Raw genomic sequence first — 72,089 nt, forward strand, 5'->3', positions numbered from 1 at the left:
GGAGGGATATGATATATGCGACTTTTGCCCGATCGGACAGGAAGTTTTGGGGCTGAAGTTCAAAATGAATAGTGCACTGGCTAAGGAACCCCCTGCAAGCCTTGGAGTCCCCAGAGAAACGGACCGGAGCTGGTAGTAGTAATGAATGTGTGGCTGCGACTGATGCGATAGGTGCAGCAGCAGATAGCGGTTGCGGTTTTTGAATTGGGGGTCCTAATGAGGCCTGAAACTGTTCAAAACGGGATGCCAAATCCTGAAGGAATCGCATCACCTGGGTCTGATGCGATTCTTGGGTCTCAAGTCGCCGAACTAAGCTCTGCAATGGATCATCTGCAGGAAGCTGCACGTCAGCCGGGTCCATGGCTGATCAAACTGTCAGGTCACCTAGAGGCGAGGTGACAGATGCACACCGTAGGATCAGGAGTGCACCGCAAGGTTGTGGACCCTATGGCTGACTGCTGCAGACGGGGGACAGATCCCACTGGGGTTAGAGCGTAAGATTCCCAGGGGCGCGGAGTCTAAGAGCCAGCAGGTGTTCACCAGCGCCTCTGGTGGTGAGGATGGACTTGGCTGCAACTGGCTCCAGGTCGCGACCCCCAGGGTCCCCCAGCTCACACCCACAGTAGGCAACAGGAGGATAGGGATGGTGAGGGACAAAGCCAAGGTCGGGGCCACAAGCAGACAAGAATAGTTGGGTACACGCCAAAAGGTCAGGATCACAGGCAAACAAGGATAGTCAAGACACGCCAAAGTCGGTAACGGAAAACAGTAGCAGAGCACACGGCAGGAAACAGGAAGCTAACACACAAAGGAATACACTATGGTTGATCAGCACTGATGGCCTGCAGTGCACAGGTTAATATAGGGCTCCCTGATAGGGCCTGGGTTGGAGCCATGCTTAGAGGAGAGGTTATAAAAACCACCAGGTGGAAGTGGCTGGCCTCTTAGTCTGAAGACATGAGGGGAGGTAAGCAAACACAGGAAGATCACTGCATAACCATGACATAGGCAAGGGCATGCTGGATCCTATTGTTTTATAGGTTTTTTTCTTAACCATTTTACTCAAAATCTCAATGTGTGTTTACAGGATTTGAAATTAACAGAAGGTGGCATTCTGTCAGATCGTTTTTGAAGAGATTTGAATGATGAGACAGAGTGCAAGTGGTTCCAGAGCTACAAAAAAAATAAAAATAAAAAAAATGTCTTTGAAAATGTTGTCCTTGCTAAGAAAGGTCATGGACACCAGACCGTAAGTGGTGTTTGGATGTTTCATTTAGAAAGTGAAACAAGTAGGTCTCCATATAGTAAGGTTTTGTGACCAAATGTTCATCCTTTTTATTGTAGTACATCAAACGTCACAGAGTGTGAGGAGAACACTGAAGATAATGAGACAGAAGCAGTGAAGGAAGGTGAGCAAGCCACAGAAGAGGAAGAAGGCCAGTCCCAGTCTGTGGATGAGACAGCACATCCAAGTGCATGTCCAAGCTCTTTGCAAAATCCGTATATGTAAGCATACTATTGATTGCTAAGCTTTATCAGATGTACACCAAGGCACCATTGCATTTCTTAATCTGCATATTATTCTCTACAGGTTATTCCTGACAGGCCAACAACATCACGATCTTTGTAGCATGTCAAAAAGCCTGAAAATCCTGAGATGGACATATCCATGAAGTCCTTCATGGACAAGATGACCTCATTTTAAAGACAGTAGAGTAGGGGCGCGTGGCTAGCCACGGACTGTGATGGCTGCGTAAGAGCGGAGCTCCTCAGCAATGGACTACACAGTGGCACAGAACGGCTCTCCCGGAGGCATATACCCACCCCAGCTCGCTGCTGACCACCGGCGGACCACGGCGGAGCATGACTAAGAAACGGAAAGGCGAAAAGAAACCACAGAGACTGACAGAATACTACCAGTACCGCCAGGATGGAGGTAGGCAAGATGGCGCCAGCTCTACTTCCACGCCGGCCGCCAGCACACGGGGCTCTATCTCTCCCTCGGCCACCCGGGATGGAAATGAGGGCTCTCTGAAGAGCACCCATTCATGCCCAGATACCCCACAACTGGCCAGTCCAGCCAAAGCAAGACCTAGGCTGGATGGCCCTGGATGTAGCTCACTGAGCGGCCATGAAGATGACTCGGGGGAGGATACTAGGGATCTGCCTGATAGCATTGAAAAGTTCCCCACAAACAACCAACCTGTCATAGACACTGTTCTTAAGGACATGTTGCTATCCCTACGGAGTACTATACAGGCTGATATGACGACATGTATGAACAAGTTTTGCACAGACATCCAAGAGGTGGAAACTAGAATTGATCATATTGAATGCAAAATGGGCGAGTTCGCTACCACAATTAACGACCTGGTAGATGCCCAAGAGGAGGCTGAGGGAGAGATAGAGGTCATACAGGAAAAAATGGCGGACATGGAGGACAGGAGTAGGAGAAACAACATGAAAATCAGAGGCATACCGGAAACGGTTCAACAGAGCGATTTGCGGGCATACGCCACTACCTTATTCATAGACCTCCTTCCTGACCTTACACAGATGGATGTCACCATAGATAGGATACACCGCCTCCCCAAGCCCTCCTACCTCCCTGATCATGCTCCAAGAGATGTCATACTGAGATTGACTTTTTATCATGTCAAAGAACAACTTATGGCCACTATGCGGAAAAAAGACCTTGTCCCTGCCCAATACCAACACTTGCAATTCTATGCAGATCTCTCACAGTACACACTGAAAAAACGGAGAAGCCTAGTAATGATTACCAAAGCTCTCTGAAACCACCAGATCGCCTACAAATGGGGATATCCAACTAACCTTACTATCACCAAAGATGGTGCTACTCACATTGTCCACTCTTTAGAGAAAGGCCTTGCTCTACTTAGAGACTGGCACATAGTCCCATTCCTGGCAAACAACCCCAGCCCTGCTAAGAAGACACAACAACTGGAAGCAGGATGGAAAACTGTCACGTCTGATAATACTAAAAAACACACCTAAACCAATGGATTATGTTAGGGATACCACAAATTCCGTTGCAGCAGGGGCTAACCCTCTCTGCCACAAACATGACCCCCAATCTATGTTTGAATAGCACTAGTTGCATTCAAATAGGCAGTTGATTGCTTTGGGCCGTTCATTGACAACGAGCCCGAAATGTTTACCAATGTTCGGAAAATAACACCACAGCTTTACATTCTTTTTTGCTTACAACGGAGGCTATGTTGTTTTATTTTGTTCTTTGTTCACTGCTCACCACATTTTGAATCGATCGCTAATTGGAAACTTCACCGATCAGTGTAGTGGACGATTTAATGATTGGACCAAACCTAAAGACCTTCCGATCTCTCCAAATAGAATACGGCTTGACAGCACAGAAACTCTACACTTATATACGCATCAGCCATTTTCTCCGAGCGAATCCTACCACCCATATTTCCATTCCATGGAACCTGTCGCAATATTATTTAAGCACTAACCCCAAGATCAAGGGCATATCCCTCTTTTATGGAATGCTAGGAAATAAAACGATATTTACAAAATCCTTGACAATGTCCTCCTGGGAAGGGGATATGGGGACTTCCTTCACTCCAGAACAATGGTTGAAAGCCTTTAGAATAACCTACTCCTCCACAAAGAGTGTTGGTTTGTGGGAACTATCCCAGAAGGTAGCACTTAAGTGGTATCTAACTCCGTATAAGAGCACGGTTCGCACCTCAGTGTTCTGCACTGTGTTGGAGGCATTGTAAGGAGGTGGGAACTTTATACCACATACTTTGGTCCTTTCCGGTGATTGATGGTTATTGGAGAGGAGTTTTTCGGATACTTGAACAGCTCTCTGGTGAGCAGATAAATCCATTCCCAGAATTAGCCCTCCTCTCATTAACCATTGAGGAACTGCTGAGAGAGTACAGAACAGTAATCTCCCATGTTTTAATGAGTGCTAGATTAGTACTGACCCGTCACTGGAAGGATCGAGTAGCTCCTTCCATACGGGAGGTGATACTTAGAAACTCACACTCACTCTACATATGAGCTAATGTTTGCGAGTACTCAAAACCGTCTCTCCTTAGCGACATCTGTATGCAAACCCTGGACCGAATGGTATAGGAGATATAAAAACACACTGAACGGTACCTTCTTGATTTTATGACTTATAGAAGTGATGAGCATTTTATTTTACTTTATTTTATTTCATTTTATACTATTCTGTTTTGTTTTTGCTTTCATCTCCAAATGTTTGGCTTAGCTTAATTTTTGCAATGGTAATTTTCACAGAGTGCTTAGAAGCTCATTCCCTGGAGTCTGACAATTCGGACTACATGGTCTGAGAAAGATACCTGTTGTGCAAAGCTATTGTAACCAAAACATTTATGACCTGACTTTAATGAGATGTATAAACTTTCACTCTACTAACTGCTATTTTACTGAGTCTGTATGTGACGTATTCATGCCAAAGCAATGTTTAAATCCCAATAAAAATGTATGAAACTAAAAGACAGGAGAGTGAGGACTTATTCTGTGATCCAAATAACTCAAATGCATCCTTCCTGAGGACAATTTATCACATGCTTCAAAAATCACCAGCAGAGAGGCAGGTGGAGATAAATATGGGTATATTTAATTATGCGGGGGGGATGTATTAGAGTTGAAGAGTCAGGAATGCCAGTGACGACTATTAGCCAGTATGAACCCCCTCAGAGGTCATACCGCCAATATTTGTATGAGTCCCCATGCCTTCAGGCCCAGCCATATCTACCACCCTATCCACAGACCCCTTTGCATTCATACAGCTCAATGCACAATGCCCAGAGGCCTTCTTATGCAAGTTCCTCTTATGCGCATTTCTCACAGGGAACATATCCTCTGAGTGTAAACACTAGTTCAATTTCTGCAGATCCGCAATAGCCAAACCAGCTCTGTTTCTTCTCAACCTTCTACTTCATATTCCCCATCTGCCCCCTCTTTTTACCAAGATTTGTTATCTGGTTTTTATGTTAAATTATGACTTTTTGGAAAGTTTGCATATTTTATGCTTTGTTAAAACTTTGACAAGTAAAAAGAAAAAAAGCAAAGTGAAAAAAACTCTCATTTTAAACAAGTTATGCAGAATAATGAAACTAAAACAGTTTTTGAACTTTTGTCTTTTCATGCTAACAAAACACAATGAAATAACCAAAAAAGAACCCAAAAAAGCAAACACAAAGTAATTTTCATATAGCATCTTAGGACATATTTGTACATTGAAATGTGTACTGCATTGCATATATTGATATTGCCATGGAACATCTCTTGGTGGAGATAGAGAGTAGTTGGCAAATTATTTCCGCATAGCAATGTAGGATCTCCTTGCACATACTCTGCAAGGACAAGGATAAAAGGAAGGGCACAGCAATAACAAGTCACTCACTGAAAACTTAGGAGGAGCTATGAATTACCTGAAGGGCCTGGTAATTGAATTTAGGGGAACCCCCACGCTCTTTTTTTATCAATGAATGAATTGTCGGCTAATACAGAGAACACTCATTGAGTGTTCTCTGTATTACGGGAGCCTACAATGGAAAGTGATTTTAAAAGACTTTTTTTCCTTGCAAAATGACACTTTGTGCAGGGACAGTTCTAAGCATGGGAAACATGCGCCCCTTCACAGGCATACTATAGACACCCCCCAGGTATGAAATTTAAAGGAATATTACACTTTTATTGTTTCACTTTAATCATTATTAAAATCACTGCTCCTGAAAAAACGGCAGTTTTTAAAACTTTTTTTTGCATTGATCCATGTCCCCTGGGGCAGGACCCGGGTGCCCAAACACTTTTTAGGACAGTAACTTGCATGTTAGCCTTTAAAATTAGCACTTTAGATTTCTCCCATAGACTTGTACAGGGTGTTCCAGCTTTTCGAATTTGCAGCGAACAGCCCAAATTGTTCACTGTTCGCTGAACAGGCGAACAGGCAATGTTCGAGTCGAACATGAGTCGAACTCGAAGCTCATCCCTAGTCCCAAAGTAAAACATTTTCAACTAACAAATCTAATCTTGTAGGCCAGGGGTTTAGGACACACGTGTGTTCGATCCAAACCAGTCAAAGTTAGGGAGGACGACTGTCATGTATCTGGTGAAAATCAAGTTGAAGAGAGGGATCTCTTGCACATTTTGTCCCTGGTAGCAGATATAAGGACACAGAATTGCACAAGGGCTGATTTTTGCAAGATACAGATGACTGTGGACCAGCGTATAAGAACCAGTGGCAGGAACACAGTGTCACCCAATTTTTTGAAACCAGCCAGACTAGAAATTACAAGAACATAAGGCAGAGTTGGGATATAAGCAAAAGTCAGTTCACAGCCAAGTAGCGAGGTACCAAATCATAAAGCAAGATACAGAGCCAAAACACAGGCCAGGGTCACACAACAGGTAGACAAAAAGGATAAAGTGGTATTAAACACAAAACCAAAGAAATATTAAATTGCAGCTTACCAATTCTTAAAATTGATGGCTGCATTATTTTTCTTTTTTAGACTTTCTTCTATTTTCATCTATGCAAGGGACATCCTCAGGGAACCTAATTTTAGTAGCTTTAAAACCTTTATAAGCTGGAGTATGGCTTCAATTTGTTGGTGTCTTTAGATCTGCTAGTGCATCTAACACTCCCTTTCCCTCAGACTGACAATGCTGCTGGTGAAGGGTTTGTCTGTTGCTACTTTATTCTGAGTATAGGCACAGGAGGTGTGCTACTCAACAGATTACTAGGTCAAAACAGAGGGGGAAAAGCCTAAAAAAATAAAACACATAACCACATTATCTAATGACTGGTAAGTAGTGATGGACGAACGTTTCGCCCGGCGGTCGTTTCGCGGCGAATTTCCGACATTCGCGGTCCGCACGTTCGAACGCCTTTTTCCGTCGTTCGCCGCGGCGGACTTACGTGTTTAATGTATACAAGAACTTTAACCTTTGGTGACACGTTTATCATGTGATACAGGACAGCCAATTGAGACATGACAGCACATGGACACTTGGACATTCCCCCTAACCTATAAATACACCCGATCCGGTGGCCATTTTACATTCTTTCTTCTGTTACGATAGGGACAGGTTCCTGTGTGGAGTAGGGAGAGATAAACCACTAGCTATTTGGTACACAAAAGTTCTTTTCAGGACTGGTATAGGTGTTAGGTGTTGATAGGTTTGCTGTGCTGCTGATTCTTGCAGCAGCCTGAGTGTCTTTTGTTAGTTTAGAGAAAGGGAAAGGACGGTGTATGCTACAGGGACAGCCAGATTAGTCTTTCATCATCATCATCATCATCATCATCATTAGCTGTTACTATCAAGGTCCACAAAAGAGCTGTTCCAGTAACCACTAATCGTTCTCTTTTTTTGCCAATTTGTATAGGGACAGGAAGGAAGCAGTGTTGTCAGGCAGTGAGGGTAATTTTAAAGACTTGCTGTTATTATTAGTTCCACAAAGGTTCTTTTCAGGACTGGTATCAGTGGTACAGTAATAGGCTTGTACATGTATAATATTCTTTCTTCCAAATATAGAAAGGATATTATACTTGACTGCTGCCCTTCTGCTGCAGTCTGCTAAACATTCACAACTCACTTGTTCCACAAAAGTTCTTATAAGGACTGGTAACTTGGTATAGGGTGCTACGGTACATAGGCTTGAGTGCGGTACAGTCTGCTGTTCTGTAAGGACCGCTATCGGTCCACAATAGATAGGGTTGACGTGCACCACTGCTGACCGCTGCCCTATACTGCAGCAGTCCTTCAGCGGTATAGGGACTGACGTACAGTCTGCTAAACACTAATACACAACCTGCTTGGTCCACAAAAGTTCTTATAAGGACTGGTAACTTGGTATAGGGTGCTACGGTACATAGGCTTGAGTGCGGTACAGTCTGCTGTTCTGTAAGGACCGCTATAGGTCCACAATAGATAGGGTTGACGTGCACCACTGCTGACCGCTCACCTATACTGCAGCAGTCCTTCAGCGGTATAGGGACTGACGTACAGTCTGCTAATCACTAACACACAACCTGCTTGTTCCACAAAAGTTCTTATAAGGACTGGTAACTTGGTATAGGGTGCTACGGTACATAGGCTTGAGTGCGGTACAGTCTGCTGTTCTGTAAGGACCGCTATCGGTCCACAATAGATAGGGTTGACGTGCACCACTGCTGACCGCTGCCCTATACTGCAGCAGTCCTTCAGCGGTATAGGGACTGACGTACAGTCTGCTAAACACTAATACACAACCTGCTTGGTCCACAAAAGTTCTTATAAGGACTGGTAACTTGGTATAGGGTGCTACGGTACATAGGCTTGAGTGCGGTACAGTCTGCTGTTCTGTAAGGACCGCTATAGGTCCACAATAGATAGGGTTGACGTGCACCACTGCTGACCGCTCACCTATACTGCAGCAGTCCTTCAGCGGTATAGGGACTGACGTACAGTCTGCTAATCACTAACACACAACCTGCTTGTTCCACAAAAGTTCTTATAAGGACTGGTAACTTGGTATAGGGTGCTACGGTACATAGGCTTGAGTGCGGTACAGTCTGCTGTTCTGTAAGGACCGCTATCGGTCCACAATAGATAGGGTTGACGTGCACCACTGCTGACCGCTGCCCTATACTGCAGCAGTCCTTCAGCGGTATAGGGACTGACGTACAGTCTGCTAAACACTAATACACAACCTGCTTGGTCCACAAAAGTTCTTATAAGGACTGGTAACTTGGTATAGGGTGCTACGGTACATAGGCTTGAGTGCGGTACAGTCTGCTGTTCTGTAAGGACCGCTATCGGTCCACAATAGATAGGGTTGACGTGCACCACTGCTGACTGCTGCCCTATACTGCAGCAGTCCTTCATCGGTATAGGGACTAAGAGTTTTGTCACAGGGTCATTTAAAAAATGACAGGCAGAGGAAGAGGCAGGCCCTTCCGCAGGGGTGGTAGGGGTAGGGCAGGAGCAACAGGCTTGAGCCAAAGTGGGAAGTTGCAGAAGGTGCGTTCAATTACTTTAAAGGATGCACCAGACTTGGTTGAGTGGCTCGCTCAGCCTTACTCTTCTGCACCCTCCTCATCCTCTCGATCTGCACCCTCTTCTTCACTCTCTGCTATGTGCACCCCCAAAGACACTACCACCAACAACACGACCACCACCACCACCACCACATACCTTCCGCTTGAGTCACTGGAATTATTTTCCGATCCATATCAAGAGGACATTTCTGATGCGCAGCCACTCTTGGTATTGGATCAGGAAGAGGAGGTAGCAACAAGCGCTACTCAGCAGTCTGACGACAGTACCCAGATCAGCCCAAGGAGGAGGTTGGTCCCCGGTGTTGCTGCCTACTCCGAGATCTCTACTTATAGCGGTGGGGAAGGTGACGTTGATGATGACGTGTCTAGTGATGTCACGTGGGTGCCCACAAGAGAGGAAGAGGAGGGGAGTTCAGAGGGAGATATGGACCAGCAGATAGGGAGGAGAAGCAGCAATGACTTACATTGCACAGCAGGGACAAAGCAGACTGCAAATGTATCAGGAGCGAGTCATCGACCATGTACGGTCACATCTGGCGCTCCCAGGACACCGGCACATGGCTCCGCAGTGTGGGCTTTTTTTAACGTGTCCGCTGCTGACAATAGCGTTGCCATCTGCAATCTTTGCAGTCAACGCGTTAGTCGCGGTAAGCCCAATACTCACCTAGGGACGACCGCCTTAAGAAGGCACATGAGCAGCCATCACCGAGCCCAGTGGGAGCAACGGAACACACAAAGCCACACTGCAGGCTCTCACCGTCCAGCCTCGTCTTCTACTTCTCCTTCTCCTCTCTCCTCACAATTGTCCTCCACTCCACCTTCCATCACGCCAAGCTCACATTTTTCTGCAAAAAGGCAGGCTTCCGTGGGCCTAATGTTTGAGCGTAAAAAAATGATGACGCCGGATAACCCTCTTGCCCAACGGTTGGCGGCTGGCTTGTCAGAACTCATAGCCCGCCAACTACTGCCATATAAACTGGTGGACTCGGAGGCCTTTCGCAAATTTGTGGCCATTGGAACACCACAATGGAAGGTCCCAGGAAGGAAGTATTTCTCAGAGAAGGGCATCCCAGAGCTATATGGCCATGTTCAGCGGCAAGTGAATGTATCTCTGGCACACAGTGTCGGTGCCAAGATACATCTGACCACAGACACGTGGTCTAGCAAACACGGGCAGGGAAGGTATATCAGTTTTACTGCCCACTGGGTGAACCTTCTGACGGCCGTCAAGCATGTAACCCGTGGCACCCGTGTAGATTTGGTTTTACCGCCACGGATTGCATGCAGGCCTGACTCTTCTTCTCCTCCTCCTACTCCATCCTCCTCCCTCTCCTCCTCAGCTGCCTCCTCCTTTTCCGCTGCTAGCGTCTCTTCCGCTGCACCGCCCAAGCTCCCCAGAACCTATTCCACATGCCAGGTGAGACGTTGCCATGCCGTGCTGCGTCTGTTGTGCCTGGAAGCAAAGAGCCACACTGGCCCGGCACTCCTTTCAGCTTTGCGTTCACAGGCAGATGAGTGGCTAACACCGCTCAATTTGACAGTTGGTAAAGTGGTGTGTGACAACGGTGCCAATCTGCTTAGCGCATTGAAACAGGGCAAAATCACGCACGTGCCGTGCATGGCACACGTCTTAAACTTGGTCGTGCAGCGATTCCTTGTCAAATACCCTGGGGTCCAGGACATCTTGCGGCAGGCAAGGAAAATCTCGGCCCATTTCAGAAGATCTTACACGGCCATGGCTCGCCTTGCTGACATTCAGCGGCGACACCATCTGCCGGTCAGACGTCTTATTTGCGATTGCCCGACGCGATGGAACTCAACCTTCTATATGCTTGATAGGCTGCTCCAGCAGAAACGTGCAGTTAACGTCTACCTGTATGATCTCTGCGAAAGAAACGGTTCTGGGGAGCTGGGTTTTTTTTCACCGCGCCAGTGGCTGCTCATGCGCGACACATGCAGACTTCTGCGGCCATTTGAGGAGATCACCAAACTGGTCAGTCGCAGCCATGGCGCCATCAGTGACATGGTACCTTATGCCTTCTTTCTGGAGCGTGCATTGCGTCGTGTCATTGATCAGGCTGTGGAGGAGCAGGAGCGGGAAGATGAGGAAGTCGCAATGCTGGATGAATTCCCAGGGGGGGCTACTCTATCTGAGACAAGTCAACAACAGGAGTCTGATGAGGAGTCAGAGGAGGATGGTGCCGGGGCGGATGAGCAGGAGCAAGAAGAGCATGCTTTAAACCTTTCTGGGATCCCTGTTGTGCGAGGATGGGGAGAGGAGAATGAAGAGGACGACATTATCCTGGATGATGAGCAGGAGCCAGGCCACCACACCGCTTCCACTTTAGTGCAAATGGGGGCCTTCATGCTCCAGTGTTTTAATAGGGACCCCCGTATAAAAAGCATGAGGGTCAAGGACCAGTACTGGGTGGCAACGTACTTAGACCCCCGGTACAAACACAAAATGGCGGAAATGTTACCGCCGTCGCAGAGGGCTGTCAGAATGCAGCACTTCCAGGCCTTGCTTCGAGAAATGCTGCATTCTGCTTTTGCGTGCGCTGGCAGAGGAGCAATTCCCACTCCCAGAGAAGGATTTGCGGGTACCAATCCAACAGCGCCTGCAAGAAGAGGCCGGTTTGAAGATGTGTTGGTGACTTCGGATATGAGGTCATTCTTTCAGCCGACCCATCGACAGGTGTCATCCGGATCCAGCATCAGGGAACGCCTAGACCGTCAGGTGTCCGACTACATTGGGTTAACGGCCGATGTGGACGCTCTGAGGAGTGATGAACCCCTAGACTACTGGGTGGGCAGGCTTGACCTCTGGCCAGAGCTTGCCCAATTTGCAATCGAACTGTTGGCTTGCCCCTCATCCAGTGTCCTGTCCGAAAGGACGTTCAGCGCAGCAGGGGGGATTGTGACCGATAAGCGTACTCGCCTAGCTCACGACAGTGTTAACTACCTCACATTTCTAAAAATGAATGAGGCATGGATCTCGGAGGAATTCAACACATGTGACCAGTAGACCATGTATATGTCTATAAACTATTTTTTTAATCAAGCACACAGACCTTCTTAATTCATTTGGCTCACTTCCTTGACCCAAAAAAGCACACCGTACTATATGCCCCTACCCTCCTCTTTGAAGAGGTTGAGCGGTGTCATATTTCTACTGGGGCTGCTTATGATATCCCTGTGCTGTGCTGACTTCCTCCTGGGGGTTCTTATTATGAAGGGATCACACTATCCCTGTGCTGTGCTGACTTCCTCCTGGGGGTTCTTATTATGAGGGGATCACACCATCCCTGTGCTGTGCTGACTTCCTCCTGGGGCTGCTTACGGTGCTGCTGTCAGTGCTGTATGTCACGGTGCTGCTGTCAGCGCTGTATGTCACGGTGCTGCTGTCAGCGCTGTATGTCACGGTGCTGCTGTCAGCGCTGTATGTCACGGTGCTGCTGTCAGCGCTGTATGTCACGGTGCTGCTGTCAGCGCTGTATGTCACGGTGCTGCTGTCAGCGCTGTATGTCACGGTGCTGCTGTCAGCGCTGTATGTCACGGTGCTGCTGTCAGTGCTCTGTATTACGGTGCTGCTGTCAGATGCCTCTATCACGGTGCATGTGTCATTCCGGTATGTCACGCTGCTGGTGATCATCTCCTGCACCCTCTTCTTTGCCTACCCTGGTCCCTGACCTTCCCTCTCCTCCATTGCCTTCATTAGCTCCATAGTCCTGAATTGTTAGAACAATTTCCCAAATAAAATAAAAATGCTTGTAGTTATCGATCCCAAATTCACCTCATACATGTATTATGTCATTGTCCAGATGGTGGGACTACGTTTTACCCCCTAATAATTACCACGTGGCCGCAAATTCGACATGAAGGTTTGCAAAGTTCGCCTCCCATTGAAGTCAATGGGGCCCGCGGCGAACGTTCGGTTTCGCGAACGTTTGGGTCCGTTCGCATTTCGCTTTCGCGAAACGTCCCGTCGGAAGTTCGTCCATCACTACTGGTAAGCTGCAATATATTACATTTTTAGTTTTGGGTTTAATACTGCGTTTTAAATGATAATGACTCAGGGATAAGGTTTACATATGAGAGCAGTATGACCTCTGTGAACGTCCTGGATTTGGTCATATATAAAGAAGATGGGTTATTGCTGACAAAAACTCTCTTTAAAAACACTGATAGAAATGGGTATATCCCTATCACTAGTGGACATCATCCTAATTGGCTGAAGGCCACACAGAGGGGACAGTTTCAGCGTATAAGGGGAAACTGTACTAAATTGCAAGATTTCCAGTCCCAGACTAAGGTGTTAAAAAATCGTTTTATTGAGAAAGGTTATACCCCTTCTTCCTTAGAACAAAATTTACAGGATGTGACCAAATTAGATAGGCAAAAATTGTTAACACCCAAGGTCAGAAATAAGCAATATAATGATAAAGACCTGTAGTGGTCATTTTTTATCACTTTTTCATCTCACTATTGGTGGGTCAACAAAATTATTCAAAAACATTGGCAGGCCCTGAAATGTGATAAGATCCTTGGACCAGAACTTCCAAAAATATTATTTTGGAAAAACTGCATATTAAAAGACGTGTTGGCACTGAGTGTTATAGATCCACCCCTTAAAAGTAAAATGTTTGGTAATCTCAAAGGTTTTTTTCCTTGTAAAAGATGTGCAATGTGTACATCCTCCACAACTATTAAAACCTTGACATTCACGTCCCTTGTGACTTCTAGATCCTATCCTATTATGGACTTCATAACATGCAAGACCTTAGGGGTAATATAACTAGTGATGGCCGAACGGTTCGCCCGGCGGTCGTTTCGCGGCGAATTTCCGACATTCGCGGTCCGCACGTTCGAACGCCTTTTTCCGTCGTTCGCCGCGGCGGACTTACGTGTTTAATGTATACAAGAACTTTAACCTTTGGTGACACGTTTATCATGTGATACAGGACAGCCAATTGAGACATGACAGCACATGGACACTTGTACATTCCCCCTAACCTATAAATACACCCGATCCGGTGGCCATTTTACATTCTTTCTTCTGTTAAGATAGGGACAGGTTCCTGTGTGGAGTAGGGAGAGATAAACCACTAGCTATTTGGTACACAAAAGTTCTTTTCAGGACTGGTATAGGTGTTAGGTGTTGATAGGTTTGCTGTGCTGCTGATTCTTGCAGCAGCCTGAGTGTCTTTTGTTAGTTTAGAGAAAGGGAAAGGACGGTGTATGCTACAGGGACAGCCAGATTAGTCTTTCATCATCATCATCATCATCATCATCATTAGCTGTTACTATCAAGGTCCACAAAAGAGCTGTTCCAGTAACCACTAATCGTTCTCTTTTTTTGCCAATTTGTATAGGGACAGGAAGGAAGCAGTGTTGTCAGGCAGTGAGGGTAATTTTAAAGACTTGCTGTTATTATTAGTTCCACAAAGGTTCTTTTCAGGACTGGTATCAGTGGTACAGTAATAGGCTTGTACATGTATAATATTCTTTCTTCCAAATATAGAAAGGATATTATACTTGACTGCTGCCCTTCTGCTGCAGTCTGCTAAACATTCACAACTCACTTGTTCCACAAAAGTTCTTATAAGGACTGGTAACTTGGTATAGGGTGCTACGGTACATAGGCTTGAGTGCGGTACAGTCTGCTGTTCTGTAAGGACCGCTATCGGTCCACAATAGATAGGGTTGACGTGCACCACTGCTGACCGCTGCCCTATACTGCAGCAGTCCTTCAGCGGTATAGGGACTGACGTACAGTCTGCTAATCACTAACACACAACCTGCTTGTTCCACAAAAGTTCTTATAAGGACTGGTAACTTGGTATAGGGTGCTACGGTACATAGGCTTGAGTGCGGTACAGTCTGCTGTTCTGTAAGGACCGCTATCGGTCCACAATAGATAGGGTTGACGTGCACCACTGCTGACCGCTGCCCTATACTGCAGCAGTCCTTCAGCGGTATAGGGACTGACGTACAGTCTGCTAAACACTAATACACAACCTGCTTGGTCCACAAAAGTTCTTATAAGGACTGGTAACTTGGTATAGGGTGCTACGGTACATAGGCTTGAGTGCGGTACAGTCTGCTGTTCTGTAAGGACCGCTATCGGTCCACAATAGATAGGGTTGACGTGCACCACTGCTGACCGCTGCCCTATACTGCAGCAGTCCTTCAGCGGTATAGGGACTGACGTACAGTCTGCTAAACACTAATACACAACCTGCTTGGTCCACAAAAGTTCTTATAAGGACTGGTAACTTGGTATAGGGTGCTACGGTACATAGGCTTGAGTGCGGTACAGTCTGCTGTTCTGTAAGGACCGCTATCGGTCCACAATAGATAGGGTTGACGTGCACCACTGCTGACCGCTCACCTATACTGCAGCAGTCCTTCAGCGGTATAGGGACTGACGTACAGTCTGCTAATCACTAACACACAACCTGCTTGTTCCACAAAAGTTCTTATAAGGACTGGTAACTTGGTATAGGGTGCTACGGTACATAGGCTTGAGTGCGGTACAGTCTGCTGTTCTGTAAGGACCGCTATCGGTCCACAATAGATAGGGTTGACGTGCACCACTGCTGACCGCTGCCCTATACTGCAGCAGTCCTTCAGCGGTATAGGGACTGACGTACAGTCTGCTAAACACTAACACACAACCTGCTTGGTCCACAAAAGTTCTTATAAGGACTGGTAACTTGGTATAGGGTGCTACGGTACATAGGCTTGAGTGCGGTACAGTCTGCTGTTCTGTAAGGACCGCTATCGGTCCACAATAGATAGGGTTGACGTGCACCACTGCTGACCGCTGCCCTATACTGCAGCAGTCCTTCAGCGGTATAGGGACTGACGTACAGTCTGCTAAACACTAATACACAACCTGCTTGGTCCACAAAAGTTCTTATAAGGACTGGTAACTTGGTATAGGGTGCTACGGTACATAGGCTTGAGTGCGGTACAGTCTGCTGTTCTGTAAGGACCGCTATCGGTCCACAATAGATAGGGTTGACGTGCACCACTGCTGACCGCTCACCTATACTGCAGCAGTCCTTCAGCGGTATAGGGACTGACGTACAGTCTGCTAATCACTAACACACAACCTGCTTGTTCCACAAAAGTTCTTATAAGGACTGGTAACTTGGTATAGGGTGCTACGGTACATAGGCTTGAGTGCGGTACAGTCTGCTGTTCTGTAAGGACCGCTATCGGTCCACAATAGATAGGGTTGACGTGCACCACTGCTGACCGCTGCCCTATACTGCAGCAGTCCTTCAGCGGTATAGGGACTGACGTACAGTCTGCTAAACACTAATACACAACCTGCTTGGTCCACAAAAGTTCTTATAAGGACTGGTAACTTGGTATAGGGTGCTACGGTACATAGGCTTGAGTGCGGTACAGTCTGCTGTTCTGTAAGGACCGCTATCGGTCCACAATAGATAGGGTTGACGTGCACCACTGCTGACCGCTGCCCTATACTGCAGCAGTCCTTCAGCGGTATAGGGACTGACGTACAGTCTGCTAAACACTAATACACAACCTGCTTGGTCCACAAAAGTTCTTATAAGGACTGGTAACTTGGTATAGGGTGCTACGGTACATAGGCTTGAGTGCGGTACAGTCTGCTGTTCTGTAAGGACCGCTATCGGTCCACAATAGATAGGGTTGACGTGCACCACTGCTGACCGCTGCCCTATACTGCAGCAGTCCTTCAGCGGTATAGGGACTGACGTACAGTCTGCTAAACACTAATACACAACCTGCTTGGTCCACAAAAGTTCTTATAAGGACTGGTAACTTGGTATAGGGTGCTACGGTACATAGGCTTGAGTGCGGTACAGTCTGCTGTTCTGTAAGGACCGCTATCGGTCCACAATAGATAGGGTTGACGTGCACCACTGCTGACCGCTCACCTATACTGCAGCAGTCCTTCAGCGGTATAGGGACTGACGTACAGTCTGCTAATCACTAACACACAACCTGCTTGTTCCACAAAAGTTCTTATAAGGACTGGTAACTTGGTATAGGGTGCTACGGTACATAGGCTTGAGTGCGGTACAGTCTGCTGTTCTGTAAGGACCGCTATCGGTCCACAATAGATAGGGTTGACGTGCACCACTGCTGACCGCTGCCCTATACTGCAGCAGTCCTTCAGCGGTATAGGGACTGACGTACAGTCTGCTAATCACTAACACACAACCTGCTTGTTCCACAAAAGTTCTTATAAGGACTGGTAACTTGGTATAGGGTGCTACGGTACATAGGCTTGAGTGCGGTACAGTCTGCTGTTCTGTAAGGACCGCTATCGGTCCACAATAGATAGGGTTGACGTGCACCACTGCTGACCGCTGCCCTATACTGCAGCAGTCCTTCAGCGGTATAGGGACTGACGTACAGTCTGCTAAACACTAATACACAACCTGCTTGGTCCACAAAAGTTCTTATAAGGACTGGTAACTTGGTATAGGGTGCTACGGTACATAGGCTTGAGTGCGGTACAGTCTGCTGTTCTGTAAGGACCGCTATCGGTCCACAATAGATAGGGTTGACGTGCACCACTGCTGACCGCTCACCTATACTGCAGCAGTCCTTCAGCGGTATAGGGACTGACGTACAGTCTGCTAATCACTAACACACAACCTGCTTGTTCCACAAAAGTTCTTATAAGGACTGGTAACTTGGTATAGGGTGCTACGGTACATAGGCTTGAGTGCGGTACAGTCTGCTGTTCTGTAAGGACCGCTATCGGTCCACAATAGATAGGGTTGACGTGCACCACTGCTGACCGCTCACCTATACTGCAGCAGTCCTTCAGCGGTATAGGGACTGACGTACAGTCTGCTAATCACTAACACACAACCTGCTTGTTCCACAAAAGTTCTTATAAGGACTGGTAACTTGGTATAGGGTGCTACGGTACATAGGCTTGAGTGCGGTACAGTCTGCTGTTCTGTAAGGACCGCTATCGGTCCACAATAGATAGGGTTGACGTGCACCACTGCTGACCGCTGCCCTATACTGCAGCAGTCCTTCAGCGGTATAGGGACTGACGTACAGTCTGCTAAACACTAATACACAACCTGCTTGGTCCACAAAAGTTCTTATAAGGACTGGTAACTTGGTATAGGGTGCTACGGTACATAGGCTTGAGTGCGGTACAGTCTGCTGTTCTGTAAGGACCGCTATCGGTCCACAATAGATAGGGTTGACGTGCACCACTGCTGACCGCTGCCCTATACTGCAGCAGTCCTTCAGCGGTATAGGGACTGACGTACAGTCTGCTAAACACTAATACACAACCTGCTTGGTCCACAAAAGTTCTTATAAGGACTGGTAACTTGGTATAGGGTGCTACGGTACATAGGCTTGAGTGCGGTACAGTCTGCTGTTCTGTAAGGACCGCTATAGGTCCACAATAGATAGGGTTGACGTGCACCACTGCTGACCGCTCACCTATACTGCAGCAGTCCTTCAGCGGTATAGGGACTAAGAGTTTTGTCACAGGGTCATTTAAAAAATGACATGCAGAGGAAGAGGCAGGCCCTTCCGCAGGGGTGGTAGGGGTAGGGCAGGAGCAACAGGCTTGAGCCAAAGTGGGAAGTTGCAGAAGGTGCGTTCAATTACTTTAAAGGATGCACCAGACTTGGTTGAGTGGCTCGCTCAGCCTTACTCTTCTGCACCCTCCTCATCCTCTCGATCTGCACCCTCTTCTTCACTCTCTGCTATGTGCACCCCCAAAGACACTACCACCAACAACACGACCACCACCACCACCACCACATACCTTCCGCTTGAGTCACTGGAATTATTTTCCGATCCATATCAAGAGGACATTTCTGATGCGCAGCCACTCTTGGTATTGGATCAGGAAGAGGAGGTAGCAACAAGCGCTACTCAGCAGTCTGACGCCAGTACCCAGATCAGCCCAAGGAGGAGGTTGGTCCCCGGTGTTGCTGCCTACTCTACTTATAGCGGTGGGGAAGGTGACGTTGATGATGACGTGTCTAGTGATGTCACGTGGGTGCCCACAAGAGAGGAAGAGGAGGGGAGTTCAGAGGGAGATATGGACCAGCAGATAGGGAGGAGAAGCAGCAATGACTTACATTGCACAGCAGGGACAAAGCAGACTGCAAATGTATCAGGAGCGAGTCATCGACCATGTACGGTCACATCTGGCGCTCCCAGGACACCGGCACATGGCTCCGCAGTGTGGGCTTTTTTTAACGTGTCCGCTGCTGACAATAGCGTTGCCATCTGCAATCTTTGCAGTCAACGCGTTAGTCGCGGTAAGCCCAATACTCACCTAGGGACGACCGCCTTAAGAAGGCACATGAGCAGCCATCACCGAGCCCAGTGGGAGCAACGGAACACACAAAGCCACACTGCAGGCTCTCACCGTCCAGCCTCGTCTTCTACTTCTCCTTCTCCTCTCTCCTCACAATTGTCCTCCACTCCACCTTCCATCACGCCAAGCTCACATTTTTCTGCAAAAAGGCAGGCTTCCGTGGGCCTAATGTTTGAGCGTAAAAAAATGATGACGCCGGATAACCCTCTTGCCCAACGGTTGGCGGCTGGCTTGTCAGAACTCATAGCCCGCCAACTACTGCCATATAAACTGGTGGACTCGGAGGCCTTTCGCAAATTTGTGGCCATTGGAACACCACAATGGAAGGTCCCAGGAAGGAAGTATTTCTCAGAGAAGGGCATCCCAGAGCTATATGGCCATGTTCAGCGGCAAGTGAATGTATCTCTGGCACACAGTGTCGGTGCCAAGATACATCTGACCACAGACACGTGGTCTAGCAAACACGGGCAGGGAAGGTATATCAGTTTTACTGCCCACTGGGTGAACCTTCTGACGGCCGTCAAGCATGTAACCCGTGGCACCCGTGTAGATTTGGTTTTACCGCCACGGATTGCATGCAGGCCTGACTCTTCTTCTCCTCCTCCTACTCCATCCTCCTCCCTCTCCTCCTCAGCTGCCTCCTCCTTTTCCGCTGCTAGCGTCTCTTCCACTGCACCGCCCAAGCTCCCCAGAACCTATTCCACATGCCAGGTGAGACGTTGCCATGCCGTGCTGCGTCTGTTGTGCCTGGAAGCAAAGAGCCACACTGGCCCGGCACTCCTTTCAGCTTTGCGTTCACAGGCAGATGAGTGGCTAACACCGCTCAATTTGACAGTTGGTAAAGTGGTGTGTGACAACGGTGCCAATCTGCTTAGCGCATTGAAACAGGGCAAAATCACGCACGTGCCGTGCATGGCACACGTCTTAAACTTGGTCGTGCAGCGATTCCTTGTCAAATACCCTGGGGTCCAGGACATCTTGCGGCAGGCAAGGAAAATCTCGGCCCATTTCAGAAGATCTTACACGGCCATGGCTCGCCTTGCTGACATTCAGCGGCGACACCATCTGCCGGTCAGACGTCTTATTTGCGATTGCCCGACGCGATGGAACTCAACCTTCTATATGCTTGATAGGCTGCTCCAGCAGAAACGTGCAGTTAACGTCTACCTGTATGAACTCTGCGAAAGAAACGGTTCTGGGGAGCTGGGTTTTTTTTCACCGCGCCAGTGGCTGCTCATGCGCGACACATGCAGACTTCTGCGGCCATTTGAGGAGATCACCAAACTGGTCAGTCGCAGCCATGGCGCCATCAGTGACATGGTACCTTATGCCTTCTTTCTGGAGCGTGCATTGCGTCGTGTCATTGATCAGGCTGTGGAGGAGCAGGAGCGGGAAGATGAGGAAGTCGCAATGCTGGATGAATTCCCAGGGGGGGCTACTCTATCTGAGACAAGTCAACAACAGGAGTCTGATGAGGAGTCAGAGGAGGATGGTGCCGGGGCGGATGAGCAGGAGCAAGAAGAGCATGCTTTAAACCTTTCTGGGATCCCTGTTGTGCGAGGATGGGGAGAGGAGAATGAAGAGGACGACATTATCCTGGATGATGAGCAGGAGCCAGGCCACCACACCGCTTCCACTTTAGTGCAAATGGGGGCCTTCATGCTCCAGTGTTTTAATAGGGACCCCCGTATAAAAAGCATGAGGGTCAAGGACCAGTACTGGGTGGCAACGTACTTAGACCCCCGGTACAAACACAAAATGGCGGAAATGTTACCGCCGTCGCAGAGGGCTGTCAGAATGCAGCACTTCCAGGCCTTGCTTCGAGAAATGCTGCATTCTGCTTTTGCGTGCGCTGGCAGAGGAGCAATTCCCACTCCCAGAGAAGGATTTGCGGGTACCAATCCAACAGCGCCTGCAAGAAGAGGCCGGTTTGAAGATGTGTTGGTGACTTCGGATATGAGGTCATTCTTTCAGCCGACCCATCGACAGGTGTCATCCGGATCCAGCATCAGGGAACGCCTAGACCGTCAGGTGTCCGACTACATTGGGTTAACGGCCGATGTGGACGCTCTGAGGAGTGATGAACCCCTAGACTACTGGGTGGGCAGGCTTGACCTCTGGCCAGAGCTTGCCCAATTTGCAATCGAACTGTTGGCTTGCCCCTCATCCAGTGTCCTGTCCGAAAGGACGTTCAGCGCAGCAGGGGGGATTGTGACCGATAAGCGTACTCGCCTAGCTCACCACAGTGTTAACTACCTCACATTTCTAAAAATGAATGAGGCATGGATCTCGGAGGAATTCAACACATGTGATCAGTAGACCATGTATATGTCTATAAACAATTTTTGGAATCAAGCACACAGACCTTCTTAATTCATTTGGCTCACTTCCCTGACCCAAAAAAGCACACCGTACTATATGCCCCTACCCTCCTCTTTGAAGAGGTTGAGCGGTGTCATATTTCTACTGGGGCTGCTTATTATGAGGGGTTCCCACCATCCCTGTGCTGTGCTGACTTCCTCCTGGGTGTTCTTATTATGAGGGGCTCCCACCATCCCTGTGCTGTGCTGACTTCCTCCTGGGGGTTCTTATTATGAGGGGATCACACCATCCCTGTGCTGTGCTGACTTCCTCCTGGGGCTGCTTACGGTGCTGCTGTCAGCGCTGTATGTCACGGAGCTGCTGTCAGCGCTGTATGTCACGGAGCTGCTGTCAGCGCTGTATGTCACGGAGCTGCTGTCAGCGCTGTATGTCACGGAGCTGCTGTCAGCGCTGTATGTCACGGAGCTGCTGTCAGCGCTGTATGTCACGGAGCTGCTGTCAGCGCTGTATGTCACGGAGCTGCTGTCAGCGCTGTATGTCACGGAGCTGCTGTCAGCGCTGTATGTCACGGAGCTGCTGTCAGCGCTGTATGTCACGGAGCTGCTGTCAGCGCTGTATGTCACGGAGCTGCTGTCAGCGCTGTATGTCACGGTGCTGCTGTCAGCGCTGTATGTCACGGAGCTGCTGTCAGCGCTGTATGTCACGGAGCTGCTGTCAGTGCTGTATGTCACGGAGCTGCTGTCAGCGCTGTATGTCACGGAGCTGCTGTCAGCGCTGTATGTCACGGAGCTGCTGTCAGCGCTGTATGTCACGGTGCTGCTGTCAGCGCTGTATGTCACGGAGCTGCTGTCAGCGCTGTATGTCACGGAGCTGCTGTCAGCGCTGTATGTCACGGAGCTGCTGTCAGCGCTGTATGTCACGGAGCTGCTGTCAGCGCTGTATGTCACGGAGCTGCTGTCAGCGCTGTATGTCACGGTGCTGATGTCAGTGCTCTGTATTACGGTGCTGCTGTCAGTGCTCTGTATCTCCTGCACCCTCTTGTTTGCCTACCCTGGTCCCTGACCTTCCCTCTCCTCCATTGCCTTCATTAGCTCCATAGTCCTGAATTGTCAGAACAATTTCCCAAATAAAAAAAAAATGCTTGTAGTTATCGATCCCAAATTCACCTCATACATGTATTATGCTATTGTCCAGGTGGTGGGACTACGTGCTACCCCCTAATAATTACCCCGTGGCCGCAAATTCGACCTAAAGGTTTGCGAAATTCGCCTCCCATTGAAGTCAATGGAGCCCGCGGCGAACGGTCGTTTTCGCGAACGTTTGTGTCCGTTCGCGTTTCGCGTTCGCGAAACGTCCCGTCGGAAGTTCGTCCATCACTAAATATAACTCCTTAGGTGCCCTTGTGGCTACCAATATATTGGCAGGACCACCAGTGCCTTAAACATTAGAATAGGTGAACATCAGTCTAACATTAGACGTGGATTTGTGGGACACAGTGTCTCATGGCACTTTGGTCAATTTCATAACAGAGATCCTTCTCTGTTGGAAATTATTGCCATTGAGAGATTTGTCCCCCATTGGCGAGGAAATAATCTGAAACAGCACATTTCCCGTAGAGAAACGCGCTGGATATTCAATATGCAATGTTATAGCCCTTTGGGGCTCAACATAGAGTGGGATATCAACTGCTACATTGATAACAGTTGATTTCCCAGACTATTTCCTCCTTAAGAATTTTTTTATATTAATTTGTCTTCTTTCCTTTTTAGCATTTTGGCCTTTTCCTTTAGTTTTTTCCTTTTTTACTTCACTTTTTTCGTTATTTTTGGTTTTCTTCTACCGCTTTGCAGCTGCTTCCTGAGGATCGCTCTTGCTACCTTAGTATAGCTAGTTTTCTGTGGACTGCTATGGTAAATCAGTTTGGATGGTCTATACAATGAGGTTTTTCCATTAGGCAGACATGGAATAATTAGCGGTTAAATAGTAATTAAAACATTGATGGGGGAAGTAGATTTTTATGCAGGTGGGCAGTAATAATACAGACACTGATCATATATTTATGAAGTGTATGGATATGAGATGTTGGTCCTATCATATTAGAGTAAATTGGATGAGTGCAGGAGCATCATCCATATATAGGATTTGAGGTGCTTTTCTATTGTGTGGATGCTGACCCTGGACACAACCTTTTAAGAATATGGTATATATATATATATATATTTTTTTTTTTTTTTTATTGGTATTAATGTTCAAATATTAGTGCTTTTTACATATGTATTTCATTTAGAAGCGTATATGCGGAAGTATCAATATAATATGCCTAAATTGGTTTTATATATATGGGTTTGAGACTGACGCTAACAATAAATAGGTGGCGTTTTAATATGTAACTCTTTTTAACATTTGATTTCCTTTTTGTATAAAGCAATCAACATTAGTGATGGACGAACTTCCGACGGGACGTTTCGCGAAAGCGAAATGCGAACGGACCCAAACGTTCGCGAAACCGAACGTTCGCCGCGGGCCCCATTGACTTCAATGGGAGGCGAACTTTGCAAACCTTCATGTCGAATTTGCGGCCACGTGGTAATTATTAGGGGGTAAAACGTAGTCCCACCATCTGGACAATGACATAATACATGTATGAGGTGAATTTGGGATCGATAACTACAAGCATTTTTATTTTATTTGGGAAATTGTTCTAACAATTCAGGACTATGGAGCTAATGAAGGCAATGGAGGAGAGGGAAGGTCAGGGACCAGGGTAGGCAAAGAAGAGGGTGCAGGAGATGATCACCAGCAGCGTGACATACCGGAATGACACATGCACCGTGATAGAGGCATCTGACAGCAGCACCGTAATACAGAGCACTGACAGCAGCACCGTGACATACAGCGCTGACAGCAGCACCGTGACATACAGCGCTGACAGCAGCACCGTGACATACAGCGCTGACAGCAGCACCGTGACATACAGCGCTGACAGCAGCACCGTGACATACAGCGCTGACAGCAGCACCGTGACATACAGCGCTGACAGCAGCACCGTGACATACAGCGCTGACAGCAGCACCGTGACATACAGCGCTGACAGCAGCACCGTGACATACAGCGCTGACAGCAGCACCGTGACATACAGCGCTGACAGCAGCACCGTGACATACAGCACTGACAGCAGCACCGTAAGCAGCCCCAGGAGGAAGTCAGCACAGCACAGGGATGGTGTGATCCCCTCATAATAAGAACCCCCAGGAGGAAGTCAGCACAGCACAGGGATAGTGTGATCCCTTCATAATAAGAACCCCCAGGAGGAAGTCAGCACAGCACAGGGATATCATAAGCAGCCCCAGTAGAAATATGACACCGCTCAACCTCTTCAAAGAGGAGGGTAGGGGCATATAGTACGGTGTGCTTTTTTGGGTCAAGGAAGTGAGCCAAATGAATTAAGAAGGTCTGTGTGCTTGATTAAAAAAATAGTTTATAGACATATACATGGTCTACTGGTCACATGTGTTGAATTCCTCCGAGATCCATGCCTCATTCATTTTTAGAAATGTGAGGTAGTTAACACTGTCGTGAGCTAGGCGAGTACGCTTATCGGTCACAATCCCCCCTGCTGCGCTGAACGTCCTTTCGGACAGGACACTGGATGAGGGGCAAGCCAACAGTTCGATTGCAAATTGGGCAAGCTCTGGCCAGAGGTCAAGCCTGCCCACCCAGTAGTCTAGGGGTTCATCACTCCTCAGAGCGTCCACATCGGCCGTTAACCCAATGTAGTCGGACACCTGACGGTCTAGGCGTTCCCTGATGCTGGATCCGGATGACACCTGTCGATGGGTCGGCTGAAAGAATGACCTCATATCCGAAGTCACCAACACATCTTCAAACCGGCCTCTTCTTGCAGGCGCTGTTGGATTGGTACCCGCAAATCCTTCTCTGGGAGTGGGAATTGCTCCTCTGCCAGCGCACGCAAAAGCAGAATGCAGCATTTCTCGAAGCAAGGCCTGGAAGTGCTGCATTCTGACAGCCCTCTGCGACGGCGGTAACATTTCCGCCATTTTGTGTTTGTACCGGGGGTCTAAGTACGTTGCCACCCAGTACTGGTCCTTGACCCTCATGCTTTTTATACGGGGGTCCCTATTAAAACACTGGAGCATGAAGGCCCCCATTTGCACTAAAGTGGAAGCGGTGTGGTGGCCTGGCTCCTGCTCATCATCCAGGATAATGTCGTCCTCTTCATTCTCCTCTCCCCATCCTCGCACAACAGGGATCCCAGAAAGGTTTAAAGCATGCTCTTCTTGCTCCTGCTCATCCGCCCCGGCACCATCCTCCTCTGACTCCTCATCAGACTCCTGTTGTTGACTTGTCTCAGATAGAGTAGCCCCCCCTGGGAATTCATCCAGCATTGCGACTTCCTCATCTTCCCGCTCCTGCTCCTCCACAGCCTGATCAATGACACGACGCAATGCACGCTCCAGAAAGAAGGCATAAGGTACCATGTCACTGATGGCGCCATGGCTGCGACTGACCAGTTTGGTGATCTCCTCAAATGGCCGCAGAAGTCTGCATGTGTCGCGCATGAGCAGCCACTGGCGCGGTGAAAAAAAACCCAGCTCCCCAGAACCGTTTCTTTCGCAGAGATCATACAGGTAGACGTTAACTGCACGTTTCTGCTGGAGCAGCCTATCAAGCATATAGAAGGTTGAGTTCCATCGCGTCGGGCAATCGCAAATAAGACGTCTGACCGGCAGATGGTGTCGCCGCTGAATGTCAGCAAGGCGAGCCATGGCCGTGTAAGATCTTCTGAAATGGGCCGAGATTTTCCTTGCCTGCCGCAAGATGTCCTGGACCCCAGGGTATTTGACAAGGAATCGCTGCACGACCAAGTTTAAGACGTGTGCCATGCACGGCACGTGCGTGATTTTGCCCTGTTTCAATGCGCTAAGCAGATTGGCACCGTTGTCACACACCACTTTACCAACTGTCAAATTGAGCGGTGTTAGCCACTCATCTGCCTGTGAACGCAAAGCTGAAAGGAGTGCCGGGCCAGTGTGGCTCTTTGCTTCCAGGCACAACAGACGCAGCACGGCATGGCAACGTCTCACCTGGCATGTGGAATAGGTTCTGGGGAGCTTGGGCGGTGCAGCGGAAGAGACGCTAGCAGCGGAAAAGGAGGAGGCAGCTGAGGAGGAGAGGGAGGAGGATGGAGTAGGAGGAGGAGAAGAAGAGTCAGGCCTGCATGCAATCCGTGGCGGTAAAACCAAATCTACACGGGTGCCACGGGTTACATGCTTGACGGCCGTCAGAAGGTTCACCCAGTGGGCAGTAAAACTGATATACCTTCCCTGCCCGTGTTTGCTAGACCACGTGTCTGTGGTCAGATGTATCTTGGCACCGACACTGTGTGCCAGAGATACATTCACTTGCCGCTGAACATGGCCATATAGCTCTGGGATGCCCTTCTCTGAGAAATACTTCCTTCCTGGGACCTTCCATTGTGGTGTTCCAATGGCCACAAATTTGCGAAAGGCCTCCGAGTCCACCAGTTTATATGGCAGTAGTTGGCGGGCTATGAGTTCTGACAAGCCAGCCGCCAACCGTTGGGCAAGAGGGTTATCCGGCGTCATCATTTTTTTACGCTCAAACATTAGGCCCACGGAAGCCTGCCTTTTTGCAGAAAAATGTGAGCTTGGCGTGATGGAAGGTGGAGTGGAGGACAATTGTGAGGAGAGAGGAGAAGGAGAAGTAGAAGACGAGGCTGGACGGTGAGAGCCTGCAGTGTGGCTTTGTGTGTTCCGTTGCTCCCACTGGGCTCGGTGATGGCTGCTCATGTGCCTTCTTAAGGCGGTCGTCCCTAGGTGAGTATTGGGCTTACCGCGACTAACGCGTTGACTGCAAAGATTGCAGATGGCAACGCTATTGTCAGCAGCGGACACGTTAAAAAAAGCCCACACTGCGGAGCCATGTGCCGGTGTCCTGGGAGCGCCAGATGTGACCGTACATGGTCGATGACTCGCTCCTGATACATTTGCAGTCTGCTTTGTCCCTGCTGTGCAATGTAAGTCATTGCTGCTTCTCCTCCCTATCTGCTGGTCCATATCTCCCTCTGAACTCCCCTCCTCTTCCTCTCTTGTGGGCACCCACGTGACATCACTAGACACGTCATCATCAACGTCACCTTCCCCACCGCTATAAGTAGAGATCTCGGAGTAGGCAGCAACACCGGGGACCAACCTCCTCCTTGGGCTGATCTGGGTACTGTCGTCAGACTGCTGAGTAGCGCTTGTTGCTACCTCCTCTTCCTGATCCAATACCAAGAGTGGCTGCGCATCAGAAATGTCCTCTTGATATGGATCGGAAAATAATTCCAGTGACTCAAGCGGAAGGTATGTGGTGGTGGTGGTGGTGGTCGTGTTGTTGGTGGTAGTGTCTTTGGGGGTGCACATAGCAGAGAGTGAAGAAGAGGGTGCAGATCGAGAGGATGAGGAGGGTGCAGAAGAGTAAGGCTGAGCGAGCCACTCAACCAAGTCTGGTGCATCCTTTAAAGTAATTGAACGCACCTTCTGCAACTTCCCACTTTGGCTCAAGCCTGTTGCTCCTGCCCTACCCCTACCACCCCTGCGGAAGGGCCTGCCTCTTCCTCTGCCTGTCATTTTTTAAATGACCCTGTGACAAAACTCTTAGTCCCTATACCGATGAAGGACTGCTGCAGTATAGGGCAGCAGTCAGCAGTGGTGCACGTCAACCCTATCTATTGTGGACCGATAGCGGTCCTTACAGAACAGCAGACTGTACCGCACTCAAGCCTATGTACCGTAGCACCCTATACCAAGTTACCAGTCCTTATAAGAACTTTTGTGGACCAAGCAGGTTGTGTATTAGTGTTTAGCAGACTGTACGTCAGTCCCTATACCGCTGAAGGACTGCTGCAGTATAGGGCAGCGGTCAGCAGTGGTGCACGTCAACCCTATCTATTGTGGACCGATAGCGGTCCTTACAGAACAGCAGACTGTACCGCACTCAAGCCTATGTACCGTAGCACCCTATACCAAGTTACCAGTCCTTATAAGAACTTTTGTGGAACAAGCAGGTTGTGTGTTAGTGATTAGCAGACTGTACGTCAGTCCCTATACCGCTGAAGGACTGCTGCAGTATAGGTGAGCGGTCAGCAGTGGTGCACGTCAACCCTATCTATTGTGGACCTATAGCGGTCCTTACAGAACAGCAGACTGTACCGCACTCAAGCCTATGTACCGTAGCACCCTATACCAAGTTACCAGTCCTTATAAGAACTTTTGTGGACCAAGCAGGTTGTGTATTAGTGTTTAGCAGACTGTACGTCAGTCCCTATACCGCTGAAGGACTGCTGCAGTATAGGGCAGCGGTCAGCAGTGGTGCACGTCAACCCTATCTATTGTGGACCGATAGCGGTCCTTACAGAACAGCAGACTGTACCGCACTCAAGCCTATGTACCGTAGCACCCTATACCAAGTTACCAGTCCTTATAAGAACTTTTGTGGAACAAGCAGGTTGTGTGTTAGTGATTAGCAGACTGTACGTCAGTCCCTATACCGCTGAAGGACTGCTGCAGTATAGGTGAGCGGTCAGCAGTGGTGCACGTCAACCCTATCTATTGTGGACCTATAGCGGTCCTTACAGAACAGCAGACTGTACCGCACTCAAGCCTATGTACCGTAGCACCCTATACCAAGTTACCAGTCCTTATAAGAACTTTTGTGGACCAAGCAGGTTGTGTATTAGTGTTTAGCAGACTGTACGTCAGTCCCTATACCGCTGAAGGACTGCTGCAGTATAGGGCAGCGGTCAGCAGTGGTGCACGTCAACCCTATCTATTGTGGACCGATAGCGGTCCTTACAGAACAGCAGACTGTACCGCACTCAAGCCTATGTACCGTAGCACCCTATACCAAGTTACCAGTCCTTATAAGAACTTTTGTGGAACAAGTGAGTTGTGAATGTTTAGCAGACTGCAGCAGAAGGGCAGCAGTCAAGTATAATATCCTTTCTATATTTGGAAGAAAGAATATTATACATGTACAAGCCTATTACTGTACCACTGATACCAGTCCTGAAAAGAACCTTTGTGGAACTAATAATAACAGCAAGTCTTTAAAATTACCCTCACTGCCTGACAACACTGCTTCCTTCCTGTCCCTATACAAATTGGCAAAAAAAGAGAACGATTAGTGGTTACTGGAACAGCTCTTTTGTGGACCTTGATAGTAACAGCTAATGATGATGATGATGATGATGATGATGAAAGACTAATCTGGCTGTCCCTGTAGCATACACCGTCCTTTCCCTTTCTCTAAACTAACAAAAGACACTCAGGCTGCTGCAAGAATCAGCAGCACAGCAAACCTATCAACACCTAACACCTATACCAGTCCTGAAAAGAACTTTTGTGTACCAAATAGCTAGTGGTTTATCTCTCCCTACTCCACACAGGAACCTGTCCCTATCGTAACAGAAGAAAGAATGTAAAATGGCCACCGGATCGGGTGTATTTATAGGTTAGGGGGAATGTCCAAGTGTCCATGTGCTGTCATGTCTCAATTGGCTGTCCTGTATCACATGATAAACGTGTCACCAAAGGTTAAAGTTCTTGTATACATTAAACACGTAAGTCCGCCGCGGCGAACGACGGAAAAAGGCGTTCGAACGTGCGGACCGCGAATGTCGGAAATTCGCCGCGAAACGACCGCCGGGCGAAACGTTCGTCCATCACTAATCAACATCTACTGTCCGATGATTGTATGCATGGGTGGACAAGAAGTATATAGTGGTTATGTAGCCTTGCTGCATTGATATGGAGCAGGAAGTAATTAAGAATGTGACTTCCGGTGTCTCCCCTGCCATTACTAGATATAAATAATGTTATTGGTGATTTCTGGTCCTGGTCTCCTTTCCCAGTTGATACTTTGTAAAGAGAAACGCGTCCAGTGGAGCCAAGGACCAGACGGCACAGTCTGCAGGAGCAGCTGTATAAAATAAATTTATATCGATACACCGCTTTTTACTATTTTTAAATAGTTTTGTTTTTTGTGTGCTGCAAAAACTTTTTTTCGTGTTGGTGTTTTTCATGCACCCCTTTGAATGTTAGCCATGTGTGGGCTTTTCAAATAAAGAAACTTTAGTGTGTCAAACAATATTGCACTATACACATTTTTGTTGTCCTATATGGTGGACGGAGGAAGAGTTTGGCCATTGAAGCAGGGGAAGTGTTGTGCAGTGAGCAGCTGAGCACGGAGCGGGAAAGGGATCACCACATACCGGGTAGTGGATAATCCTAGCTGAGTAATCAAAAGGAAATATCGCCCTGTGTGGAGGGTCCATCCTGATGCATGCCCATTTGATCCTTGGATCGGGTAAGCGGCCATTTGGTCACACTATATATATTTGTTTCGGGAGCTGATTACCTGCAGGATTGTGTGTGGTGGTTCCAGTAGAAGAAGGAGAGAAAAGAAAAGCTGTTGTCATTGTGTTCATATTGGCTACTTTTTTGCTACTTTAGAAGGAATCCCTAAAGTTTATTTTTTTCTCTGATCCTTTGTGTCATATGGACTTCTAACCATAGCCATTGCTGATTCATTTAATTTTTACTTTTATGCACTGTGGACATTTATAAAATGTATTATTGTTCATATTTTTTTTTTCACCTATATCTTATTTATTCATTTGGTGATTTATTTAAATATTTTGTTCAGGGGTTGAGTGGCACATTTTGTTATTCATATTATTTATTAACTTATGGAAGTTTGTATTCTGATTGTTCACTTGATTAATTAATTCACACAGGTTGCGCAATTGAAGTTTTTTCTCACTTATATGCAAGCCCTATATTCAGGCTTTTCTAATTGCAGCACCTGGTTGTGCTTTTTCACCGTTGATCGTTTTTTTTTAGTTTGAGTTGATATCATTCATATACTTTTGCACATTGTTATAGGTCACATGTACTTTGCTTTTTAATAAATTATCGCTGGATATTCCTTTTTAAACACTTTGGCAATTTGGTAATTTGGTTGCAAAATAGCAGAGATATTCCAATTTGTTGGAAAGCATCCCTGTGAGAAGGCCAGATGCTTTTCTATGTTATAGACTGAAGAAAAGCACCAAAGTATCACACATACACTACTGTCAACTCATCCAAAGATATCTCCTTGCCCGTCATGCATGACTAGATCCTTGCCTGTCTAAGGCCAACCTTCTTTCATTAATGTATATTATTTACTACTTCTATGTATTCATTCATTAATGTATTGTCATCACATGTGTAACAATCTGATTGCATCATTGGAATAGGCTTCCTTCTAGTGTAAATGCTGCTGTGCTAAGAAATAGAATATAGAAGGGTGATAGCAAGAAAAAGAAAAATTTGCATTCTAAAAAATTATTTTTTAAATGGTCTTTCTTGTCTGGTGTTCAACTTTAGAGTGTAACTAAAGTCCCCCAAGCAAAAATCACCAGGACACAGACTTTTTTGACAGAAGAGAATTTTCCGAAGGTTCCCAGTAAAAAAATGTTTGTGTTCTGTGCACACTACACAGTGCGTGCTGTTATGGAGAGATTAGACTGGTAAGGTCAATGCTGGACAACACAAAATTGGCTTAAAACATGCCATTTGATTAAAGTGTCAAGACTAGATCAGTGTTTCTCAACCTTTTTTCAGTCAAGGCACCCTTTAAGAATTATGGACAGTCTCGAGGAACCCTTTAAAAATTATGGACAGTCTCAATGCACACCATTCTAAAATGTAAAAACTATTCTAGTTTTACATAATACAGCAACATCCACAAGTCTAAGTAGGACACCCAATGTTAGAGGTGATTTATTCTTCCAAAGCAAATACACTTATACAAACTGGTACTTACTAGTATGTTTCTCTTCTCCCTCAGTTATTCTCCATCATTTAGCTAATGTGACACCAACACTGGTGGAGAGGGGCAGGGGAGGGTCAAATCAGGATGCTGTGCAGGCGACTGACATCCACCTTATCATCTGATGACCCTATTGGTCTTTAAGATGCCGGAAGCTAGAAGGTTGTAATGGTGCATACTGAAAACCTGGGGCTTTGTGTAACTAAAAAGGCAGCCTTCATCCACATGCTTGCTTGTATACACTTTTTGGGGAAAATTGTTAGGCATTTTGCAAAGGCACCCCTGAAGAAACCTCAAGGCAACTGAGGGTGCCTGGGCACCCTGGTTGAAAAAGGCTGTCCTAGATGCTGCATCATTGTTCTAAAGCTGGAGCCTAAATAATACTATTTTAATCATTTCAAGTGCAGAAAACAAAAATGATTGGTTATCAATTAACTCAGGTTACATGATGAAAACCTCTCATATAAGCTTACACAAGCTTGCATTGAGGAGGATGGCAATTTCTGGGGCAATGTAACTTCTGTACACCTTAGTGGACATCCAATGACTGTAGGGAATCACCACAGGACCTGAAAAAAAGGTGGCATCATAGATGGACAGTGTGGGGAACAAAGTGTAGACAGTTTTCTGAACCTGACATCATTGGAGGACAGTACAGTGTGCAGCTACACTGTGTATACTTGTACATTATGACTAGAACTTACCTGCCATACCCAGTTGCCTCCACCTCCCCATTTTAATCCAAAACTTAAAGTGGTTGTAAACTCTTTACAACCACATTAACCTACAGGTAAGCCTAGATTAAGGCTTACCTGCAGGTACATGAAATATCTCCCAGACCTGCATGGTCTAGCAGATATCTGCAAATCACTGTACGGCTATTTCTTCTGCACATGCGCGATGTATAGTAGCCCATTATGCTTTACCTTTGCAGGGAAACATTAAGAAAGTAACAGAGTTAACTCCCTCTTTAAGCCCAGGTTTACACTGATGTGGGTTAGAAATTGTGTGAGTTCAGCTGAACTCGCACAATTTCAAACCAGCAATGCTGTCCAACTTCAGATGCGATTTGAGAGACATCTGTGCGGGTTCATTCACAGATATCTATTCAAATCGCCCCCCAAAGTCACCAAAAGTATTACAGGAACTACTTTTGGGAATCGATGCGGCGCCGGAAAGTTGGTGTCGCACCGATTTGGACGGTGCCTTTGCCGGCAATATGGCATGGCAAATTAGCCCGATGTGAACGTGGGCTTAAAGAAAGTCAGATTTCTAGGTTTTATTTGTTTAAGGCTGCATGCTACAGATTTGTAAAAACATGTAAATGCCAGCTCAATTCTTCAACGATAACAGAGATAAAACAAGATAATCTTTAGTCTCAAACTTGAAAATTGATGGATTTGTGTAAAAGGTTACATTTTAGAATGTACAAAACTAATAAATCTTTTTCAGGTGTCATACAGAAAGATATATGATGATAGGGAGTCTGTGATGTGGATAAACTTGTGCATTTCTTAACTTCCTTGTCTACTGATAAAGATGAGTGTCAACAAAGGCACACAATCCAATATAGCTACAGGGTCTTTTTTGCATATGTCACATTCCTCTTAATGCAACATTGACACGAGAGTTCAAGGTCAGTCACCAGCAATAATCCATAGACTCTGATTAGTACTCTGATAGCAGTTGTGAACATTCTTGCACACACTGTATGAGGACAGCTGCAGGTGTCAGCAGCACTTGTCAGATATGTACTTTGCACAAATCAATGGCAGATGCCACAGCTGTTCACATGTAGCTGCTAATCCGAGCGTTTAGATGCGAACACGAACCCTGGGCGCAGCCAATGTGTGTCCAGGGTCAGCATTTCTGCAGAGTTTTGGCCACATACTAACTGGTAGCAGCTAGTCGACCAGTTTGTATGCAGCCATAGCAGATACTGTTACAGCGTCCAGAGGCAGCATTTTAATTGAATTCCCTCTAAGACCTTTTTATTTTGTACTATGGTGACACAATTTTTTTTTAGCTCTAGATTTGACTATATTATTTATGTATCACTTCCCCATATAGTTGAAATGGAAAATAAGCAAAATAATGCTTTATTTTTAGTAATCATCTGGAAAAATTTCAATGGGTGTGAAATTGGATATACATTAATACAATTCACATATTATCCTAGTAAAACTTTTTCTTAGTTCTAGATAATTCAAGATAGAATTGTGAGGGGTTAGAACCCTGATCTAGTTTATAGCTGTCCCTATTGTTGACCTTCTGTTAGGGACACCTGCTCTAATGCCAACATCTAATGGGGGATTTTCCTCACTTTGATAAAATTTCTACTAACTACCTCTTGTTTTTCAGGGAAAGGAAATAAAGGCAAATCTACTGTAGCGGATGACATTTTGGACAAAGTGTCATTCACGTGCAAGTTTAGTTTTTGCGTCAGAACAAGTAGTGGGGTTCTGAGGGTTAATTATGTAAGTTAACTTTGAAATCAGTTTGGCTGGGCTGTGTAAGGCCTCATGCACACGAGACGCAGTTAAACGCATGTTCAGATGCAGTTGGACACTTTTTTCAACTGCCCCTGAACTCATTCAATGTTATCCTATGTGTCCATGCACACAGTCTAGTTTTTTATGCAGTTGCGTTTAACCTCGTTTTTCCAGAAGCAAAAAAATGGGTTCAGACGCAAAAATGTCCACGTTTCAGACGCAAAACGTGGCAAAACGCGACAAAACGCGGCACCCGCGTTTAGCCGCGTTTGCGTTTATATGATTTTTTAAAGGAACTCAATTTTTTGGACCGGAAAACTCAGAAATATGATCTGAGAATGACATTTTATGACCCGACTTTGGGGGCCCATATCTTGGGGCCACTTATTGCCAGGATCCCCAAATTTGGTATGCTGACACCTTGGATCTAGCACTACAACATATCCAAATTGGGGTTCCTATCACCAAGTGACCCACGAGATAGGGGACCCCAAAGTCGGGTTGCAAAATGTCATGCACTTTTCTGCATCAGAAAATGACATTTTGTGACCCGAATTTGGGGGCCCATATCTTGGGGCCAATTATTGCCAGGAACCCCAATGTCATGTCATGCACTTTTCTGCATCAGAGATACATGGCCTCAAAGTCAACTGTGACCATCTGCGGCAATGTAATTTGGTCATTAGGGTTGGGTGTTATGGTAAGTGGTTATCCGTTAGGGTTATTGTTTAGGATTAAGGGTTGGATTAGGGTTAGGGTTGTTTAGGGTTAGTGTAAGGGATAGGGTTAGCTGTTAGGGGTAGGGTTAGTGTTAGGGGTTAGTGGTTAGTGTTAGGATGAATGGTTAGGGTTAGGATTCTGGATATTTTAATAAGGCATTAAAAAATATTATACTACCATATACAGCAGCAAAGAATTAAAATATATTAATCAATACATATTTCACGATAAAAATATAAAACATGTATGTGCAGCTGCGTACCTACCCCGACGCGTTTTTTAATTTTAGCCGGATGTCCATTGTCACATTTGATCTGCTCTTAGAAAAAATACGATCTGGTCTGACATTCGTGGACACCAATATGAGAAACAGTGTGTCACCAGAGGAACTGCTGTTGGCAACGATCAGGTATGTGTATATATTTATAAAATCTATTTATCTATAGATGTACAGATAAAAAAATTTCTCTGTCCTTTATTTTTTTTTTAAATAATGTCTATTTATAGCAAATTATCCAATTTTTTAAAATATCAAAAATTTTCTTGTGGCAATTTTTAACATGTTAAAAATATATTAAAAATTGGCCAAATAAATTTAAAACAATTATAAAAAATCGAATTAACATAGATTTGCTTTTAAATAAAACAATTTGAGACTAGAAAAAATGAATAAAAACATATATTAAGATTAAAAAATAAATAATTAACTATTTTAATATTGTTTTATATTAGAAATAATGAAAACTTTAAAAATTGCCACAAGAAAATTTTTGATATTTTAAAAAATTGGATAATTTGCTATAAATAGACATTATTTAAAAAAAAATAAAGGACAGAGAAAAAAATTCATCTGTACATCTATAGATAAATATATTTTATAAATATATACACATACCTGATCGTTACCAACAGACGTTCCTCTGGTGACACACTGTTTCTCATATTGGTGTCCATGAATGTCAGACCAGGTCGTACTTTTTCTAAGAGCAGATCAAATGTGACAATGGACATCCGGCTAAAATTAAAAAACTTGTCTGGGTAGGTACGCAGCTGCACATACATGTTTGTGAAATATCCAACGGACATTCGCTGTCCCATCAACGGATGGGTCCAATATCGATGAGCTCTGACTCTGGACCCCTCACGAAATTTGCGACGACATTGCTGTCTCATCAAGAGCAACATCAGGAGCATTTCCTGGCATATATTCAATATGGGATCCATTTCAAAATATATACCACAGAAAGAGAGGCAAATGCAAGTGTACAACTGCTCTCTATGCTGCTGCTGCTCACTCTGATCAAAATAGCAGAAATAGTTAAAAAAAACATGCTTTGAGAGCTTGGGGAGGGTCTACATGATGTTATCTTTATAAACGCTTATAAACGCAAACACGGCTAAACGCGTCTAAACACGGCATGCAAACAACTTTTTTTGAGCAGAGTTTTCACCTGCGTCTCGTGTGCATGAGGCCTAGTTCTGCTTGGTCATGTGTACAGTGAGGTGCGCGTGACAAGCCAGAACCAGGCCTGGTTGGACTTTTTGGGTATGAGCTTCCTTGGAACCAGTCAGTGGGTGTGCTGGGCCCTGCTGAGGGGTCTGGGGAGGGGTATGATGTTGACATCACATGTTCAGTAGGAGTTTGTGAGGCCCGAGCAGTCTGTTCTTGTTTCCTGGACCGGGGTAGCCCCGCGAGGGGTCACGGGGTATTCGACATCCAGCAACATGCTCTGTTGGTTGCCCCCAATAGACCCGTCTGGTCTGGGGTAGGGATCTGTCTGTTCCCGAGTCTCAGAACCGGCTGGTCCGAGGCGCAGTAACTGAGGGAGGATTCAAGGTGTCCAGGTGTGCCCTCGGCTTGGAGGGGCACCACAGCTCATGAAGGTGACCGGGGGAAGACTCTTTGGAGGAGGGCCAACAAGCTGGCATCCTGAGAAGTGCCTGGTTACTGAGTTGGGAAGGACATTGACGAATCCACACTTTTTCCAGTACTATCAAGGAGACAGAGAACGTTCCAGGTACTGAGGAAAAAGGTTCCTGTTCACTTTCAGTTACAACTTGTTCAAGGTCAGAGATTTTACAAGTTCTGAATCAACGTGCTGACTGCCCTAATCTCTGGCTACAGATTTGTTCAGCCTTGAAGCACCCAGCTGCGAGTGGCTACTCTCTGGGTGGTATTAGAGACTTTGTTATGTCTGCAGTTCAAGGTGCCTGAGTTCTTCACCCTTGCCCTCTGTTTCCATACAATACTGTGTTGTTGGATGTTACCCCTGCAAAATAAAACCTTTCAAAAAGGACTTTATTGGTGTCAGCATCCAAGTTGTTGGGTATCAACCCTGGGAACCCCTAGATGTGGAAGAACAAGCCACGCAGAGGTAACCGGTAAGTCCATAAAGTTAAGGCCGCCCTACAAAGGCTTATGGCTGCTACACTATCAAACCAGAAAAGAAAATACAGGGGCTTTTACAATCACCCCGTCATTTTAAAACTACAAAATAAAATTGGACTATAAATAGGTTAAAGGTGCATCTCAAAAAATTAGAATATCATCAAAATGTTAATTTCAGTAATTCATTTTAAAAAGTTAATTTTTTTTCCAGCATATTTTTTAATTCAGCTTTCAGCGGGGAAGCCCGCTGACAGCTAATGACTCATCGGTTGTTAAGGACGAGGTGATCGGCTTCCCAGCCCCCTCCTTGGCAACCAGCTATGTACAGTGTTTTAAACATAGTTACATACAGTAGTTAGCCAGGTTGAAAAAAGACACAGGTCCATCTACTTCAACCAAAAAAAAAAAAATCCTATTTACATAATCCTATACCCACAGTTGATCCAGAGGAAGACGGAAAACCCCAGAAAAGCATGATCCAATTTGTTACAGTAGGGGAAAAAATTCCTTCTTGATCCCCCCAAGAGGCAATCAGATTTTCCCTGGATCGACTACTTTACTTATAAATGTTAGTCCCCAGATATACAGACAGACAGACAGACAAAAGACAGACAGACAGACAGACATTCCGTATTTGGAGATTAATTTTTTTTCCCCTCTAGACATAAAAAGTGCCCCCTTGTCCTCTGTGATGACCTTAAAGTGAAGTGAATAACTCAACATTCACTTATGTATTTGTACATGTTGATTATATCCCCCTTGATCTCCTCTTCTCAACATGGAATAGATTCAGTTCCTCTCTTTCCACATAGTTGAGCTACTCACAGGGCAGCCATCATTGGGCCCCTTACACAGCTTTAGGCCTGGGCCTTCCTGAGCCTGGCCACTAAAATTCCCCAGGGCTTGCCCACGGGCCATCTCACCAAATTCACACACCAGCCACCTCACCTGTATGCACTCAGCCCCCTCATCCTCAATACTGTATAAATGTCAGCCCCCCCTACACACAAACACACACACACACACACACACATCTGTATATATGTCTGCCCCCCACCTGTATATATGTCAGCCCCCCCACACACCTATATATATGTCAGCCCCTTCACACACCTGTATATATGTCAGCCCCCCACACCTGTATATTTGCTAGCCCCCCCTCACACATGTGTATATGTCAACCCCCTCCTCACCTGTATATATGTCACCCCCACACCTGTATATATGTCAGCCCCCCTCACACCTGTATATATATCAGCCCCCTCCACACCTGTATATATGTCAGCCCCCAACCACACACACCTGTACATATATGTGTCAACCCCACACATATACGCAAATCTGAAAACACACAAGCCCCTGGCCCCTTCCTGTACACAGACAGCCCCCTCCCTTTCCTTCACAGCCACTACCTGTAAAGGAAATCTTCCTACCTAGTCCAAGCTCATTTTAACAAAGACAGACGAGCACAGTACAGACAGCTCAAACGAGGGGTGCACATGCACATAGTAGGAGGTGGCAGTAAAGAGCTTGATGTCTGAGCTCAATGACATAGAGAGCAGCAGAAGCTGCCAGATTGTTTCTATAGTGCACAACACAGCTCCTCTTCACCTGCCCTGCCTTCTTCTGGCCCCAGGGCCCCTTACAGTTGTATCAGCCTTACCCTCCTGATAGCGGCCCTGGCTCCTCCATGCCTCTTATGAGTTTTTTTCCCTTCTCTGCACTTTCTCCAGTTCTCTGATATCCTTTTTTGAGAACTGGTGCCCAAAACTGAACTGCATATTCCAGATGAGGTCTTACTAATGATTTGTACAGGGGTAAAATGATATTTCTCTCTCTGGAGTCCATACCTCTCTTAATAGAAGAAAGGACTTTGCTCGCTTTGTAAACCGCAGCTTGGCATTGCATGCTATAAATGGAAAAAACTGCAAAATGCAAAACATCAAAAATCGCATCACAAACAACTTGCATCTCTGGTGCGATTCCATTGAAGTTTATTACATGCAAAACGCAGAAGAAAACCCCCGACACTTTCCAAAAATGCACCAACCGCAAAATGCAGATGTGAACCTGTACCATAGGAGACCATGTTAAATGGACTGTAGTGCGTTTTTGCAAACTGCAAAATGCACTAAAAAAACATAGGTGTGAACTGCACAATTTGCAAAAAGATGAACAGTAGCCCAATATTGTCCACACCAGCCTTTCTCAACCATGGTTTCTGTGGAACTCTAGGGTTCATCCAGAGGTTGCCAGGGGTTCCTTGAGCAATGAGAAATTTTGGCTTCTCAGATAAGTAGCAACTGACAACAATGGTCGTTTTATCTTTCTACCTGTAAGGGGGTATTCCTCCCAATGACAACAAATGTAAGGAACATTCTTCTCAGTGACCATCTTGTTAATCATGTATGGTGAGCTGTAGATATAGTAATCCATTAGCAGGAGTTCCCTAAGACCAGGAAGATATTTCAAGATTTCCGCTATTGTTAAAAGGTTTGAGAATGGCTTGTCCAGACTATCCAATAAGCTTTTCTCCCAACCATGGTGACCTAAATCTTCATGTCATTCCCTGTTGTGCCTCATCTATTGCTCACAATTCTAGCTATAAGACAAAGGGAATACACATGTCTACACACACCTTTAGTCTTGCAGCAATGTTTTCTAACTCATTATACAGTTTTTCTGATTCTGTATCTTTATCGTATTAGCTCATTAATCCCACTTAATAAGAGAGCTGTAACATTATCTCACCATCCATAGGCATGCGCAGGGGGTGTACCGGGTGTGTTTGGATTCCCCCTGCTGATATTTCACCAAAACCCCCCAACGGGACTCCTAAAAAATAAAAAAAAAATAGTAAAAAATATTAAATTGTAAAAAAAATATAAAAATAACAAATTGTAAAAAATACAAAAAATAAAATTAAAAAACTACTGGCACCACCCTATTGACACCAGCCTCTGCCCTAGTGACATGTCCACTGAACTACTGACACCATCCACTGCTCTATTGTTTCCATTTATTAAGAATGTGTGTGTATATTACACATACATACACACACACACGCATGTCTGAGCTTTGGGGTGCACACTCTAAAGCAATAACACCTATGACACCATTACATTTTACTTTGCTTTAATGTCATCTTTAATAAACTTATTTTTGCTTAGTTCAGGGAATCTTTCTTTAAACCACATTGACTCTTTCCCTTTCTCTCCCACATACTCTTCCTCTTCCAGTGTCTGGACCTCTACTCACGCAATCTATGTCTTTTCCTGTGTAGTTGTGAATTTAGTCACGTCACAATTTCCATACAATGCTGTTCTGATTAGCTAGATCCGTTACCAGGTCTTCTTCACTGACAAAAACCAAGCAGACTATAAATAACATTTGTTTTGTTTCAGAGTGTTTAAGTGTCAGATTAATACTGTTTCTGACTTTTTAATGTTGATTCATAGATCATTTTATTTTATGCATTATGGCATTGGCCCTTTTTCATTACACGGTGCACTGGGAGTTGCAGACATCATTAGGGATAAGGGAATCACTTTCAGTGTGTCAGCACTGATGGCACACCCAGCCTGTTGCACCATTATTTACAGCTCAGTGATAGACAAAATCAGCAATGGGTCCCCTTATAAGAACAACTTTTGAGCCTAGCAGTCAACTACTGCCATTGCAGAAACCACAATAGCTGAACTCCAGGAATATATAAAAGACACAAATTAATGTTTTATAGTCATTAATGCTTATATCAAGGTCATTTTCTGCAGTCTCTAAACAGCAGAGGTCAGGGCGGTGAAGAAGGGGGAGCCGTACAAGGAGCAAATTAGTTGTGGTGCAATTAGTGTTGGTAACCAACCATTAATTTTTGGGCTTCCTGTAAATTTCAGCCCATTTTCGAGCTGCCCGTAAATGCCCATTAGGGGCAGTGGTGCCCATGAAAAGATGGCTGCGGGCCGACAGCGCAACTGTGCATGTGCCATTCCAAAAGCCTGCCAGGCTCTGGAAAACTCATACATGCTCAGCCGGACGGGCGCATGCGCAGTGACGTGACGAGCCATCTTTGAATGGCAGGCGGTTGTTCTCGGCAGTGACTCGCCACAGCAGCAGAGGCCGATCTCTGCCTGTATTCTGGAACGGAACGCTAGTTGTGACTATCCATTCAGTTCAGTCAGACCCCCTTCTGTACCATTTCCACACAGCCTCTGACCCCCTGTACCATGCCCACACAGCTTCTGACCCCCTGTACCATGCCCACAGCCTCTGACCCCCTGTACCATGCCCACACAGCCTCTGACCCCCTGTACCATGCCCACACAGCCTCTGACCCCCTGTACCATGCCCACACAGCCTCTGACCCCCTGTACCATGTCCCCACAGCCTCTGACCCCCTGCACCATGTCCACACAGCCTCTGACCCCCTGCACCATGTCCACACAGCCTCTGACCCCCCTGTACCATGTCCACACAGCCTCTGACCCCCCTGTACCATGTCCACACAGCCTCTGACCTCCTGTACCATGTAAATGGAGAAATATGGTTTATGACTTTTGTTTAACTTAAACACATAGCTATTAGCACTAGCTACATGTTTATAGTTTAAATATTGATATTTGTACTGTTTAGCACTGAAAACTGGCATTTTAGGTACTTTTAGTAGGGTCAGTAAAAAATGTGGCTCTGTCAGTAAATGTCATGATTTTTGCCAGTAAAAAAAAAATGGTGCCGTTTGTTAATTTTGGTGTTCTGCCAGTGAATTTTACTTCCAGAGGTTGGCAACACTGGCTGCAATGAAAATAGAATGCTGAAAGGAGGAGAGAGAAGAGTGTCAAAGAGAAGAGATCATCAATTTGCTGGTTTACCTTTCACAGTCTTATCATAGACTGGGGAGGGACACAATGGGGATTATTTATGAAAGGCAAATCCACTTAGCACTACAAGTGCACTTGAAAGTGCAGTCACTGTAAATCTGAGGGGTAGATCCAGGGCTCAAGCCCTGTGGGAAGGCATGGGAACGGAGTTCCTGTACTTTTCCCACAACAGGAACTCAGTTCCCATTAGCAGCCGTGTCCTGCAAGACTTTGAAGTATGCGAGCTGTGTGGCAGGTGCTACACCAGCAGCTGCCGACACAGCTCGCAATAGTAAGTGCCGCACACCTGACCATTCAGGCATTGCCAGTTGGGGGGCCCCATGACAGCTTCCACTTCGATCTATCTGTCAATCACAGCTAGCTGACAGGTAGATCAGGTCTAGGTCTAGCTGATGGGTAGATCAGCTATTCTGCTCACAGGACATGCAGGGAGAGAGGTGAGCTGAGGGAGGAACATCAGTTTGGGGTGGTAAACTGAGCACAATACCTGGCAAAGTTTAATGCCAGGAGGGAAATTTATGTGGAAATATGTGAAGGGTTGGAATAGCAGTGAGTGTTTGTTGGAGCCCTGCAGAGTTTGCAGCCCCCCAAGCTAACATACATCTTCTAAGCAGGAACACATCACTATCTCCCCAAGCATTCTGTCCAGATAATGTGCAGCTAATTTATGACCTTTCCGTTTAACCCTGTGTTATCCAAACTCTGTTCAATGAAAAGTGTAAACTCACCACTTAATCACTCTATATACAAAATAAAATAAAAATCCCCAATAAAGATCAGAACATGATGTTCACATTTGCATGGAAGCACAATTGAATGAATGCTGATTATTCAGAGAATTACCGTATTTATTATTATCAATGATTTTTTTTTTTATGTACTAACAGTTAAGCTTCATACACACAATCGAAAAATTGGATGAAAAATGCCACTTTTGAAGCGTTCGTGCATATGAGCGTATCATTTTTTTAAATTTTTTTGGGTGGGGGAGTGGATCTTGGGTGGGAGTTCCCACACTTTTTTCCCCAGGACTTGACCCCTGGGTAGATCTAAAATGAGGGGAAGCTCTGCTGATTTTATCATCCAATCATGTGCAAGCTAAAATGCTGTTTTTTATTGTTCTTGCATGTCCCCCTCGGATCTACAGTGATTGCACTTCCAAGGGCACCTGTAGTGCAAAGTGGATTTGCCTTTCGTAAATAACCCCCAATCTGTTACTGATCTGCAGCATACTAAAATCAGGTTTCCTACTAGGCAGGGCTGCCCGCTGTCTCCGCTCTTGTACGCTTTGGCGGTGGAGCGGCTTGCGGCCTCTCTCCGAACCAACGCTGATATTCAAGGACTTCAGTCGGGCCCCCTTCGAGAAGGTGAGCATGTACGCGGACGACATGCTTCTCTAATTGGCAGACGAGGGGCCGTCCTTATGGGCAGCCCTTCGGACTATCAAGGAATTTGGTGTTCATTCAGGCCTCCGGGTTAACTGGTCCAAATCTCAGATTTTGCCCATAGACGTGTCCCCCCCTACCTGTGACGCAGCTTCGTTACCACTCAATCGGGTGTCCTCCATTCAATATTTGGGTATCCAGGCCACCAGGGAGCCCCTAGAATATATCACAAATAACATCCTGCCACTGATCCCCTGAAACTGAAAACCAAAACCCAATCATGGGCCCGACTTCCCCTGGGAGTAATGGGCAGGATCAATTTGGTAAAAATCATCATCTTGTCCAAATTCCTTTATAAATTTTGGCATTCGCCCACTCTCATACACCTCAAGATATTTAAAACTCTGGATGCTATCCTTAATACCTTTATCTGGGGGTCTGGGAGGCACAAATTGGCCTGGAACACGCTTAAGAACCCTACTGATCAGGGGGGAACAGCACTCCCTGACCTCCACTCGTATTACATTGCAGCCCAGCTATCCCATTTCTACCACTTGCATAAGTCGGACGGACCCAGATACCAAACGCTGACATGTGGGAAGCCCCACAGCCATGCTCACACCCCTCTTCAGGTTCTATTTAGGGGGAGAGAGAGTGGCAGGAGGGGGAGGGGTAGTAATCCCCTACTGGACCAACACAGGCGCATATGGGACATTGCACAAAGGATGATCGGGGCTGATTGGGTACATTCTCACACCCCACTGTGGCACAAAGATGGGTTATATTAACGCGCTATTACTATTTAACAAATATTGTTTTATTATTGATCTTGAAATCTCCTCTTCTCCTCTATATTACCTTGTTTTATATGTTTGTAGCATAAATACAAAAATTTGCATTAAAAAATTTGATTTTGTGATGTTTTCGAAGTGCCAGTAAACATTTTCTTGTGCCAGTAAAATTTGGGTGTTGTGTCAGTGAATTTTATTCTGGTAGGTTGGCAATGCTGACCAAAGCCATGTAGCGGAAGGGACTGCCTGGTTGCATACACATTAAAACTCTTAAGGTTTGACCTGATATTACATGGTTTTGGTAAATCTGAAGGAAAAAATCAGCAGAAAATCTGATATGATGTGTATGGGGCTTTAGTAAATGAGAAAAAGGTGGCATCCATAATGATGTCCTAACCATGCTAACCAGTCCTAACTCCCCCTTAAAAAAAAAAACTGAAATGAAGACCGATGCAGTTTTAGCCAGCTGCATTTACTTAGTGCAACTTATAAACATCCAAGTGAAAAAAAAAATCCCACTTACATCATCATCCATCCTTACATCAAGACAAGTACTCACATCATTGTTGTCCCTGTATGCGTCCTCTTTACATTAGAGTGAGTCCTCCCCCCACTCATCCCTTACATTAAAGTTTCCTCTTATATCATGTCTTCCCCCAGCAGCACCATCCCCTCTTACATTGGCTATCAGTGGGAATTGGAAAACCCCAGTACTACCATCCCCTCTTACTGGGGTTTACTCACTGACAGCCAATGTAAGAGGGGATGGTGTGGTACTGTTTTTTTTTGCCACTGACAGCCAATGTAAGAGGGGATGGTGGTACTGGGGTTTTTTGCCACTGACAGCCAATGTAAGAACTTAATGCATTGGGAAATGTTACATTGGCTGTCAGTGGGAAAACCCCAGTAACATTTCCCATATTACCCTCTTACATTGGTTGTCAGTGTGGACTGGGAGCCTCAGTAACATCCCCTCTTAGAACATGTCAGCCAAAAACACCAACATGTCTCCAAAAAAAAAACTCAAACAGATAACAGAAGTACTGATTTGGAAAAGGAACCATATTTTGTTGAACCACTTTTTTTAGATTTAATTCCAGCCTTTGGTCTGTTAGGATATGTCTCTATTAACGTGGCACATTTAGACCCTGGCAAGGGTATGTGTGATCCTTTCCAACTCACCAATTCGGTGTTTGCTTAATTTTCTGACATGTTGGTGACGGTGTTATATCCTTCACTTGGATGCTATGAGTAAATACAGCTGGATAAAATGAAAAATCACTGTCTTCATTTTAGACTAAGCAACAAAATGTGATTTTAAAGAGAGTTGATTCTTTTCAATACCCCATATATGGTCACACACAATTTTGAACGTTCACCTTTATTCCTGTTCTGGAATCAAGTTCTCTTTTGGTGATAAAAGTAAATAGGACAAAAATAGAGAATAACTCTCCCTAACTGTTACAAACAGCAAAAAACAAATAGTCTTTTCAACATAACTGGCAAAATAGAAACGTATTTTTACAAAATTGAGAAATAATGTACTTATTTCAGCAGTGGACAATGGAACAGGCGTCCCCATGTGAAGATTTTGCTTCACCTCCAGTTCCACTAACAACTGCTATTTTGTCAATATGTAATTTTTGTCCCTTTGACAATACAAGTGTAAACTTTCCTAACAGTGACGAACAGCTTCCAAAAACCTGAAGCAAAATTTCCATCATGTTAGTTAAAGACACATTTAGCAGCTTTTGTGGAGACAAACTTAGTTATCCCCATCATTTTCACAACAGTAATCCATGTGAGAACATTTAAATGTAACAGAATATTCCTGTCTAAAATATGTTGTACAATTACATCAGAAAGGAATCATATTTCTGTAGATATTCCTCTTCTTCCACCACCACCACATCTTTGTCCTTGCCAGCAGCAGAAGACACACACAGTGGCTTATTATGTTTACGGTTTGATAAAGTTTCAACCTTGAGGTCATACATTGTAACGTCAACCTTTTCAATCATGTGCTGAGTAATCTTTCCTGGGCCACTCTTTACTAACAGCAGTCCTTCCAACATTGGAGTGGAAAGTTTATTCCTATGATCAGTTTTCAGTAACTTTACAGAAGAGAACACACGCTCTACCTCAGCTGTCCCATGGGGAAGGGAAAGCATATTTTTGGCAAATTTAACCAGATGTGGGAATTTAGGTACTTTCAGATTGTCCGGATCGATACTGCAGCTTTGTCCTACCATGTGCCCAAAAGAATCATAAGTGTGAGTCTCAGGATCAATAAAATCTGTCACTTGGTATTCTATAAATTCAGTATGCAGTGCATCAAATTCAGATGGGGGAACAATTTGAGGAAAATGCTTGGCAAGTTCTACAATGTCCCCAGAATTTGCAGTACACCTGTTTAAAGGTTTTAGTAAAGCCAACAGCTGAACGATTCGGTTTCCAACAGGCATTCGTTTTTTAATTGCAGTTACGGCTCTTGTGTAAAATGTCGTTACTTGCACCATGAACTGGTGAACAGCTGACAAATCTACTGTAGACAAATGTTCTTTTGTTTGATATCCAATAAAAATGCTATCTGACGATTTGAAGTTTGCACTATGAGTGTGGTCAAATCCAATCAGTGCATCATTGTGAATGGAAACCAATAGATCTGGCTTGATAAAGTAGCCCATGAGACTTTTCAGCAGTTGGCAATACTTCAAGTACAAGTCAGGTAACATAGGTGTATTACTCTGGAAAATTTTATTGAACTGTGTGAAATTTGGCAAAACTGCTTGAAGAAACAAAAAGTAGCACTTAGTAATAGGATCCTGTAGCTTAATGCTTATTCTGTTAACGGTTACCAAGCGATCTGAATCATCACTTGACTGAAAATAACTTAACAGGGCATCATATTGAATCAGAATGCGGTTGACACAATCTAGCATTAAAAGCCATCTAGTAGAACAAAGTTGTAGAATCTTTAGACAATCTGTATCTACAAATTCCTGAAATTCATGATACAAATGTAAACGTTTACAACTATGTGCAAAGTGGCTATGTATGTCTCAAAGTTGCTCAATAGTTTTTGGTATGGATTTACAGGCATCTGCAGCACACAAGGCAGCAACATGGCAGGTACAATGAATGTGAAAAATATAAGGCTGCTCTACTTTGAAGCGTAACAGTACAGAGTTTCTAGGACCAACCATTACACTTGCACCATCTGTACCAAGAGCCATTACATTTCTTAGGGGTATACCATCTTCCAGAATAGCCTGTTTAATCTTCTCAAAAATAGCATCACCAGTTGCTTCAGTAAGATCAAGGAAGCAGTAGAACTGGTATTTGGTTCTACCAGCTTCTTCATCAAAATAAATGACAAGCATAGCTAATTTTTTGCTTGTAGATATGTCAGTAGTTTCATCAATCAGTAAGAAAAAGTGACAATATGTAAGCCTTTTGCACAACTCCTCTCTCAGACACTTGCCAATGACATTCTTAACCAACATGGAACCTTTAGTTCGCTTACAATTGATGGATTTTGTGATTTTGGAGTCTGGAAACCAGTCAGTGACATTACTGCTAAGATCATCTAACAGGCTTAATGCTAAATTTTTTGGTGCAATAAAATTTACCATTTGTAGCTCACTTTCGAAAGTCCTTTTCTTATGAGCCAACACTACTGGATCTGGTAGTGTTTGTTTAGCAAATCTAACAATGCCAGCACTGGCTTGCCTAGCTGCAGCAATAGCCTTGTGTTTAGAACTTGTGCAATAACTGTGTACATCACGAACACCACCATATCCAATGCTAAAGACTTTTTTTGCACCACACACACTTTGCATTTTGTTTTGATTCAGCATCTGCTCTTAACCAGAATTTGAACTCAACGTCTGTCAGCCAAGCAGCAACAAAAGAACAAAGCCTAACTTTGTGAGATTTTTTTTCACAAGGTCGTGGTGCCTCTTCCATCATGTCTAAAGCGGAACTGCAGAATACAGACAGTGCAACCTATGGCAAACTCAAGCCCGGATATTTGTTGTATTACAAGGTGCAAACTTGCTTTGAACAAATCTTAAAAGAATGTGCTATGAACTAATAAAATCTGCCTTGTGTGCTGCAGGTGCCTGCCTGAGAAATACCAAATAGCTATGAAAACTGATCACAGGAATTTATTGAAAGGTTAACACCGAGAGGCATCACATGTGAAGTTCTGCAGGTGTGGATGTCTGTACAAAAAAACAAAAGAAATAATGTAGTCCAATTCTATGTTGCCCATTTTCCTTGAAATGTGTAGTAGTAGTAGTACAATACAAAAACACTTACAGTTTAGTAGATCATTTTCTCTAATCTGGTAGTGGCGGCGGTGGTGTTGGCTTTAGAGCCATACAGCTAGCTATCTTCTTAATATGTTGATTTCTATGGGAGGAAAAACTACATCAAAATCAAAATTGAACTGAGAGAAAAAAAAAAAACACAGGAGGGAGGAAACCTAAAATGAGAAAACAGCTAAGTGAATAAAAAACCCCCACCAGAAATTTAGTTGTGTACTTACCGTAATCTGTGGCTGTGGTATTTGCAGGCAGCCCTTTGACCTGGGGAATAATTTGATAGGAGCAGGCTGGAAGGAGCAGGCTGGTCCAAGAAGACTGGAAGGAGCAGGCTGGCCCAAGTGAATAAAAGTCTGGTAAAATCTACCTACATAAAAAAAAATAGGAGTAAGGAAACCTAAAATGGAGCAGGCTGGAAGGAGCAGGCTGGTCCAAGAAGACTGGAAGGAGCAGGCTGGTCGGTCCAAGGCGGCTGGACTGGAAGGAGCAGGCTGGTCGGTCCAAGGCGGCTGGACTGGAAGGAGCAGGCTGGTTGGTCCAAGGCGGCTGGACTGGAAGGAGCAGGCTGGTCGGTCCAAGGCGGCTGGACTGGAAGGAGCAGGATGGTCGGTCCACGGCAGCTTGAAGGAGCAGGCTGGTCACAGTGGGGTCGAGAGGAGGAAAATCTACATGAAACAGAAAGGCTGTCCCCAACGCAGACCAGAGAGAGAATGCTTTTGCACAACACGAACACACAAACAAACAGATTGCAGTGCTATGCCCGCGGGCCCCAGGCCAGGCCCCCAGGTATTTGGCCTGGCTGGGGCTGCCCTGGACTCATTGTCATCATGGCCTGCCTCAGCTGCCTGGCTTAATTTGGATATGGAATTTGGAAGGATAAAAGTGCAGACTGCAGGCACAGTCACAGACAGCTAGACTGCCCTCAGTGCCTCACTGCCACTGGGCTGCTGGCCTGCCAGTCTGCCACAGTGCCACTGACTGGCAGCCAGCCTGAGCCTAAGGCAGCCAGGCAGCTAGTACAGTCAGGAGTCCAGGACCAGTCCAGGACTCACTCACTCTCAGGAGGACAGTCAGTGCCACTGTGACTGCCAGCAGTGCCAGGCAGAGCAAGCCTCAGTGGCAGTGCCTCACACAACATTACAAGAGACACACAGTCACACACACACAGTGAGACAGTCTATCTGTCACAAGTCAGTCACAAGCAAGTCAGACACTGCTGTCTGTCAGTCAGCACTCAGCAGAGTCAGTCAGTCACAGAAACAAACAGTAACACTCACGTCACACCACTGTTTGTCTGTCTGTCACCACTCACCAGTCATCATCACCACCCCCCACCGGCAGCTGCTAGCACCACCGACCGACCGATATGACAACAACACTCATCGACTGACCGGGTCACTGCTGGACTGTGACTTACTGTCTGACCGTCTGACTCCCTCGAGAGAGACACCAGGCACAGCAGCGACGGCGGGCGGTTGGTGGTGGGGCAGTCTTGGTCTTGCTGCTGGCCTAAAAACTTGCAGTCTTGGTCGGGTCTTCTTGCTGCTGCCTGCTGAGTCGGACTCGGGTCGGGGCCCGGGCGGGGGGTCGTGTGTCCGTCGCTGCTGCCGCCGCCGCTGCTCAGGTCTCTCTCCAGTGACGCGTCCCACGAGACTCCTCAGTCTGCCCGCTTGACTGTTCTGCCTATTTATATGCTAGGCTGGGTGGCGCTGGTGTGTGGCGTGAAAATGCACTTATATGATTGGCTGGCTGGCAGTGGCTTTCCTGCACGTGCGCGTGGCTGTGCGCAAGTGCACTGAGACTCGGCGTTGGCTGATTTTGGATCTCTGGGATTTCCGGAATTGCGGCGCATGTGCAGTTCTTACCCGAGCCGATCGCAGGCATTTTTACTGGCACTTTTCCCTTACTACGGACTTTTACGGGCACCGGAAAAATGCCTTGTTTTTACGGGCTGCCCGTAAATCTACGGGCGGTTGGCAAAACTGGCTTTGGTAAATCTGAAGACATGTGAAAGGATCCGAGTACCTGCCCTACGCAAATCTAGTATGATGGGCCCCTAAGCACACAAGCAGTCTGCACAAATGGTATGTCTGCCACTAGCTCACTGACAAGCAGTTTTGGCAGTATGAAGTGCTCACTACTCCAGGAAATGTAAGCCTTTCATTTTCGCAGTGAGTCACATATTTGTTTGATACAGGTATTTATATAGCGCTGACACACAACATTTTTCATACTGTACCTTCACATCAGCCCTTGCCCTCAGAGTTTACAATCTAAGGTCCCCATCTTACATGTGTACACATACTAAGGACAAATGTACTAGGATTGGTGTTGGAGGAAAGTCAGGCTAACTCCATGCAGATAAAGACTTCCCAGGATTCAAATCAGGGGAGTAAATTCTGCAAGTGCAGAAGTCCACTCTAAAGAGGGGCAAAATAAAATAAACTCCTTTTAATTTATTGTCTGCTCCTTTTACTAGTGCCAGTCGACATATAACCAAATTAATAATTTCACATTATAACTGAAATAACTGATATTACCTGATGAACTCATTAATACTGCAGAGTGTCCTTTTTGGAAATAATCTAACAGTCAGTAGGAAAAAGACTTTTTAATTCCTAATATTTTCATAATTGAGAAAATTCAGAATAGAAGCATTTTGGATTTTAAAAATAGTTTGTTAAAATAATTGTAGTATACATAGAAGAACTTATATTATAAAGCAGTATAAGAATAAACGGTTAACTTGAACAGTGAGAGTAGATAATATAACTACACGTCACAGGATATCATCAAACTAAAGCAGAACTTGACTGTTTTTCAAGCACCACAAACTGAAAACGCTATTAAATATATTTAATATTCTGTGCAAACCCATCCATCCATGTCTTCATGTTTATTTTGTTGGGAAATCATTTTGAATACCCCCCCCCCCCCCCCCCCCAGCATTTATAGCAGCCGTATTTATTAAGTGTGAGAAGATGATTCATGTAGCACTTACTCCCTGGAATCTATCTGTCTTTAGCTCAGGCAGGACCGTGTGCTTAGCTGAGAAAGCTCCAGATGAGAGAAAAATGCCATGTACACTCTAGGGATGTATGACATCATTTTGGCTTAAACCAAAAACCAGGAAGCAACTGAAGAAACTACTAAAATCAAATAAGCTGTTTACTTTGCAAGGGCAACGTCCCCTGAAAAGTAAACAGCTTATTTGATTTTAGTAATTTATTCATTTTGCATGTGGAATTTTCTCCAGAGCTTAGTGAATTTTCCCTAGAGCTAATCTCATTCCCCAAGCACTGGGGAAACTTTCTTTGTAAAGTGAACAGTCTATTTGCCTTTAGTAAATCAATCCCAGTGCTACTATAGATTTAGACTATGGAAATTGAACGGGGTGGTTTCCCACATTTTCCCACCTCCCATCATGTTCAATGTCAGCCTTGACACAGTCTATAGTGATTGAATTAGGGTGACTGAGCTTCCCTTGTAGTTGTAAATATTGAAGTTTGTTCCTGACGCTCATTATTGGAAAAACTGCAAAACATCTTCAAGATTACCGAAAAAGTTCAGTTACATGTGATTAGCTATTTCAGGCCATAGAATTCCTGTGTAATAGCAGGGATTGCAGCATTTACGGCAATGACCAGACTGCTTGTCATCTTTTATAACTTTTATTTACAGTTGACTTTTCAAGTGTACTGTAATGTAGATGGACAGGTTTTGACTTTCCATGCCGTTTGTGATCGGAAACGCTAATACAAATTGAGTTGCTGTGACACCGGCTACTTAAAACTAAATTGCAGGTTATAGGGTGGTTAATCATGATGAATAACCAGATACCTAGAATACTTCCTTGAATGGTCAGAGCAGGTTGATGGCATCAGATCGTTTTTTCAGCAATAACCACGTTCATCTAAAGCCAAACACTGACATCAGAGGTAAATCCATGGGTACATGGCTACGTAGTGAGGAAATCCAGGATTGCATGTATTTGTCATCCACCAATTCTCATCTTTCTAAGTATAGAAGTATTACATCAACTATGCTTCTGGTTGCTGCTAAATCGTCTAGTATGGTGTTTACAGACTTCTTCAAATTGTCCACCACTTCCTTATCAAATGGCATTTCCCCAAACATTCACTTCACTTTTCTCTTCACAATTGAAATCTGTTTGTGCTTGACAATTTTACTGTTGGCAATTGTAAATAAAACATTTTGTTTTATTTCCCATTTAAGGAAGAGCAGTATGGTCCTGTTAAGGTTCGCATAATGTACAATTGGGTTTAGGTGCACATTTGAATACCTCCCAACTGTCCCTGATTTCGAGGGACTGTCTCTCATTTGGAACAAAGTCCCTCTGCCCCTCTTTCCTCCTTATGTGTCCCTCATTTTAGTCTGAGCTATATAGTTGCATATAAAATGTACTTTTATCTTTCCCAGTGTTTCCCAGTGCTAAATTTTTCATCCAATTTCTAAATTTCTGCATTTGCAAACAGCCAATATAATGGAACAATAGTGGTAAAAAAAAAACAAAAAAAAACAAACTAACAAAAAAAAACGCACTTTGGGTTTAACCAATCATTTTTTTTAACAATTCTAAGGTGACGTGGCGAGTGTATGTCCTATGCATGTATACGTACTAACAGGTGTCCTTCATTCCCATCTCAAAAAGTTGGAAGGTATACCTCTATATGGTGTTTATTCATGAAAGCCTCTGGGTGAACTTGGGGAGGTTTAGTGTGTATGTTTTCACAAAATGTTAAACAACAACAATTTTAAAAGGAATTCCAACAAATTAAATCAGCCAGTGAGCTACTATTGCTGCAAATTAAATCAGCTGCGTGGAAATCAGAAAGGTGAGCATCATTGTAAAATGTTGGAATCCCAGCTTTCTGAGGAACTTGCCAGAAGGCCCAGTGATGTCATGCTCACCTAGGCAAGTGCATCAGAGGCACCGCATTTTAATGCAAGCTGTGCTTTAAAAGAGCTTGACACTGACATAGTAGTGCAGCTAGCATGTTCAACCCTGGAGAGCTGGATATCTACCTAAACATGGGGGAAATCAAAGATCCCAAGGATGCCGTTTTTTTATTTATTTTTAACAAAGAAACTTAGCAAGGTTCCATTAAAAAGTAAGGAGAGTTTGAAGAGTTTAGGACATCAGTAGTAAATAACGCATTTATCCCAGAGTTCAAGGTATGTATCATCAAGTGAGGGGCTCAATAGTACATAACGCACAATGCAAAGGTCAGTACTAAGTAACACACAGTGCAGATGCCAGGTGAAACATACCCACATCTCCCCCCACAACTAAAAATACCCACCTTCCAGTACAAACACATACCCAACTAAACTAAAATTGCCCATAGCTCAAATTCCCCCTTCCCTTGTAAAATTCACTCACCAGACTTCCACCTGTTGCAGCTACACCCAGCAAAGTCCTTTCAGGTCTCCCCTTTGGCTGTGTCAGATGACACAACAGAGCTGAGGAGGAGCCTAGTACTTCAATTGGCACTGCAGTGGCTATTACTGCTCTGGTCTGAGGGCAAAAACCATCAGCTGCCTTGTCAAGGTCACATTTCCCCATCACATGGCCCCAGTCAATGGGTGGGTTGCATCCAACCTCTTAATTAATAATTATGAGTCAAACAATTGTAAAAGTAATTTCTGAAAATTTTATTTGTGACCTGCATAGCAATACTATACGTAACAAAAATAAGTCCCTTGGTTGACTTCGCTTGCATTATTCTATCCAGACCAGGGGTAGGAGAAAAGACTACCTTCGGCTGCTCATAGGTTTTAAGAGAGCCATTTTCATATAATTATGCTAAGGTAGTTACCACAGCTCTCTCCAATCTCTGAAAACCCTCCAGAGTAGTGTCATGGTTATGTAGTAATCTTTCACTGTCAGCTTACCTCTCCTCGTGTTCAGAATAGGATTCTCACCTGTCTGTTTATATAACCTCTCCCCTAAGCATGGCTCCACCCCAGGCCCTATCAGGGAACCCTATATTAACCTGTGCACTGCAAGCCAGCGGTGCTGATCAACCATTGTGTGTTTGGCTTCTTGTTTCCTGCTTGCCATGTCCTCTTCGTGTGTCTCTGTTACTGACCTTTGCTTGTGACCCTGACCATTTGGCATGTTCCCGCCCATCCCTGTTTGCCTGTGACCCCGAACCTTTGGTGTGTACTCCTGTCTGCTAGTCGCCATAACTTCTGCCTTATCCCTTTACTATCCATGTTGTTCCAGCCTGCTGCTTCCTTCTCCTGTAGTCTACCCTGAGCGTGAGCTGTGAGACCCTAGTGGCCATGACCTGGAGCCAGACTGTAGCGCAGTCTATCCTCACCACTAGAGGTTCTGGTGAACACCTGCTGGCTCTTAGGCTCCGCTCCCTGGGGAATCTTTGCTCTAGCTCGCACTGGGATCTGTGTTAGTGATCCAGTAGACCTGCTTCCAGAACCTCCCTGGGTACTATCTGCAGCAGTCAATCTTAGGGTCCATTATCTTAGCGGTGCACTTACAACTACGGAGTACATCTGTCACCTGGTCTCAGGTGACCTGACAAGTAGAAAGCTTGAGAAGCCTCTCATTTCCCAAAATTGGGGTATATCTAGTAGGGTAAGAGTTTCCTATCATTTTCTTAGCAGCATCCCATACCTGGCACATTAAGCCCAATGTAGGCATAGTACCAAGTGAAACACCCCCTACTGCCTCCTCCAGTACATACAATCGTAGCCGACCTCCAAACACATAGGAAAATAAGCAATAAGAGGCGCTTGATGGTTCAGTATCCCATCCTGCTAGGCGCTGTAGTTGGACAGCAATAAAATAAATCCTTGGGCTAGGTACTGCTAATCCTCCAGCATCTCTAGGATACTGCAATAGCTCTAATTTTATACGAGGGGCCTTTCTTTGCCAAATGAAATCCCTAAATATGCTATTAATTTTGATAAAAATTCGCAAGGGTATCCAAACGGGAAAGTTATATAGATAGTACAGGAGCTGGGGCATCCATATCATCTTAAGTAGGTAATACGACCTACTATAGATAGAGGTAATTTACTCCAAGTTTTAATTAAAATTTTAAATCTAATCAATAGTGGAGCAATATTATCTGGGCTTCCTGTGGAGGGATCAGACAATAACGGACAGCATGTCCATTTTCATCAGATCTCATCCGATCCACCCAGATGGATGGGGAACGTACCATTACGTCTTATTTTAGCGGATGGGATGGCAGACAGGTGTTGGTGGACACATTTCTGATGACATCCATCTCTGCGTAGGAGTCAATGGATGGCCCACTCGGATCCGCCTGAAAAACGGACAGGTGGATCCAAGTGGGCTCTTGCTGTGTGAAAGGGGCCTAATGCTGGATTAAGACTGAACTATCTGGGCCAACAGCCTACCTGCCACCTCCCCTTCAGCCCAAGTCAACCCTTTCTGAAAACTGTTTGTTCCTGTCCCTAACCTCCAGCAGCTCTTTTAACCTTCTCTGAGAAGATAACCATTCAAGTTGGTAGTCTGGGGTAGGATCCCTAATGTAACTGGCTTACGCCGCAGAAGTCTCTGCCTTCGCGTATTCCAGTTTCCTATGGGAGGCAGTTTTGATGGAAGTGATTTTTTGAATAAACCTCGAAGGAAAGCCTTAAAAGGCAACCCATACCACCTATAGTGAAGTAGAACCCACGTTTAAGAGAGAAAGAAATACCTCATTGGAAGAAGGCACAAGATATTCTTTGGGAAACAGATCTAACCAGAACGGATGTAATCACCATGAAATATTAGATTCTCCGTGCCCTGATACTAACGTAACCAACAGAAGGGAATGATTGGAAATTCTGTGGGGTTCTATATTAACCTCTACTAGGCTTGGGATAAGATCTGCAGAACACAGAACTAAATCAATTCTAGACAAGGAATTATGTGTTTTGAAATAACACCTATAGGCTTATTCATCAGGTTAAAACCATCTCCACATATCCTGCAGCCCCAATTCCCTACATAGTCTCCCTAAAGAAGAAAGACCCTCAGCAGAAGATGATCCAGGAGCTGAACACCTATCTTGGAAAAAAATATAGAGTCGCGCTACCCATATGATTCTGAAACTAAAATGAAAATAAGCACATATATGACCACTCATTAATCAAATAATGTTAAACATCCTATATATAATGTGAAAAATAGTTGAAAAATTTAAAAAATCAAATACAAGTGATGAATATGTATCCACTATGAAATTAAAAGTTCAAAATCATCAATAATGTGCCCGTTAATATATATAAAAATATTGCCAGCAAAACACATACAAAATTCATAAGTGCACAAAATTCATTAAAAAAATCTAAACATTGTGACCAAATAAACACCAGTGCACTGTGAAATAAAAGTTCCTATAACTTTTACAAGGCCGTCCCTGCACTCTAGAAACAGCAGGCTGTGTTAATTCCACCACCAGAACAGCAGAAATGGACTCTTACTGGATCACCGTGATCCCTTATGACAGAGGATCAAAGAAGGCATATAATGGGTTACAGCTTGGCTTTCAGGAGACCATAGGTGTAGTCATAAGCTTATACCAGCCACTTCACAAGCAATCAGGTCATCCATAAATACGGTAGTGTATAAAAAAAAAATGCTCCTTATAGTGTAAAACCTTATAAAATATTTTTTATTAAAAGAAATAATGCACTTACACAGTAGCAATATTCAAAGAGCAAAACAGTCTGGCCGGAACACAAACAGACAACCAGTCCTTCTGGATATGTGAATGGAGCACGACGTGACGTCAATGTGTTGCTCCGCCCTACGCGTTTTGTAATAACTTATGTCGGCCAAGGGCACGGGCGGTGCGCTGTGTGACCTCTATACAAAGACAAAGCGTATAAAGCCTCAATCGGAACGTATCAAGCCTCATTCAGAGCTGCCACACACCACAGACATGCAGAATAATATAAGCATATCAAAACGTATCAAGCCTTGTTCAGAGCTGCCACACGTCAGAGACATGCGCAATAGTGTAAAACAGATATCCATTACACTAACAGAATCTGTGAGAACACTATGTATGTGGCAGTCTTAAAACTTAACACAGAACCGAGACATGATCATCAAAAAATGAGTGCGCAACCAAATACTAACTGCTCGAACATATAATGAATTAGTATTAAACCTGGGTAAGAGAAAAATGAAAACTAAAACAAAATTGGTATACTATCCTATAACGCCAACATATACCGGAAATACATCCTATGTGTATGATGGTGACACACTCCGCACTAAGAAAAAGCGACCTCCAGTGGATAATATAAAAATTGTCCAATCCACATAAATAGACCAAAAGATCTACTTATTTCATAAAAACTGAAAAAATATAAAAAAAATAAAAATGTATATCAATATTAATGAACTATGACAGCCAAGTTGCCAGCAAATTAAAAAATTGGATAACTCTACTATAGGTAAGTAAACCATGAGGTGTGGAAGCCCAGAGGGAGGATCAATAGTACAATCCACTAACAGTATACATAAACCTATACAATGTATATACTCATTTAACTGCCAAAAATATCAACATATCTCAAAGACATACTCAAATTTTTACATTATAAAGAGATGACAGCCCAGGCATGAATGTGGATAACAAAAGCAACTCAGAATTATTGATAAATGCATTAACATTGGTATCCACATTCAAGCCAAAAGGTATATAGGTCTTAAGCCGGTATACCCAGGCCATTTCTTGTTTGGATACCTCTGCAGTGGGGCCTATACTTGTCTATCCCGATATAGAGTATTCATTCAGTCTTACCTGGAGAGCCCTTTTGGTCCTCCCCACGTATTATAGCCCGCAAGGGCATTGGATGAGGTAAATCACACCCTCCGATGAGCAAGTAATGAAGGATTCCACTTCAAAAGCCCGAGACGGGCTAGTCGACACAAACTTACAGATCTTTCTGTCCTTACAGCTATTAAGGGAGCAAACCTGACATCTCTTGCACCAATAATAGCCCGTGAGGTTTTGGAAGAAACACCTGTTCACCTTTGGGGGGTCCTGAACACTGGGAGCAATCCTGCTCCCAAGTGAGGATGCCCCCATAAACACTACCTGTGGTTTAACCGGCAGTATGCTCTTTAGAACCGGATCATTCCCTAATAAATGCCAGTGCTTCTGAACCAATTTCTTAATGCTCCGATGTTGCACCAAAAATGTTGTGATGAACAGCAGAGACATTCTGTCATCCATTGACTACCGTGACTTAACCGCCAACAGTAATGATCTATCCATGTCCCTTAGCGTCTTCACTACTTGAGACAATACTTATGGGTCATAACACTTATCTCTAAATCTGGGGGAAAGACCAGCTGCTTGGTTATCAAAAACCTCAACCTCAGTACAATTAGGCCTCAAGCGTGCAAACTGGCCATAAGGTACAGCTCTGAGCCAAGGTTCATAATGGCAACTGTCTAAAGAGATATAAGAGTTTCTATCCGTCGACTTGAAATAAGTAGACATAATAAATCTCTCCTCTTTAACTGCAATCGTCAAATCCAAAAAATTTATTTCCTCCAAATGTGCTTCATAGTTGAATTTAATACCTCTATTGATTTCATTAAGGAGTGCCATAAAATCCAACAAATCTGATTCGCTGCCATCCCATAGGAGGAGGACGCCATCAATATACCTAGCCCACAAGACCACCTCTGGTCTATTTTGGGCATCAATGACGTCCTCCTCCCACTTGGCCATAAATAGGTTGGTCAGGGGGGTGTATTTTGCCCCCATAGTCACACCCCTATCCTGATGATAAAACTGTTGCTCGGACAGAAAATAATTGTGGGTGGCAGCGTACTTCAACAACTCCATAATTAAGTCAATCTGTAATAGTGCAAGTCCCGAATCCCTCTCCAAATATAACCTGACTGCCTCCAAACCCAATTGATGAGGAATAATAGTATAAAGCGAGGTCATGTCTGCTGTAGCCAACCATAACCCACTCTTGGGGGTGATCCCAGACAGCAGATTTATGACCTGTTTGGAGTCCTTAATATAGGATGGGATTTTTCGAACCAAAGGCTACAAATAATGGTCAATATACTTGCCCACCCAGCAAGTTTGATTCTTATGGATCTTCGGGAGGTAATATATAATTGGAGTACGGGGAGCACATAGTACCAAAAATAGTCTCTCTTTTTTTGTAAGAATACCACTATGAAAACCCCTCTCTACAATAATCTCCAATTCCTTTTTATACTTATGGACAGGATCCCTATTCAAAGAGGTATAAGTTTCACTATCCCCCACAATCCGATGCATTTCTTTTACATAATCACACTGATCCAGAACCACAATCCCCCCCCCCCCTTATCAGCTGGACGAATGACTAATGACTTATTTTTACGCATGGAATCAAGAGCCATATGGAAGTCTTTCTGCATTTTTATTTTTCTAACCTTAATATGTTCTTAATCACGTAAAATTATGTCTCTAAACCTATCTTGTCTTAAGCGATAACGTTGTTAAAATCTCTGAGTATCAGAATTGGCACTAAGGGAGATACTCCAGTAAAGTAAATAAGCTGACTAAAAATATCTGCATTATAGGGAGGAGGTATATACACAGCGGCAAGTATCAGATCATTTATACCATTTACAGAGCAGAAAAATATATTTGCCATTCTCATCCACCAAGGTCCTACTGCAGGAAAACAATATGCCTGTATAGACTAAAATAGAAACCGCCCTTAAGTGGGAGGTATACACAGAATGGTAAGCTTCTTTAACAAAGCGACGTTTCAAAAATCTAGTGGTCTCATGTGTCTCCCACAGGCAGACCAATGAAGGATGAAAAGAGGCAACATAGTCAAAAACAGATTGTCCTATAAGGGCATTATTCAAACCCCTAGCATTCCATGAAAAAAACATGAATAAATGTATTTAACATAATTATAGATAGAAAATAAATCTGCCTGCCAACCTGACTGTGGCACTAAATATATCCCAATCTGTAGAAGGAAGGAGAGAAAAGATGAAAAAAAAAAAGGGAAGAAAAATTTACCACATCCTAACAAATAGATTACCCAGAAGGGCGAGAGAAAAAAAAAGGGAAGACCCACACATAAAACATTACAGCTGCAAAAACAGATGCCTAACCACAATCACCATGGCATCTGTGAAAAAAAAAAAGACAAAAACACGGTTCTGCACAGGAGAAAACCACAAATTCAAAAAGTGGTTTTCGCTGATTGAGTCTCTGGCATCACAGCATATCAGAAAAGTGTACCTATCAAACTAATACAGAATCCATATGGAAAGTAACATTGACCAAACAGTAAGCCACATTTTGGGCAGAGGAGGGTAAAAGGAAGGAAGGAAGTGGAAGAGGGGGAGGAGAGAGGACCCTTAGACAGGGTTCTTATATAACTGCATAAACACATCCATATGTACGCATTAACCTTTGTATATCTATACATAGAATTAAATTGCCCATTCATCCAGTCCTTTGTCTCTTGAGGTGACTCAAAAAATGTCACATTGTTATCATGGACCACCCAAAGGAAAGCAGGATAAAGCATAGAGCACTTTAACCTTAGATGTTGCAGTAGTTTCTTAACCTCTTGAAAACTCTCCCTACGTTTTGCACCTCAGATGAGAAATCCGGAAAGCACATTATTTTTGATCCATTATATCTAATAGCTTTCAGGGCCCTTGCCCTCCAAGGCATTTTTCTCATTGTCTCTATAATTCAAAAGGAGCATAAGAAAAGACAGTTGAGAGTTTCCTGGAGATATAGGCTGAATGGGGAGCCTGTGGGCGCTCTCCACTTCAAATAATGAGGGAAGGTGTTTCTTGCCAAAAATATCATCTAGCCAGCATTCATCAAACTCAATTGGTTCGCTGCCCTCAACCATCTCTAGTATGCCCACCATGCGAACATTATTACAACATAAGCAATTTTCCATATCTTCTACTTTGTAAGCAACACCATTCAGCTTGCGTGTAGCAGATTTTACCCCAGTAGCTAGTGGTAGGACAGTGTCTTCTATATCACTAACCCTTTTTTCTATCACCGTTGTGCGTTCCAGCACTTTTTGAAGATCCTCACGGATAAGAGACACATCCTCAGGTATAGTCTGGACTTGACCAGTAAGTAAAGAGTGGGATAAGGAACAGTTTTGTATTTGTATATGGCTTACCTTGCTTGGAGTCCATAGTGCACAGACGTATGCTCACCCTTGCAAATACACACAGCCCACGGTAATAAGGTAACAAGCTACCTGGGCTGTGAATCTGTACAGGGGGCTTGACAGGAATTTACCAAAGGATTGTCCAGGTGAAGCTGTAGTCCAGGATTCCAGAAGTCAGAATAAACGATGAACAGAGCCAGGGTCAGAAGCAGGGGTCAGTCTTGGAACACTGCAAATTGAAACCAGGAACACAGGAACCTTTGGCAATACAAGAGACAATGAACTGACCAGGCCCTCAGAGTGAGGCAGTGTTTTATACCTAGCTGATTAGATAAACTGCCTCAGCCAAACCCGGAGTGACAGGCACTAATTGCAAAGCAAGATCCAGAGTATAGCCTTCAGTACTTCATGCAGAACTAGGCATAGCTGGAAAGCAGACTGAGGTGTGGCTCAGTGGCAAAGCAACAGGAGCATTAGATAGAACGTCATGGGTTCAATACCTCCTTGAGCCACTTGGGACGTGACCATGCCTGGCCATCTGCATGGAACGGTAGGGACTGTGACATGTATTAGGGAGGAGACATCGTTTAATGTAGGGATGTACATGTAGTCAGTTCCTGTTCTCCAACTGTTGAGAATTCCTCAGACACATTTTACCCTTTTTCAGGTCTTATGTTTATACAACAGGGTTTTGGTGCTTGTGTGCAGATGGACATAATTTAGTTGAAACTATTAAGCATGTGTGAGAAAATGTAAAAGATATTATTCACAAGCCCCAGGACGTCCACAAGAATCGACACATAGGGGAATGCATGGATGTCCACGGTCGGCTCACAGGATAATCATCAGGGGTGATGTGAAGTGTGATAAAATTCCCATTAAAAGATAAATAAATTGTATATACAGAAGAATGCACCAAGCAGCCATGATTGCAGTACAAAGGTGCCCTTGGCTCTAGGAGGGGTTTTGCTGACACTCCAGGCTTTCACACTCCTCCAAGACTCATGGTCCCCTCTGGTCCCCAGGACCAGGCCCGGATTGGCCATAGGGCAAACCGGCACTTGCCCGGTGGGCCGCGCCTGCCGGGGCCGCCAGGCTGCAAGTCCTTGCGGGGCTCAAGGCTTGAGCTTGCGCCACTCATCCAGCCTCTCCAGCTGCCAGTTAAGCTCAGCCATCGGCGCCAGGGGGATAAGACGCCTTCAGCCTCTGCACGGCCGCCCGTATAGGTCGGCCGTCAGTGCTGGGAGGAGGAGCCAGAGCAGACACCTTCTGTCGAGAAGTGTCGGAAAAGAAAACGTGAGTTCAGCCCCCCTTTAAACTGCATAGGAGGAGGGGTGGGGGCGGCTGCATATGGAAGAATAATTCTCTCCATTTTCCTCCTGCAGTAGCGGAATGCCTGCAAGAGGGAGAGGAGAAGCAGGCATTCAGAGACTGCAGGAGGACGATGGAGAGAATTATTCTTCAATATGCAGCCGCCCCCACCGCTCCTCCTACCCTGCTTTTCTCTGCTGCTCCCCCCCTGGGCTCTCCACGGCACCCATACTCTCTGCCATCCCCCCATATTCTCCACCTCCCCCCATGCTCTCCGCCATCCCCCCATGCTCTCTGCCATCCTCCCATGCTCTCCACTTCCCCCCATGCTCTCCACTTCCCCCCATGCTCTCCACCTCCCCCCCATGCTCTCCACCTCCCCCCATGCTGTCTGCCATTCCCCCATGCTCTCTACCTCCCCCCATGCTCTCTGTCATCCCCCATGCTCTCCACCTCCCCCCATGCTCTCCGCCATCCCCCCATGCTCTCCACCTCCCCCCATGCTCTCCACCTCCCCCCATGCTCTCCACCTCCCCCCCATGCCCTCTGCCATCCCCCCATGCTCTTCACCTCTCCCCATGCTCTCTGCCATCCCCCCATGCTCTCCGCCATCACCCCATGCTCTCTGCCATCCCCCCATGCTCTCTGCCAGCCCCCATGCTCTTCACCTCCCCCCATGCTCTCCACCCCCCCCCATGCTCTCTGCCACCCCCCCATGCTCTCTGCCACCCTCCATGCTCTCACCTCCCCCCATGCGCTCCGCCACCCCCCCATGTTCTCCGCCATCCCCCATGCTCTCTGCCATCCCCCATGCTCTCCACCTCCCCCCATGCTCTCTGCCATCCCCCCATGCTCTCCACCATCCCCCCATGCTCTCTGCCATCCCCCCATGCTCTCCACCTCCCCCATGCTCTCTGCCATCCTCCCATGCTCTCTGCCATCACCCCATGCTCTCTGCCAGCTCCCCATGCTTTTCACCTCCCCCCATGCTCTCCACCTCCCCCCATGCTCTCCGCCATCCCCCCATGCTCTCCCCCATCCCCCCATGCTCTCTGCCACCCCCCATGCTCTTCACCTCCCCCCATGCTCTCCACCTCCCCCCATGCTCTCTGCTATCCCCCCAATGCTCTCTGTCATCCCCCCATGCTCTCCGCCATCCCCCCAATGCTCTCTGCCATCCCCCCATGCTCTCCGCCATCCCCCCATGCTCCCTGCCATCCCCCCATACTCCTCACCTCCCCCATGCTCTCTGCCACCCCCCATAGTCTCCACCTCCCCCCATGCTCTCTGCCATCCCCCCATACTCTCCACCTCCCCCCATGCTCTATGCCATCCCCCACACTCTCCACCTCCCCCTATGCTTTCTGCCATCCCCCATACTCTCCACCCCCCCAAGCTCTCTGTCATCCCCCCATACTCTCCACCTCCCCCCCATGCTCTCTGTCATCCCCCCATACTCTCCACCACCCCCCATACTCTCCACCTCCCCCCATGCTCTCTGCCATCCCCCCATACTCTCCACCTCCCCCCATGCTCTCTGCCATCCCCCATACTCTCCACCTCCCCCCATGCTCTCTGCCATCCCCCATACTCTCCACCTCCCCCCATGCTTTCTGCCATCCCCCCATACTCTCCACCTCCCCCCATGCTCTCTGCCATCCCCCCATACTCTCCACCTCCCCCCATGCTCTCCGCCATCCCCCCATACTCTCCACCTCCCCCCATGCTCTCCGCCATCCCCCCATACTCTCCACCTCCCCCCATGCTCTCCACTACCCCCCCATACTCTCCACCCCCCATGCTCTTTGCCATCCCCCCATGCTCTCCCCCATCCCCCCATGCTCTCTGCCACCCCCCATGCTCTTCACCTCCCCCCATGCTCTCCACCTCCCCCCATGCTCTCTGCTATCCCCCCAATGCTCTCTGCCACCCCCCATGCTCTTCACCTCCCCCCATGCTCTCCACCTCCCCCCATGCTCTCTGCTATCCCCCCAATGCTCTCTGCCATCCCCCCATGCTCTCCGCCATCCCCCCAATGCTCTCTGCCATCCCCCCATGCTCTCCGCCATCCCCCCATGCTCCCTGCCATCCCCCCATACTCCTCACCTCCCCCATGCTCTCTGCCACCCCCCATAGTCTCCACCTCCCCCCATGCTCTCTGCCATCCCCCCATACTCTCCACCTCCCCCCATGCTCTATGCCATCCCCCACACTCTCCACCTCCCCCTATGCTTTCTGCCATCCCCCATACTCTCCACCCCCCCAAGCTCTCTGTCATCCCCCCATACTCTCCACCTCCCCCCCATGCTCTCTGTCATCCCCCCATACTCTCCACCACCCCCCATACTCTCCACCTCCCCCCATGCTCTCTGCCATCCCCCCATACTCTCCACCTCCCCCCATGCTCTCTGCCATCCCCCATACTCTCCACCTCCCCCCATGCTCTCTGCCATCCCCCATACTCTCCACCTCCCCCCATGCTTTCTGCCATCCCCCCATACTCTCCACCTCCCCCCATGCTCTCTGCCATCCCCCCATACTCTCCACCTCCCCCCATGCTCTCCGCCATCCCCCCATACTCTCCACCTCCCCCCATGCTCTCCGCCATCCCCCCATACTCTCCACCTCCCCCCATGCTCTCCACTACCCCCCCATACTCTCCACCCCCCCCATGCTCTTTGCCATCCCCCCATACTCTCCACCTCCCCCTATGCTCCCTTCCATCCCCCCATACTCTCCACCTCCCCCCCATGCTCTCTGCCATCCCCCCATACTCTCCACCTCACCCCCATGCTCTCTGCCATCCCCCCATACTCACCACCTTCCCCCCATGCTCTCTGCCAGCCCCCCATACTCTCCACCTCCCTCCATGCTCTCTGCCACCCCCCATACTCTCCACCTCCCCCATGCTCTCTGCCATCCCCCCATACTCTCCACCCCCCCCATGCTCTCTGCATCCCCCCATACTCTCCACCTCCCCCCATGCTCTCTGCCCTCCCCCCATACTCTCCACCTCCCCCCATGCTCTCCGCCATCCCCCCATACTCTCCACCTCCCCCATGCTCTCCACCATCCCCCCATACTCTCCACCTCCCCCCATGCTCTCCGCCACCCCCATGCTCTTTGCCACCCCCCCCATACTCTCCACTCCCCCCATGCTCCCTTCCATCCCCCTATACTCTCCACCTCCCCCTATGCTCTCTGCCATCCCCCCATACTCTCCACCTCACCCCTATGCTCTCTGCCATCCCCCCATACTCACCACCTTCCCCCCATGCTCTCTGCCAGCCCCCCATACTCTCCACCTCCCCCCATGCTTTCTGCCATCCCTACATGCTCTCCACCCCCCATGCTCTCTGCCATCCCCCCTGCTCTCCACCTCCCCCCATGCTCTCTGCTACCCCCCATGCTCTCTGCCGCCCGCATGCTCTCCGCCGCCCGCATGCTCTCCGCCGCCCCCATTCTCTCCGCCGCCCTCCCTGTGCTCTCCACCACCCCCGTGCTCTCCGCCACCCCCCCATGCTCTCCGCCAGCCCCCCTGTGCTCTCCACCTCCCCACATGCTCTCCACTGCCCCCCTGTGCTCTCCTCTTCCTCCCTGTGTTCTCTGCCTCTTCCCTCTGCTCTCGCCCCACCCCATGTTCTCAAGGTTCTTCCCTGTGCTCTCCAACCCCCCATGCTCTTTCCTGGTCCCACCTCCCCCACACCTCTGGTGGGTTCCCCCTGACCCTCTCAGGGGATCTGTTAGGGAGAAGAGTGGGGAAGGGGCCGGTTAACATGTCATGGGCTGCCCAATGCAAAATGCCCGGGCCTATTTTTTGTCCCAGTCCAGGCCTGCCCAGGACTCTCTCTTCCAGGTGTCTCAACTATGGTCTCCCCGACTGTCACCTGGCCCAATTCTCTCAGTCCACTGACCTGGAACCTCTCCCACATGGAGTGCTGTCTCAAGGATATTGCCTGGGTTCTTAAATGGTATCACACCTCTCTCCTGGCTGCAGCAACTGCTCCCACACCAACTCCCATGAACTATGCTCAGATCTGCCTTATAATGGATGTGTGCACTTGGACACACACACACAACCTGGAAAACCCAGACACAAGACTGAATATTTCATCCCTCTCAATGCTGTTTGAAGTCTTCAAGTTTTCAGCCCCAATCCAAAATCCAGAGAAAACTTAAATCATAGTTTTTTCTGCTCACAAATCTTCTGCTGGCACTTCTCAAACTAATCAGAGAGGCACCACAGAGACCTAAGATAACCCTGGATGACCTGCAGAGTTCCACAGCAGAGACTGGAGTGTCTGTACATAGGACGACAATAAGTCATATGCTCCATAGAGTTGGGCTTTATGGCAGAGTGGCCAGAAGAAAGCCATTACTTTCACCAAGAAACAAAATGACACGTTTTGAGTTTGCGAAAAGGCATGTGGGAGACTCCCAAAATGTATGGAGGAAAGTGCTCTGGTCTGATGAGACTAAAATTTTACTCTTTAGCCATCAAAGAAAACGCTATGTCTGCCACAAACCCAACACATCACATCACCCAAAGAACACCAATCCCACAGTGAAACATGGTGGTGGCAGCATCATGCTGTGGGGATGTTTGCACATGAATGGGAAGCACAGCTTCATTCTCTTTAATGAGCTTGTTAAATGTTTTCTTTGGACTGACTTACTTTTTAGTAAAGCAATCCAACTAAAGTTGGCTATAGATGTACTGAAATTTCAGCAGGGACAGGCTGAATTTTGCTTCATCTATGGCTGTGCCTGCTTGAAAGAAGTCAATTTAACAATCGACCTCTGTCAAACGGGACTCATGGAACATTTTTATTCAATCCGCAGCTGACTGCAGCGCTGAACCATGTTTTCTGAGGGTGGAGGAGTCCCTGCTCCCACAATCCAATAGCGCTGATGGGAGGATTCCTCCATCCACCTCTCTTGTGTGGATGGGGGAATCCATTCATTTTCTTTTTTTTATTGATCAGTTCGCTGGCTGTTTGACAAGTCAGCAATGTCAGCTTCCTAACAAGGAAACAATTAGATGTCACCAGCATGCCTTATCACATACACTCATTTAATAGTGCAATTTGGTCATTAGGGGTGAGCTTTGTGTTCGAGTCGAACGTATGATTGACTCAAACATCGGCTGTTCGCACGTTCGGCGAATACCGAACATTATGAGCCGTTCGCGCCAAATTCGTGTGGTGCTCATGGCCCACAATGCACTGCGCCATTGCAGTGCATTGCTGGCTCATGATTGGCCAAGCATGCACTGTGACCCCCACATGCTTGGCCAATCATAGCGCTAGCAGCGAAGAGAGCAATAATTGGCCACAGGCAAGATTCCTGTGGCCAATTATAGCTCAGGGGGGTTTAGAACACGCCCCACACTATATAAAGCCGCCAGCAAGATGGCTTTGTGTAGTGTGTTCCGGCATGCAGGGAAAGAGCTAGATAGGCAGGGACTGTGTGTTCTTTTCTCAGGCATCTGCAGGAGTTAGTGGGTGTTGTGTGCCTCCAGTGCAGTATACACCTGTGTGACAGACCTAGCCGGGACACAGGCTTTTTGAGAGGACTGAGTGTGAGCCTCTTGCCAATCGATTATGGGCCCTGGATTTTAAGGGGCACAGGGGGAATGAGAACGCCACTATAATCTGTGATAGTCAGACTCAATGCTGTATATATGTATATATGATGTGTGTTGTCTCATGCTGTTGGGACACACACTGTCAGATGCTAATGTCATGAACTCTAGCCACCTGTCTGTTGTGTAAATTAGTCTAGTCTGGCTTGTAAGGACATTCCAAATGTTGTTGTTTGTGCTAATTAACCCTTTGTTTATGTTTATAGTAATGTTTATTGAATTGTGAGCTAGGAGCCGAAAAGTCTTATCCCTTCAGTCGAACTAGTCTGAGTGTTGATTAGATAATTAGCTCATGCTAATTAGGTTAGGTTTTAGTCACCCCCCTGTATATATATTTTGTGTGAGATCTCAAATAAAGGTCATTCCTGATGTCCTCCTAAGACTGGTGTCGTCTAGTTCTTGGGGGTTCCTATAGCCAGATCCATTGGACTTGTGTTCCAGGACTTAGGAAGCGGTATATAGATGGAAGCACTCAATCGGAGTGTGGGATCGGTTCAGTCACAACCTGTATCTACCCTTTATTGCTAGTGTTCTCTCATGCAGGCATCTGCAGTAGTTAGTGGGTGTTGTGTGCCTCCAGTGCAGTATACACCTGTATCTACCCTTCATTGCTGGTGTTCTCTCATACAGGCATCTGCAGTAGATAGTGGGTGTTGTGTGCCTCCAGCGCAGTATACACCTGTATCTACCCTTTATTGCTGGTGTTCTCTCATACAGGCTTCTGCAGGAGTTAGTGGGTGTTGTGTGCCTCCAGCACAATATACCCTACCCAATTGCTTGTTTTCCCATCTCCCTGCAGGCCATTACTATGTCTGGAAGGCAAACAAGGAGAGGCAGACAGTCACGAGCCAATAAAAGAGGGCAAGCAGGCTCTGTGTCTAGAGACAACAGTGCTGGTCATGGACGCGGTGCGTCGTCATCAGCACGTGGCCATGGGACACGCTTGTCCTTATTTTCGGCAGCTGGGCGTGTTGAGCCATATCATGCCAAAGACTTGGTAGAGTGGATGACCAAGCCCTCTTCATCCTCCTCATCTTCTCTCACCCAGGCTCAGGGTACCAGCAAAGCAGCTGCCAACGTGTCCTCTTCCCTCGTCTCAATGTCATCATCAGTCACTCCTTCCCTAGACCCACCATGTGCTCCTGAGGAGTCCCCCAAACTGTTTGAGCACAGTGTTGGGTACATGCTCCAGGAAGATGCCCAGCGTTTTGAAGGTTCTGATGATGATACCCAGCTAGAGGAAGGCAGTAGAGTGCAGAGAGAGGGGATGATCAAGAAGGACAGCAATCTGGCAGTCATGTTCCACCAGCTGCAACATACTGCCAGGTTTGCTCCAGTGATGAAGAGGGAGGAGATGATGAGGTCACTGAATCCACGTGGGTGCCTGATAGGAGAGAGGAGGAGGAGGAGGCACATCTCCACCTATGCAGGGCGCTGCCTCTGCGTGTTATTTCAAAAGTTAGTTAGGTGTTGTGTGCCTCCAGCGCAGTATACACCTGTATCTACCTTTTATTGCTGGTGTTCTCTCATACAGGCATCTGCAGTAGTTAGTGAGTGTTGTGTGCCTCCAGGGCAGTATACACCTGTATCTACACTTCAATTCTGCTGTTCTCTCATACAGGCATCTGCAGTAGTTAGTGGTTGTTATGTGCCTCCAGCACAGTATACACCTGTATCTATCCTTTATTGCTGGTGTTCTCTCATAGAGGCATCTGCAGTAGTTAGTGGGTGTTGTGTGCCTTCAGCACAGTATACACCTATATCTACCCCTTATTGCTGGTGTTCTCTCATACAGGCATCTGCAGTAGTTAGTGGGTGTTGTGTGCCTACAGTACAGCACAGTATACACCTGTATCTACCCTTTATTGCTGATGTTCTCTCATACAGGCATCTGCAGTAGTTAGTGGGTGTTGTGTGCCTCCACAGCATACACCTGTATCTACCCTTTATTGCTGATGTTCTCTCATACAGGCATCTGCAGTAGTTAGTGGGTGCTGTATGCCTACAGCACAGTATACACCTGTATCTACTCTATTGCTGGTGTTCTATCATAAAGGCATCTGCAGTAGTTAGTGGGTGTTGTGTGCCTCCAGCACAATATACCCTACCCAATTGCTGGTTTTCCCATCTCTCTGCAGGCCATTACTATGTCTGGAAGGCCAACAAGGAGAGGCAGACAGTCATAAGCCAATAAAAGAGGGCAAGCAGGCTCTGTGTCTAGAGACAACAATGCTGGTTGTGGGCGCGGTGCGTCATCATCAGCACGTAGCCATAGGACACGCTTGTCCTTATTTTCGGCAGCTGGAACGCGTTAA

This window comes from Lithobates pipiens, unplaced genomic scaffold (assembly GCF_037356315.1).
Source record: "Lithobates pipiens isolate NorthernLeopardFrog02 unplaced genomic scaffold, aLitPip1_a1.2 Scaffold_16, whole genome shotgun sequence".
NCBI classification, from domain to species: domain Eukaryota; kingdom Metazoa; phylum Chordata; class Amphibia; order Anura; family Ranidae; genus Lithobates; species Lithobates pipiens.